At 39.2% G+C, this 60,948-nt stretch overlaps 2 protein-coding genes across 3 annotated transcripts in view; one reads left to right on the forward strand and one right to left on the reverse strand.

Moving 5' to 3' along the window:
- The window catches only part of LOC121346992 (cartilage associated protein), a 21,280-nt gene extending 9,807 nt beyond the window's left edge, over nt 1–11,473 (forward strand). Inside the window, exons 6-8 of one of the 2 annotated variants that reach the window (XM_041425234.1) lie at nt 1,105–1,188; nt 10,206–10,294; nt 10,771–11,473. In XM_041425234.1, the coding sequence (XP_041281168.1) occupies nt 1,105–1,188; nt 10,206–10,283 (162 nt within the window). In that variant the 3' untranslated portion in view covers nt 10,284–10,294; nt 10,771–11,473. The remainder of the gene's footprint in view (nt 1–1,104; nt 1,189–10,205; nt 10,295–10,770) is intronic. The other variant, XM_041425235.1, reaches the window with a different exon arrangement.
- An 8,281-nt stretch (nt 11,474–19,754) lies between these two features.
- SUSD5 (sushi domain containing 5) lies at nt 19,755–57,872 on the reverse strand. Its single transcript, XM_041425233.1, has 5 exons — nt 57,779–57,872; nt 49,472–49,649; nt 37,696–37,814; nt 29,276–29,464; nt 19,755–21,034 (listed from the first exon to the last, which is right to left on the reverse strand). The coding sequence occupies exons 1-5, from the start codon at nt 57,870–57,872 to the stop codon at nt 19,755–19,757; spliced, it is 1,860 nt and encodes a 619-aa protein (XP_041281167.1).
- Nucleotides 57,873–60,948: the final 3,076 nt, after the last annotated feature.

Consider the following 60,948-nt stretch of genomic DNA (forward strand, 5'->3'; position numbering starts at 1 on the left):
AAAGGCAACAAAAATGCATTTGGTTCTTTCAGGCAGCAGCAGCAGCAAGTCTGAGCTCACAGGGGAAGGGGACTGCTCCTTTGTCACTGCTTTTGGGGACAGAATGGTGCTTTATAACCATATTGGAGACAATGTTTGGTGGTGGTGGGAGTGAGGGGTAGCAACAGTATGAAACTGCAAACCGCAGACACTTTTGGCATACTGGGGCAGAGAGGGCAGAACAAGGGTCCTACACATGCACTCTGAATGTTTCATTGATAACTTCTGGGGCTGGGGACTACAGATAATTTGATTTTAAAATACAAAATATTAAATGCACATATCTGTATTTTCTTGTACTTTGATCTATGTAGCTATAAACGGAAGTTGCTTGCTGTCCTAATCACTTGCCTCGAAAACCATAACACCTCTGGTTTATTTTCAAAAAGTGGTAATGGGGTGACAGCAACATTTGGCTCTGGCACTAACCTTTAGATGTTCTTGTGAAAGAGGGAGTCTCCTGTTTTGTTCCCCAAGAGGAGTTAAATGGAATAATCAAAGCAGATGGCAGTTGGTATTCACAAATGTGAGAGTATGAGACTGAGCTACCCTGTGCTGTCCGGGCACACAGTGGGGAAGTGAGGAGGGACAGGTGAGTGACCTTGCAGAGTTTCCCTAGCCCAGGCTCAGGCTGGGTGGTGAGTCATTATCATCCAAAACAGCTCAGTGTGTCTCTTTCCCAGAACTGCCTGCTGCCATAGCCAGCACAGGGAGACAGAGGCTTTCTCCCGTCCAAAGCCCACTGGAATGCAGGCACAGGCTGCTGCTCAGCCCTGGCAGTCTCATTCCTTTTTCTCAGGCTCGCCAGTGCTTTGAAACATGAGAAAGAGGAGAGTGCTTTGTTCTTGCAGTGAGGAAGCCTGTGCTTAGGAAGATCCACAGAAGAGTTTGGAATATGCTCTTTGCTGTTTTGCTGCTTCCTTTCTCAAACACTGTGAGCCCTGCCTGGGATCTGCCTTTGCTAGGTCTGGGTGTGACCTCACTGGGATGGTTTCAGGAGGCATGTGATGACACTCATCTGTCTTGCTACCCTAAAGTAACAGAAATTTGGGATTTTTTTGATAGGAGGCAGTTCGATACCACAACATTACCACACTCCAGCTGGAAATGTATGAATTTGCGAAGGAACATCTGATGGATGATGATGAGGTGAGTTTGCCAGAAATGAAATCAGAGTCAAAAAAGCAGCAATCACGTTTAAAGTGAAGATGATACATAGCTGTAGTTCCAGGATTTCACTAATATGGAAAAATCTTCTTGTAACCACCACCAATTTATAATAAATTGTTGTTTGGTAAGTGGAATATAAGAACAAACCCGAAGAACACCATGTACCATTTAAAAAAACATGGACAGAATTAACACAAAGGTAAATATATAGTGCACTGAGCCCACAGAAAAGAAAGGAAGCTCAGTTTTCAAGTTGTAACACCAGAGGGCAGAGAAATGGTGCATATATATTTAAACCAAATGTTTTTCTGGGTTTGGTGTTTTGGGGGGGGGGAGGGGTGGGAGGGGGTGTGGATTTTTCTTTTTCTGAAATGTTATTTAAATTAGATTTAAAGGTCCTTATGATTTTGTCCAGAAGTAACCACCTAAATTGTAGTTTTTGTCCAAAGGAAGTCTTGTTATCTGTTATTTTTTTCTGCTCAGTGGCATTTTGGTCACCCAGTAATGCTTTTTAGATGGTTGGAATTCATGGTCAAATAACATATAATGACTACTATTTACACTGGAAAATATGTAAGAGGGATTTTTTTATTTTGGTGCAAGAAAAGTAGTTTAATTGTTGAAAGGGCATTTCCTTCCACAACTGAAATTAAAGTATAATTCATGGGAAGTTTTGGATTGCCTTTTGCCTTTTTTTGGGTCCTTTCATTTAGAGGTTTAGAAAAATCTTCAAATGATGAAATGTTGCTGGCATTGACAAAAAAAGAGCTGTGCTCAGTTATGACATGAGGCAAGAGTATCTGTAACGAGCATTGCCGAGGTCTTTTCTAGTTAGAAAAGACAAAGATGGTTTATGTTAAGAAATGAAAACACCTTTGCAATCTTTGTTATCCAACACGAAGGGAGTGAGAATCTTTTACAGCAGAGAAGTAATGTCTGCTCTTCATTCAGTATTCTTGTGATCTGAAAACAACTCTGTGTAAAATTCCATTGCAAGGTTACCAGACTTCAGGAAGACTTTCAATTGTGATAAAACCCCCTGAAAGACGGGTTAATAAGCTTGCTTTAAGGTTAAGCTTAGATGAGGACTAGTCTGTATGGATTTTCATCAAGGTGTGAAATACTTGAGCACTTTTTGTATTCCCTTGTTGGTTTGTGCTTTGTCCATGATGTTTTCTTAAGTTAGGCATCAACTTAATTTGTACTTTTTTCCTTCTTTCGTATCTGCTGTTTCAAAACACAGGGATGAGTAATTAAGTATGGGGGTGAAGAAGTCCTTTTTGAGGGTTTTCCCCATATGTTGTTAGAAGAAGGAGTTATTATAGAACAATCTTCAGTATCCAGCACTGTGTGTAGAATAAACAAGCACTCAGTTGCTGGTGTTCATTCCTGTAGCCCCTGTCACCAGGGCAATTACAAATGACCTTGCAATCTGCAGGAGGGTGGTGCAGTGTAGACCTCAGCTAAACTGTTGGGCTGACAAGGAGCTCACATTACACTGGTTATATGTTTGCATTAAATAACCAAAATTACTGGGCCTGCTTATGCCACAGATACCCCTACCTCACGCTCTCTTTGTTTAGGAAAGTTACCATTCTTCTTCTCAGGGGAAAAGCTGAAGGGCTTCTGTGCCCTCCCTTGCTAGGGCCCAAAAACCTGTGGGGGATGGAGGCTGTCCATGCCTCCAGTTTGGCTTTAGCTTTTGGTAGTGAACTCATAAATCCCTGGCTACCAGAACTTGCCTTTGGCTGCAGGAGACTTCCAGGGAGTGCAGACAGAGCAGGAATAGCACAAAGGTAAAACCACGACCTTGCAGTTTCTGCTCTATGGGCAGGACTGGTAGTATAAGTGGAATTTTTTATTTTGTTTAATATTTCTCCTGGCACGGATAGAAAAGTTTGTTCCATAGGTATGTTAAAAACTGATGAAAACCCCAGATAAGGCATTACAGTAGAAACTTTATTAAAAATTGTTAAGGATGGAGGCAAGCTCTCTTCTAAGTGCACTCTATTTATTTAAACCATGTGCTCCTTGGGCCATAGGCCATACTTTCTGTGAGTTTCTGTGGTCCATGTTTGCTGTTTGTGAAGTTTCTTGTGGGCCAGTAAGACAGCCTGCAAGATAATCTGCAGAAAAAAACCAACTCTTTTTCCCTTGATGGAAGCAAAAGCATTGATGTGACAAGAGGATCACTTCCTGTGTGAGTGTCATAATTTTCAAGTGGAGAATCTCATTTTATCCAGACTTCTCAGTGCTCCTGTATCCCAGATCATCCATGTGTCTTTCTAAATCCCCTTAGTAAAGCGAGTGAAAACGTTTGGCTTCTTCAGGAATACATAGCAGTAATTGCAGAGGCTGGAACAGGCAGTAATGATTTTTGCATATGTTACTACAAGAAATACTGTCCTGCTTGTGTTACTCTATTAATGTTTTTCCACAAGGAAATGAAAAACTCTTAATTTAAGCATTTAACACAGTAGAGGTGACAGAATATTGGTGCCAGCTAGCTACAAATTACTTTTAAGAAAATGTAATTATTCTTAAATATCCTTACAGTTTTCCGCAGGGAAGTTAAAAGAACATTGCAGTGTTGTCATCTTGGTTGGCCATGGGGAGACAGGCTTCTTGATTTCTGTTCAGATGTGTAATGCATCAAGGTTATCATGGATACAGCTCCTGGTACTGCACAGATTTAAGTGGCAAACTGAAATGCTGTTAAGAGCCAGACACTCAGCTGGTGTAGATGTAACTCCAGCACCACACTAATGGTATGAGACATGTTTTTGGCCCATAAAATCAGTGTTCTTATGGAATTTTTTGGGGGGGAGATAGCTACTTAGCTGTTCTAAATTAAATAAGAACCACAAATATTTGGCGGGGATGAGCCTACAATGTAATTTTTCTTTCAGTATTTAATCAGTAGGTGAAAAGCTGTTGGCAGCTTTGACCCACTTTTTTTTTGACATCTTTATTTGTATATAGTGTGTGTTCCATTTGTGTAGTGGCTGAAATTAAAATGCTCTGTGTTTCATCACGTCCATGTACTGAACTAATGTGGCTGGTGGAAAGAGGACATATGGAACAGCATCAAAACACAAGGGCCCCAGTGGGGTACTGATAGCAAATAGTAATCTGAATTTAGCCTATTTTTCTGTTTGGGAATTGCTAACAACATACTTTGAGCTTTATTACCTCACTCCTTGCATATGTTCAAATGATTTACACGAGTGTGCTTGTAACAGCAAGTTTTAAGTGCTGTAAACCATGCCCTGACTGTGACCTCAGACCAGCACAGCTCCAACAGCACTGCTGCCCTGAGAAGAGCCGGTGGCAGCTTTTTCAGAGAGAGTTGCCAGCTGATGGGCAGTGTTATGGTCCCCATTCAACACACACTTTTTAAGGAGAAAAAAGATGAGGTTGGTTTTATTTTTTCCATCATCATTTTCTAGTGGAGATTGTTTCCATATGGCTGGGTCTTTCTGCTTTCTCCTCTTGCTTCTGCACTGTTGGATGTGTGTCTTGGTCAAAGGGGTTCCTCCTCCCATTTAAGCCACTTTGCATGGGAAGCTGCCGGCATGATTGTGTTCAAATGCCAGGATGGCTCCAAGCTGCAGGTACTGGCATTAGGAGGAACTTCTACTGCCCAGATTCTCTTACACTTCTGCATGCAACATAAAGCAGGCAAGAGAGCATAAGTAGAGCTCAGAAACAAGGCCGCTGGAAGGCTTCTGCTTTCAGTGCAATTGGAGCAATGTTGAAGTCCCTCTGAAATTGGGTTGACTCATGTTTTATAGGCATTATAAGTAAGTTAAAAGGAAGGCACATGTACTGGTTAACTGTAAAATACTACTCTAATAACTGCAGTGTATTGTAATTTCCCGTAATATATGGGAAAAATAATTAAAGGTTCAGAATATATCATTGAAATAAAATGGAAAAATATTTGAGAAAGTAGTTAATATTCATGTAAAAAACAACTAAGCTCTCTTAATATTGAAAAAAAAAGCCCTATAAGCATGTGGCAGTTGGTCACACAGTGGACTAAGTATCTGAAAAAGAAATAAGGGTCAAATATTTTTTCTGCACAAAGAATTGAGGGATTTTCTTATTTTTTCCCCAGCTGGAATGTGAAGAATGTCCAGCCTGGACTGTACAGCTCATGGAAGTTCTGGCAGGGCTTTCAGGTGGTTACAGTTAACTCTCAGATTTCAACTGAAGGTTAGGTCAAGAAACCTTCTCTTGGTCGAAGGCTGAATAAACCTTTCAGGCTGAGCCACTCATTGACACATGCCTTACTCTTACCCTGAAATAATGTTTTCCCTCTCAAAAACATTGCTGGCCAGTGGGCTTTGTGGTGTATGTATTTGCAGGCTCTGTCAGGTCCATGGAGCAAATGTCCTCCACAGTAATCCATATCAAACCTTTGGCTTCACTCTTGCAAAGTGATTATTTGTTCTTGAACAAAATCTGCTGGCTTTCATAATCTGATCATTGTGACTATTCCCATTACTTACTAGGGCAGTTACAGGATAATGATTAATTATAGGGCAGCTAGCTCCTCACCTAGAGGCCACCGTTCTCACTACCACAACCTGATCACCTACACCCAGTACATGAGGGAATCAAATCTGTTGCTGTCACTGTTGAACAAGTTTCCAGTCATTGAGGTCTTTGAGCTTTAGCAAAATTTGAATTTTTGCTCAGAAGGACAACTGAGGGACATTTTGTGAGATAAGTATTTTTCCTTCTAGGTCATAGATTATAAGGAAACAAAGTTCCAGCCAATTCTTCATGCTCTATGTGTTGTTTCTTAAGGCTGTTTGTTGGACAAGTTAGTATAGAAGCTGGTAAAGAGCTCCTATTCATTCACTGGTAATCACACATAAAAGCATGTCCAGAATTACAATTTTCTGTGGATCATAATTCATTCTAGAACACTGTCTTTTGTTGTTTTCTCTGTTGCTTCCCTGAAGAATGGGATATCCCACTCCAGTACATACGACATCCCTATAGGAGAGGCCATCAGCAGATCTGCATTGGAAAGTGTGGGTTATCACAAGAAAGCTAATTGTGTCCCATAACTTTTCCTGCCCACACTGAGAAGGGGTAGAACAGATTATAGGTGGAGGCAAGAACTCATGAAGGATTAATGCTTCCATTGGCAGAAGGCAATCATTGCAAACAGTGGCAAAGTGTCTGGGTCTGTCAGTGGGCAGTGCAACTGCTGCTTGCTACTGTTTTTAAATGATGCTGTTGAACGAAAAGTTGGTGCTGGACCATCAGCCTCAAGTGTGCCATAGCAGAGCCAGGTCCTTGTAGCTCTTCCTCTTTGCTGTTTTATTTTAATAGTTGGCTAGGAGTCTCCAAAGTACAGATGTTTCTCCAAAAAAGCTGTGTTTTCTGAGTGTGAATGTGACCTTTAATGTTGCATAAGGAAGGGCCTGGCCCAATGTATGTCATAGTCTTGGACACTCAGTACACTGAGGTGCTAAGTGAGGAGTTTTGCAGTCTTCTCCTTTTTAGGTCTTTTTTTTCCAGTGCTCTAGCTTCTCATGAGATGGTGCCCCAATCTCACTAGCCTGGCTTAGCTTATTCAGAATTGACCAAGAACTCTGTTTTAAAATTATTTTTTTATTATAATCCACCTACTCACATGCCCTCTGTAAAACTTCTTGAATTAATTACTGTTGCACAAAACTTGTTCTTTCTGTCTGTGCCTCTGTTCCATTGTTAATGTACGCCAAGAGTGCTCACTTTGCATATCTAACAGATAATTAGAGGTTCCAGTTGGACAGATCAGCTTCTCTGATTCCTCCTGCCTCTCACACCAGTCTGGGAACATTCCCCTTTTTCTGCTCGATATCACACCTCTCATATTTCAGGCTATACCTGCTCCATCTTTTCCCATACATCCTTGGTCTGTCAGTCCCACTTTCCACTGACCATCCCTGGACTGGGAGAGGGAAGAGGTTGGAAGCACAGGGAGGGAGGTTGTGGGGTGCCACACAGCTGCTCAACCCGTACCTGGCCAACCTGGAGGATATGGCTGTGGCCCGAGGGCCAGGCAGGGAGGAGATGTTTCCCTGCAGCTGGCCAAGCAGCCCGCCTGTGTGTACTTCCACTTGTGGGCTGCCTAACTATCACTCCTGTAGTGGTCAGGCAGCAAACCCTTCTCTTCCTGAGCTAGGCAGACTTCACCTCCTGATGTCCTACCTAGCAGCCAGAGGTCTGCCTTGCCCTTTGGGCCATGGATTGCTCAGCACCACTGACATCAGCACTGGGCTGGAGGAGTGTGCTTGTGTTACCTGCCTTGCAGCTGGTGGCCCTTGTGCCCTTGGGTAGCTGGCAGTGGAAAGAATTATGGGTTTGCTGTGGTAGTTTCAGTAGTTTTCTATGGAAATTATGGGTTTGCTGAGGAAGTTTTCCTCCTTCCGGATGGAAGAGGAAGGAATGAATCTGACTCCATGTTCTTAGAAGGCTAATTTATTATTTTATGATCTATATAATATTAAAGAATGCTATACTAAAACTATACTAAAGAATAGAGAAAGGATAAAGACAGAAGGCTACAAAGAATGGTAATGAAAACCTGTGACTCCTTCCAGAGTCCCGACACAGCCTGACAGTGATAGGTCATTAAGTAAAAACAATTCACATGAAACCAATCAAACATGCACTTGGTAAACAATCTCCAGATCACATTCCAAAGCAGCAAAACACAGGAGAAGCAAAATGAGATAATTATTGTTTTCATTTTTCTCTGAGGCTTCTCAGCTTCCCAGGAGAAGAATCCTGGGCAAAGAGATTTTTCAGAAAATATGACAGTGACTGTTTGCAGCTGACTTTGCATGGAAAACTGGATGTTCTTCCTGTAAAGGTATGGAGGAGCCAAAGAGCACAGCAGGTGAGAGGAGGGACTCTGTCCCAGTGAGGGAGTAAATGGTATCAAAGACTCATTTCAGACTCCAGGTCTGCAGGCATAGATCAGCACAGAGTGACAAGATATCAGCAGACAGAAGGCTTCTTTCCCTGGAATGAGCATCTGTGGAATATGTACTGAGCTCAGCCGTGCTGGTGTCTGGTGCAGTGTGAAGTGAGTGCTAATGGGACAAGGACAGCGCTGGCCTGCTCACAGCTGCCAGTGTGACAATACTTGCTTCCTCTGAGGCAGAGTTATCACCTTTTCATTGGGCTGCCAACCTCTCCAGTGACAGCTTGCAGATGTTTTATATTTTGATTGTGAAGGCACAGGCAAAAATATTTTAACTGGGGTTTTGTTTCTCTTTAATCTGGAGGTTATGCCTTTTCCAAAATAACCAACACCCAGGCAATTACACAGTTGTATTTCAGCATATTTTATGTATATTGTTTCAGCAACAGTTTTTATATTTTTGCCATATTTCAACCTCTTTTATGCCTCAGTACATCTAATTAGACCACAATAGCTTCTGCAATGTTTTCCTTTAGAGCTCAGTTTCAGACACTAGAGATTTCAGATTTCAGGTTTGTTTGGGGGGTTTTCCCCTAATATTGTTGCATTTAAATATCCTTTTTCATTTCTTTCATGTTTCTGGATTTGAAAACATACCAGAAATCAAAAACTTGAATTTTGTCTGTACGTTGTGTGTCTTCTGGAAAAAAAAAAAAAAAAAAAATCTGTCTTAGTGTTGAGTGTGACAATAGTATATTGGCTATTTAAATCTTTTGAACAAATTCAAAGTACAACAAATTGCCATCCTTCAAGACTTGGTAAAATCACTTCATAGTTTCAAAGTCTCAGTGGCCTTTGAGATGGGACTGTGAAGCAGGGAACAAGAACAGCAGTTATTTCAGCCAGCTTTTCTCCTCCTTTTATTTTTGTTTGCTTAGTTTCAATATTGCTCTCCTGACTAGTCATAGTTCCTAAAAGTGTGATGTTAATACTTTTTAATCACAATATCCATAATACCATTATTGTATTCAAAATAGAAAAAAATTTCTCTATTTCCTCTTATTGTTTTGACTGACAGAATTTTAATGCCCTTTTCTCACCAGAATAAAAAACAGTAAAATTTTGAGTCTCAGAATGTGTCTAGAAGATGCTGTCTTTTGAAGGAATGCCTATTTAGACAAAAATGTGTTAAAAATGTAACTGGGATTGTAAACATCAATTGAGCAGACTCAGAAGCCCAGTACAGTTCACAGAATTGGAATGAGTGGTGAAGCAAAGGGAAAATGAGCATCCAAACAAGGATGACTTGATTTTAACATAACTGGTAGAAGTTGTCATTAAATATGAGAGTGAGTACGAGCTGATCAGGTTTTCCAGCAGAAAATGACAATTTATTTTGGAAAAAAACTAAATGACATCTTAAGACTTTTTTAGACCACAGGTTTCTGTCAAGAAAGAAAGGACAGAAAAGTCCTTTAAAGGACTTTTAAAGAAAACAGAGTTTATCAGAACATTGTAGTTACTAGAGTAAAAGGTTGGAAATGTAGCATTGAGCATCTGCTCTCTGCTTTAAGTTGTATCAAAAAGTGAGACAGGCACAGGTATTCCCACAGGGAATACCCTCATGCAGTGTTCCCTCTCAGGCAGTGTTTCTGAACTGTGCATGGAAGGCAAACCAAAAATATTTGTGTTTCTGAGGGTGCCAGGAGATGGTCTGCTACAGGCAGATTTGAGTAGTTTGGGATGCTGCTGCACAGTTGCTGTTGACCACCTGCTTTCCACCACTGAAGGTGTTACCTTGTGCTGAAAGTGATCACAGAAGGTTTTAGCTCAGTTGCCACAGTTTTGTTGACAAGACAGTGAGTTCCAGCCAGTGGAGCTCTATCATCCCAGAGTACTCAGGCTGGACTGCAGGAAGACATTTTACTAAGGTATAGGACATAGGACTACGTTAGGAGTGGTTTAAATAAAGTTGGATTGCTGCATTGCATTGGTGCCCTGTGTTAGCAGAGTGGAGCTTTTAAATTTTCTGGTCTGAATCTAAATCCAGTGTATTTGTTTCCAGTGTGGAAAACATTCTAGTGTCTCTTGTTCTTCACATTTTTGCCGCATTGAAGCATGGCTTGTGAAGATCCGTGGTTGAAAATGGAGAAGGTGTGTGTTGAAGGGTGTGACAAGGGACATAAACTATTAGAGCAGATGTACAAAGTCAAAGTTATGGTTCTACAAAACTCTTTGGCTTCGAATTTTGAAGATTTCTAAGTTTTTTTAATGTTTTATGGTATTCTAACAACCTCCTAATTTAACAGGTGCTTTAAACATTTATTCCTCTCTAAGTCTGAGGATTTCATTGTCTATTTAATTACCTGTAAAAGTACGAGAGGATTTACTGTGAAGTATATAAGTATATAACATTTTGTCCTTTTAAGGTCTGTGTCACTGCAAGTCTTGTGGTACACTGGTATCGGTCATTTACTTGCATTTTATAGGTTTGTTATACTAGTGTCTGCATGGAGAGTGTTAAAAATATTTGCACACCTATTATTACAGTTTATTTTTTAAAATTAAAATAGAAATTTCCCACCAATTTTGGGGGTTAATTTCTTTCTGTTAAATTTAATAATTTCTAGGGTGAAGTTGTGGAATTCCTTGATGAACTGTTAGAAGTGGATGAAAAGAATGAATCCTGATGAATGAAACCAGCATGAAGTATTTTACAAGTGAAGACTCACCATTGCTCCTTACTATTATTTTTGACCACCTGTAGTTCCAGTTAGAAATACCTCAAAGGTGCTTCTTTAAGCTGCACCTTTTGTCCCAAGATCCACTCCTGAAAGGTCACTTCTGTGCTGCACTGACTCTTCTGTGAGCGTGGCTTTTCACCGTGCAGAAATGGTGCACATGAGTTTCCCCCTTGAGCTTTCTTTCCCTTACACAAACACAACAGAACAGAGTATTTCTGTTTTCTGGGATGACATTAAGGTTCCTCATTTCAGTGTTGTTCTGCTAAGTTGTAGCAGTACGGCTAAATTCTCAAGAACTTTTGTCACATTATGAACTATGGAAGATATAACAGTTCCTCTTTCTGAGCTATGAATTGTATTATTTATATATGTCTTTTTATGTGATGGTGAATAAAGTGATAATGAATCCCAGTGCACCTGAAAGATATTAAGGTACATTTAAATACCTGAAAGAAGGTGTTTAACAAAGCACAACTAATGATCTTGTAAACATTGCTCAAAGAATTCTGAAAGCAGTGTTGATCTGTCTTGAAAGCTAAATTAAATTCCACGATGTGAAACTGAGAATAAAAATGATTTTTTTCTTCTATCTGTTCTTACTCTTTCTGTAAAAACAGCCTGTGGTCCCTGTTGAGGTGGGGCCAGTCTTGTATGAAATACTGATGATTGATGAATTTAGTATTCTCTTCTGTAAAAAAACAGTTTGTGTGTTTTTTTCAGCCTGGTGGGACTATCTGCATAGTTTTCATCCAAAGGTAAGTACAGGTGCAAACTGAAGTGATTTTCAGTAGAATAATGAAAAATATTTACATGTGAATTCCTGTCCTTTTTGTTAACTGTAAAGCAGAGTCCAATACAGAAATATTGATACAGACCAAAATATGGTGTTATAGAGAAGAGTAATGAATTAGTGCCTAAGTTTACTGAAGAGAAAAAATCCCCTTGAACTCAGAGAAGGATAAAGGATTTCATCCTGTGCTTTCCTCTTTTGCTTTCAAGGATCAAGCCCTGCAAGTGGTTTCATCCTGCTTGCATCAAGGAGAGATGAGCATCCAGTGCATATGAGCATCCATTTGAGCATTCACCTCCTATGATGGAACTGTAACTCAGCTGAATGGAAGTGAATTACAAACCCTTAATCTGCTTTGAGTTTTTGAAAAGGCAAAGCATGATCTACATTAGCTTGCCAAGTAGTTGCTCCTATAGTTTATATAAGTTGTACTAGTCTACACTATTGGGTGTCTATAAGGAATAAGAAGGAGAATCCATAGGATGAGGTTTCCGTCTCCTTCAGCATATGGCAGCAATGAAACATTTGAATTTGAGTGTGAAAGATGTTTGGAAGATCAGATTGGCTTTTTAAACTGCTTTAATATAAATCACAATCCACTGAAGTTGATGGGCAGACTGTTTTAATCTGAAAATAAAAATCTATCCAGAGCCTTTTAACTTCAGGAGATTTGCCCAGCTCGGCTTGTGGTAAGGAGACCAGAATCTGGCTTGATGTGTGCCTTGAACTGACAGAGGGTTGTATGTATCACATTTCCTCATGGTTTTGTTCTACATAATGTTAGCACTCTGCACATTGTAATTTTATCTAAGAACTGAAATTTGCTTTTAAAAGTTCTTTACAAGCAGTTGATTGTAGACCATCACTTCACGCCATGAAATACATGTAATATCCTACTGGGGTAGCTTCTCCAACTTATCCTTAGTTTTCTCTTGTTGGAGGTATGTGTATAACCTCAAAGGAGAGGTTACTGCTCTGGAGTCCTCTTTTGTCCTTCTGCCTTCCAGCCTGCATGGACAACTCCAGATTTTGTCCTCAGGAGCTCAGCCAGTGATGAGAGACCTCATTGCAGTCTACAACTTCCTTGTGAGGGGAACAGGAGGGACAGGCGCTGATCTCTGTGGTGACCAGTGACAGGACCCAAGGGAACAGCCTGGAGATGTGTCAGGGAAGATTAAGGTTGGATATTAGAAAAAAGATTCTTCACCCAGAGGGTGGTTGGGCACTGGAACAGGCTCCCCAGGGAAGTGGTCACAGCACCAAGCCTGACAGAGCCCAAGAAGTGTTTGGACAATGCACACAGGCACATGGTGTGACTCTTGTCACATGGGCCTGTGACTCTCTTGGTGTCCTGTGCAGGGTCAGGAGTTGAACTCCATGGTCCTTGTGATCCCTTGCAGCTCATAAGATTGTGTGATTCTGTGATTCTGTGACAGCCAATAGCTTCATCTTTGATACTCTAGCATTCAAATTCAGAAATGTCACCATTAAAAGGTGTGGAGCTGATTATTATTTCTCTCCTGTTAAAGAACTCCATTTCCCTTTCTAGCACTATTATCTGAGATTCCTATTATATTTTTTAAAGAGCAAAGGACATGATAAAATACTGCCATTTTTTCGCTCCACCAGTAAAAACTAAGCACCAGAGTCACCTGCTTTGTTATTCATTTGACTCCAACAGATTACAGTGGGAATATATTTGGTGCCTATGAACCCTGATTTTTCCTCTTTGCTGAACAGTTTTTCGATGGTTATTGCAAGTCTCTCAAGTATTATCAATTTTCTGGCAAGCTTGTGATTTGGTCTTCAAGGCTTCCTTAGCTAGTCCTTTCTCACATTCACTCATTTCTGCAGCTCTTGATCTTGCAGATAAACTCCCCTCCCATTGTGCCTTCTCAGGTGGGGATTTAATGATTTACTAAGATGTCCATTAGTCAATTATTTATTTTTCTTAAGCCTACTTAAAGTAAGTCTGATGTCCTTTGCCATTTGATTTAACTTGAGGAGGCAACTGATGCTCTTGCAGTCTTGTGAGATGGCACCGTGATCCCTTTTTCATTTTGTTCAAGTGTCTGTGGATTTTCTTCTGGCTTTCTTAATTTCCACTATGTATAGTCCCAAGCCAGTTCCATCTTAATAAGTACAAGTAGTTCTCAAACCCTTGTTCTTTTCTAATGAGAAATAGCTCCTCTTCCAGTTCTCCAGTATTTATTGTGGCTTTTTTCAGCATTCTCAGGTTCTTTTAACTGATTTTTCTTTTCCTGCTGCTATAGTTAAATGCCAACATTTGCATGTGACTGTAATAACTTAGTGTCTCTTCTTCCACTTCTCTGATCCTGCCAACTCTTCTTGGGAGGCAGTGGGAATATTCCTGCCTCCCTTCTGCCACCCCAAATTCCTGCAGTTGTGAGTTGTCTGCCTCTGATGTTAGCAGCTTCTGCCTAACCTGATGGGATATTTAGATTTTTCTCCACTTTTGGCAGGGTTTTCAGTGTGATGCTGATGCTCATGGGACCATCATCTGCTGACCACATCATGTTCATGTGACAGGCTTGAATGCAGCATTGGTCCTGTGTCTCTGTCCACCTTGGCGGTAGTATTGCCTGCTGCAGGGCTGTACAGCTACACTTTTTAATATTTACTCTCATTTCTAATAACAAAGCTGGCTATCCTGGTAGCTGCTGTTGGCCTCTGGTGCTCTGTCAGTGCTCACAAGCAAGTCTGCAATAATTCCATCTGCATGTTGTTCCGTCACCATTTAGAGGTGAATGCTGGGTGAAGTCCATCTCCTGGCAGATTCCTTACACAGGGGTCTGCATGCATGGGAGTCCTGAGCTTGTTTTCTTGTTGAATGGGGTCCTGCATGATCTGGAACTGCTTGGAAGATGAAGATTAAACTGAATCAGAAACAGTGTCACACTGATGTGGATATATATGTTTAGGTGAAAAGCACAACACTGTCAGGACAGTGTTTCTTATGTAAGCACTAAGTCTTGGGTAAGGGAAGACATGCACAGGATGAAAATCAGTGCATTTCACAGACTCTGTTAAGAGTATAATCCTTTTCAAATTAATGCCTACTCTTGCTGATAGCAATTCTTTTTATTACTGGCTCCTTGCAAATTCATCCTCACAAATGGCAACATCCATAAAAAAAAGGAAGAAGGATGGTAATGATTTTTCTCCTCAAAGCTTAATTTTGCTCCAATAAAAGAGCATTTCAGGCTCCACATTTCTGTGCCTCGGCAATCCCTATTGCCAACAAAATCAACTATGAAAAACAAATACTTTTAGAATGATCAGTTCTGGCAAATTCAAAGGGAATACAAATGTCCTGCTGGGCCCTTTCATTTGCCGTAGCAATCCTGCAAGCAGACCTTCATTACTTCTGTTGACAAGGCATGAGCCAAAAGCAAATTCAAATTGCTCCATTTTCCAGAGCTTTACTGCTTTGGAATGCTAGAATATAAACCCAAAAGTCAGCCAGTTGCTGTTCTTAATTCACCCAAAGAGCTCATCCAACCAACGAGGTGTCATTTCTCCATACTTTCCCAACAAACTATCTCCCTGAAAATCTGATAGCATGTCCTACTTTACAAAGTTCTTTCTCAGTAAACCATTAGCATCAATACCCACCATTTATCTTCACATCCTTTATTGTGAATTATTGATCTGTATTGATAATGGAGGCACACTTAGAAAATCTTTCCATTTCAAGAGAGTCTTTATGAAAAATGGCTTAAATAGCATGCAAATTTTACAGCTCTGAAAACGGAGTTGTGATTAGACAAAGATTTGTTGGATTATAAAAGTACAAGTGTTTATTATGGCTGGTACTGAGAATAAACAGTTGCCTGCATATGCCAGCTTCTATGGAAATATGTTTTTAAGTTCTAATGTGAGCTGTAAACCAAAGCTACTTCAGTTAAAAAAATTCAATACTTAAACTGTGGGGAGGAGTAGTCAGTGCCAGAGAAAACATTCCCATTTAATAATGTTTGAACATAGAGCTGTGATGCAGTTTGTAGCAAGGCAGTGAGAAAAACCCACAACTAATCCTTCATTGCAGCTGTCTGAACTTTTGGTCGTCTGCCATACTTTGAACAGCGACTTCTTTTTCCTGGTGACTCAAGACTTGAATGACCTAGTGTGGAGAGTTTAAGCTCTATACAATAAAGGAGTTAAGTAAGAAATAGCCAAAGTAAGTTGGGTTGCACACCCCAGCAAATCAGGGGTTTGTATCTTAAGTCCTCTTCAGTGACTAGGAGAAAATATTAAAATAAATAGACACATTTTTATTTATTTATTTTTGGCAAGGAAATATTCAGTGGTTTAGCCATCCATCTCTCCTCCTTCCCCTCTTCTCTCTCCTTAAAGTACTGATGTTATATGGAAATGAAATTCTGTAGAGAGTTTGAATTTTGAAGTTTATAAATGCTAACCTTTCCTGTCGAAAATCTTTCTAAGCTTTCTTTGATTATTTTTAACTTCTTCCCATTGATATATCTCATAAGTAGGTATTTTCAGCATCCTGAAGTAACAAATGTGGTTTTTTCCTGATTCTTGTGCAAAGTAATGGAACTTGCTTACTTTCAAGTGGAAATGTGGGAGTCAGAGAAGTATTTTTATGTAGCTGTTAACTTTAAAGGAAAATTTTAAAAAAGGGGCTTTCTGCCTTTGCCCCATTCTCACTATCATTTATCTGAAAAAGGATTAAACACTTAAGTGTTATCCTGAGCTGGTGGAAACCCTGTAGTTTAACAAGTCTAATGATAGTGTAATAATTTCTTATTAAGGGTAATTTTTAGATGGTCATTCAAATTGGTCATCACATATTGTGATCTTCCACAGATATGTATTACGTTTTATCTTTGCACTACAAATTATTTGGTGTAAAAGAAAGGTAAATCATTAAAGAAAATAATCAATCTATGCTGGGTCCAATGCCCATGGCAACAAATCTCCAGCACAATAGGTTTTGACGTACAATAAGCAATAAGGCAGTACAACACAATAACCATATATTGCTAGGACAAGGACAGAAATTGAGGGGATTTCAGCCCGAGAACTTAGAAAACACCTAAAATGCATGAAACTCAGTGTTTCTGTACAAAGGGGAGCAATCTCCTTTTGGTTGTGTGGGTTTGAACATGCAAACACTGCCAGTAACTGTGGTGTCACATCCCACAGTGTTGCTTTTCAGCCTGCTGAAGCGTATTTGTACAGTCTCTGTCCAGACACCGTAGCACAAGGTCTGTATGAAATGGGGGCCAAGTTAATAGGTTAACAAAGGAAAGGAGAGGAAAGGGAGATGATATCCCAGTCTTGACCCCGGTGGGAAAATTATGACCAGCCTGTTGTAACATGTGGTTTCCCTAGAAGAGAATGCTATGTAACTTTTATCACAGAGTAACAGATCAATGGCTGGATGTCATCATCACAAAAGCACTTCTGGTATTCCCCCCATTTTTTTCCTCTCCTAATTTCAACATGCAGTTGGCAGTTTCAGCTTTGATTTCTAATTAATTCATCTCCTACTCTATTTTGACCTTATCGTGTTAAGATTTGTATTCATTGTATAATGTGTATATTGTTTGCCATTCCCATTATCTGTGATTAGCCAAGTTTCACACGCAGAAGGAAGTCTAAGTCAAATGTATAATTGAAGAGCTGTTTATCCCCATCTGTTTATTAGTTTTCCCAAACTCCCTGGTAAAGTGAATACTGTGGATACAAACAGATGATGCTGCAAAGGAGGGTAAATGTTCTAAAGCAGAACTGGGCTGCCAGTCTAAGCTAAACACATTTTAGCTAATATTTTTAATACAAGGTGTCTTCTACAAGAATTGTGAAAGTAACAAGGCCTATCTTTTCTCCATAAACTTGTGGGCAAAGTGGATAACTTACACAAAAACACATGCACATGCTTCCTTTCCTGGTGTTTTTGTAACTTGAGTTTTATTTAAATATCTCCAAAGCATTATGTTAATGTACACTTTCTTCTGGTTCATGAATAACAAATGTTTCTAAGTCTCAAACAAGATCCTTGTACAATTTGTGTTTGTAATTATGAGTCTCATCTTTACACATTTGGTTCTTGGGACAAATAGAATTGGCTTTTCATTTAGAATGATGCTACATGGAACTGTAACACCTACTTGTACCTTTCAGTTAAGCAATATTTTTAATGGATGTTCCTGTGTTTATTTTTCAGCATATTTCCATGGGATTACAGATGATATGTTTTGGTTGAGTTAACAGTCTCCGTAAAGTTTCTTGGTGTGAAATCCATTGTTGGGTTTTTCTTTTTTAACTGGTTTTAAAAAATAGTTTACAACAGAAAATTGGAGTTATTTCATAGTGTAGAATGCATTAAAAGCATAAAGTCATGCATATGTCAGAGACATATTTACAAATCGATACAGTTTCTGTCATTTTTATTTACTGTGGCTCTTGCCAGTCAACAAGATTTAACTCTTATCCCTCTGAGGTCAAAATCTCCACGATAGCCCATAGCCATTGTCTAAAAATGCTTTTTTTTTTTTTTTGCTTACCAGCCCTGAGATTGATGGCTGCATGTAAGATGGGCCCAGTTCTGCACTCCATTTCATAAAGCCTACCTTCCATGGAGTTAGAGGCGATTACCACTGCGATTCAAGCCAGAGCATGGAATGAACTCCACCCAGGCACCTTTTCTTGCTCCTTGACTAAGGCTGAATGGCAGATGAATTTCTTTCTGACCTGCAGATTATTCACAGTTGCCAGACTTCCTCTTGTTCATTCAGAAATGTAAGGAAGAACTCATACTAAACTCACGTGAACTATGCTAAGGGATTCTAGAAAACATGTTCCCCTCTCTTCCTGTTTATTTTAAGAACTGTTGGAGACGGAATGTGCTGTTGGAAAAGCCTCAGTGCTTTTACACCAACACCCAGTCTAAAAGCTGAATGCATTTTATCAACTAGATGCAACTTATTTCTTCCCAGGTCTGCTTTATCTTTCAAGCCACAATAAGCAGTATGCAAAGGGGCTGCCCATCTTCCAGAGCCAGTGTCCACCCCTCCAGCCAATGCAAGAGCAGAATGGTGAAAAATCAGTCCTTCCACAGAGTTCACATGGCAAAAGTATTACACATGGCTTCAGTTGCCAGAGGTACTAGTGGCTGTGAATTAAAGTTCAGTATCTTGGTCAGTCAACATTGCGTTCAGAAAGCAGCCGATTTTATATAAGGTTCCCCTGGAAAGTGCTTTATCAGTGTTTGGCTCTGTAATGAGAGGCTACTCATCATATCACCTACATTCAAAGGTGCTCTGACTCCTCTCCTGCTCATGGTCAAGGAAGAATGGCACTTACAGTATTCTCTGAATTCCAGGGAAACATCATCATTTCTACAGGAAGATTAGTTATAAGAATGGCATTTCTTCACTAAGGCTAAAAGAACACCTTCCAGAAAAGTAGCATAACAATCCGACATTTGTGGCTTGTTAAATTCACAACATTGAAGAAAATGACCTTAGTAATCATTGCAATATTATCCATTAAAGTCTGGTAGCAAATAGTTTTTCTTTTTAAGACACATCAGGTAATAATTTGTTATGGTGATTTATCCTGACCAGGTTTTAAAAAAGGAACAAACACCAAGTGTGTGGTTGCTCCAAAAAAATCCTTTTTCCATTCTTCCCTCCTTCTTTTCCTCTTCCACTGAGAGCAGACCAAAGACGCCTGACCAGCCCTACCATTACATTATAACCAGGTAACACAGAAATTAATCAATTAATTTATTATTAATAGGAGCAAAATGTAAAAGCGGAACAAATTGAAGATGTACTACTGAGCACACTGTGTCCTGCTGGTGTCTCCAAAAGACCCTTGTGATAAAAATGTACAGATTCCTTAGCTCTGAATAGTCAAATATGCTAGACTGCAGTTTCAAAAGGATGAAATATTTTCTGTCTTCTATGTTCTTCTAGCATTTTTTTTCTTCTGCTTTCTGCACTGCTGGATTTTAGCATCCATGAGTCAAGTGATTCTTCTAGCATCAGTATGTTTTTTCTTCTGATCTCTGCCAAAAGGCCCCTGGTTAGACTTTCTGCATTTCGATGTGCTGGTGGTGGTAGTGGTGGTAACAGTGATGTCTGGGCTGACACCTTCCATTTAGTTTATAAACAGAATTCTTCTGCTGCCTTTTTTTGAAAAACCACACTGCCAGAACAGCTGCAACCAGTAACAAGCAGAGAAGAATCACTATTACTGCTATGATAGCGCCTTTACTGGACTTGGGACAATCCTCTCCTTCACATGGCTCAGAAGTGGGGACGGGCTTTTCTCCAAGGCCCTGGGTGAGATTTTCTTGCTCAGCTAATTCCTGGGACGCTGTGTCAGTAATGATTTCTGGAGCCGGTGCAGTGGTTGCTACTTGTTCTGGGTAGGTGGTTGTGTCTCCTGGTTCTATGTATGGAGTGTGATCGGAGGGGCTGGTGGTCACAGAGGTTTCTGACATGGATGTTTTTGAGCTGCTGATGTCAAACAGGATCATTGTAGTGGGCTCCTGAGTCACAGTTTCCAGAGATGTAGCTGGATGTTCCCACACCGCATCACCATAACCCCTGCTGACACTGAAGTTCTCCAGACCACTCACTGATGTAAGTGGCACCGCTGTCTCTTCAGCCCCTTCATCATCTACCACTGTTGTTGCTGCCACAATCTGTGTCTGACCTTCCTCTGGAGCTGGGCTGCCATTTCCCAGTTTTCTTACCTCCACGTGATTTGGCTGGTCAGTTGTGAGGATGATGTCATCTTCTGTTCCCATCGAACCATCAACTTTATCACCCTCTTCATCATCCTCTACCACCTCTTGTGTTACTGGATATCCATCTAACCACGACTCGTCAGTGATGGCAACTGCATCCATCGCTGTCTTTGTATCGTTAGTTGTGAGAATGGGTCCAATGGGGAAATCCTCACTGTCATAAAACATTTTTGTACCAGGTTCCTCATAGACTGTCTTCACACCAATGTGGTTATCACCTTCAGAAAACTGTGCTTTAGTGGAATCGTCTGTCTCTTTCTCTGGTTCAGGCTCACTGAAAGTTTCTGAGGGAAACCAAAACAAGTTTTTTTGGCTGAGGAGAGACACGGGGGACTCAGTTGGTGCCTTGCTTCCTTTTTCAGAAATGTCTGTGTGCTGAGTAACCCCATTGGTACTTCCAGTTCTTCCTTCCTCTGAAGTTTTACTGAAGGAAAGCTGTATTTGCTCCTGCTCAATTTCCTCTCTGCCATTGCCATGGTCATTCTCGGCAACAGGTATTGATCTGTCATCGGGAAAGTTATCTTCATAGTCAATGTGTGCCTCGGTTTCATCTAGAAAAATTTTAAAAAACCCGCATAAGCCAACATTTCATTCTCTGTCAAAGCACTGAGCTAATTTATTACAAGAATCCAAGAAGAAAGGTGCAATACAAAGTGTCTTCTAGGCAGTATTTTTCATTCTGTGTAACTGTTTATTTGAAAAGAGCATGGTCCTTGAGCTGATACTCAATTTCAAGTTTGTTTTTTTTAAATCACAATAGGTGTCAATGCTAACTGCTAGTGTTTTACCTTTCCAGATTTAAAAATGAATATAAATAACTCACTGTCTGCAGTTAGAGGACTTCTTTTGCTTATTGTTTTCTCTAACCTTTTCTTTCCCTAGTATGACTCTTTGCAAGATTTGAGGAAAAAATTTGATCCTATTCAAGCAAGAAATGTGCATGGAGAGAAAGATATAGCAAAAAATGAATAACTTATTAACTGGTAATTTAAAAAAAATACCCCAGACAAAACTAGACGTTTTAGAGCGACTTCATCCCTTTTGAGCCAGATGATTTTAAAGAATTATGTTCAGTACCTTATGCTCAAGATATCAAGGCACGTTCTTATCAGTTTTTATCAGTATACTGCTTTTCTTCAAGCACCTTGGTGTTACAGTGGTACAATGCCTGGGGCCAGAGCAGTATTTCTTATTCCATAAGAGCTCTTCAGAGCTGACTGAGGCAGACTCCACCACCAAGGCTGACACTGCATTCTGCTTGTTTTCATCTGAAGAAAGCAAGATGCACCCTGCAAGGCTAGAAAACTCTGTCTCAAACACTTGAAGCCTAACTCCTAGTTAACATGATAATCTTATCTGTCAGTAATCAACTCTCAGGCTTCCAATTTTAAGGAATTAAATATTGCCATGGAGAAAAGAGAAAAAAAAATAACACAGAACAAAATTGGTAAAAAACCCTGAGTGCAGCAGAGGGGTAGATTCATTACAAAACTTGAGTTTGATTTAGAAATGCTCAACAGACCTACCACTGATAGCAAAGTAGACTTGACTCAAAACAAAAAGCTAAATGGTCTTGAATTTGAATGGAATAGTGCATTGTACTTGATCTTTCTTCCACTATTCTAAAGCCTTAGCTCAGTGAAAAATTTTCCAAACTAGACAGGGCGGTTGATTTTCAGTTCACACAAGTTTTATTCCATAGAAAGTTGATGTAATTTCTGAGATTTATGCTGGCATTAAAAGTCATAAAAAATAGTGCCTTGGGATATGGAAAATAAACTGAATCATGGTGAGAATTTTTCTTTTTAAGAGGGTGTTTAGTCTTTTATGAAGACAGTGAAGCAATAGACCTGGCATGACATGGGAAACAAGAAATTAATAAGATAACCTGTTTTACAGATCACTGCATTTGTAAACCCTTATCTTTTTTGCCTTTTTACAGTCAACCAATTTTGAATTACATTTTCATCTGGGGCCCACCTCAATTTCCGCTTGAGTCACATTCTCCTTGGAGACTGCTTCCCAGACTTCTGGCAGAGCCATATTTGGTCTACTCTTAAGAAAGATTAGAAATATTGTCAAACCAGTCTGACCAAAACCACTTAGCAGTGATACAGCTCACACCAGCTCACTTTTTGCCAGAACAGCTGAAGCCAGGTGCCAAAACAGAATGAGCATTAGCAAAAGGTATTTTCCTTGGAACAGCATCTGGGTCTACCAGAAACCAAAGCAGTTATGCTAAGGAAACCCAAATGTGTGTCCCAAATAGCCTGCAGAGAGTTAATGCCTCTGTGAAAGCTATCATGCTGGAAAGCTGGATGTTCTTAGCAGGTCCCATCCTCTCACAGGAAGTGCCAATAACAGACCTCTCTTCTTTGTGGTCCCAGTGTTGTCATCTGCTTGTGTAATCCTCTAGATTATCCCCATGCTCTCCAAAGCAAGAAAAAACTTCTGCCTCGTTCGAGGATGATTTAACAGTCAGGGGAATAAAACTCTTAGAGTGGAAATCTTCCTGGGAGGACTCTCACTTTTCTAATACTATTTCCAACAGTATTTCAGACTTTTGCAAATGTATGGAGGATAACTCTGAATTCCAAGGCACTTTAGCAACATATTCATGAAGTTCTGCATGGCACTCTCCATCACAACGCAGCACTTCTACTAACTGTCAGTCATTAGCCTCGCTTTGTCCTTTCTTTTGCTTTCACTTTAGAATTTTTCTGCCTGTCTGGCACTCTCTTTGCATGAAAATGATGCCTCAAACTATTTTATCCTCTGATCATCCAGACTCCTGCCAGAAACTTATATCTGGCATGCCTGCTTCACTAAAGTTCAACATGTCTGAGGAGAGCCCATAGGTGTCTGTGGCATGTACATGAATGGAACATCACAATGTGAGAAGTTACTGTTTACCAACCATTATGATCATGGTTCTATTTTTTTAATTGAATCATCACAACAGTCTGTCTTCACCTCTGTGTCTCTTGTAACCTCTATTTTTGCCACTCATTCACTTTCCACACTACGGTGATACAGCTGAGGTTCAAACAGTAATTTTTATGTTATGGTGAGCAGGCACACACATCTGCAAACAAAAATTACTTCCACATGCTTGTGTTGTTTCCCCCAGACCTATTTTTTAGTTAGCAGTATAAATGGGCAGCTAGTATTCATCTCATGGACTAGTACCTTATGTGTGAGTGGATCATTGGTGAATGCTTAACAACTGTAGTAACAAGCTTTTTAGAGATTTTGAAGATCTTTCCCTTCAGTATTTCTCATGCCATGTGGTTTCAGCCCTCTAGGAGAAGGTCCTATGGAGGCACATCAGGAAAAAGCAAGAAAATGCAAGCCCCCAGTCTATCAGAACATATTAAAGGTCTGTTGAGCCATCAATCGAGTCTCCATCAAACATGCTGCTTTTGGGCATGATCCTGCCTGTAGAGAAATGAATTGGTGTTTTCTTAATGCAGAACTGGGGGAAGAAAAAGCCCATTGTAGTCTAAAGAGATCCTGAGATTGGACCTCATTAGGCACTGCTCGTCACCACATAAGGGAGTCTTGTTCCCTCTCACAATCAGATTGTGGCCCAAGTTGTAAAGCTGCTCGAAGATCTTTTCATATTCAATCTCCCCTATTTGTAGAGTTTATAGCAGAGACTACAACATAACTAATGTTAGCTTATGGGATGCCAAAATGAAAGCAACTATTGAGCTCTCTAACCATCAAAGGAAATACAGACGCCCTTACTCTGGAGCTTTGATTTATACGATCCTGGATTGACTTACCCAGTAATAATACTCTATTCCTTCTTTCTGGGCCTCAGACCTTCAAATGGGACTTGGACTCAGTATTTGGTGACTCTGTGTTACCGTGAAAATCTTTTAAGTCCACCATGATTTTCTGGGGTTAGATTGCACAATTCCTGCACTTCTTTTTGCTCACCTCCTCAGCACTTTCCTGAAATTTCCAGTTCCCTGAATTTTAGTGTTGGTACTGAAGAGCAACAACCAAACTAGATTCAGCTCCACCTCTTATCCAAGAAGTTGTAACCATTATTTATACATATTTTTAAAACTGCTAGCAATTGATTTTAAAGTGATTGCATCTTTCTTTGTACCTAAGCAGGTCTGGTTTTACAAAGAGCCAGCCCTGAAATTAATTTATCCAAGATCAAGATCTTTCTATATTTGGTCATTGTTACATCTTCTGGCAGACTCAAGGATCAGTGAGTTTTAATTCACTGTCTGAGGGATTACTGAGTCTGAAATGAACACATTACAGCAAGAGATACTGAAATGATACACTACCAAAGATGTGAAGCTCAGTTAAAAGGTAAAATCCTTTTAATTATGAATTAATCCTTCTTAGGAAGCCTCCAGTCCTATAGAACTTTCATCTCCTTCAGTTTTTGTTCCTAATGTAAAACAGTAACCAAACATAGAGACAGGCAAAAACAAAGAGCCTGGTCTTCCATACTCTAGGATCAGTTTAATTTTTCTTCTAGATAGCATATTGGCATCCAAGCTCTATTTTGAGTGCTGCTATTTTGGGCAACCATAAAACACAGTGCATATTTTATGGGTGTATTTTTGGAGTACAGGAAATTGAAACCTGATTCTATATAGACCATCATTATAAATATTTGTACTGTATAAAAACATCTTTAGCCTTAGATTCTCAAAGTAGCTACAGCAAACATTAACAAGACAACATCTGTCTTTAAGGATGGGAAAGAAAAGAGCATGTTGGCTGATTTGCTTAAGTCATATTTGTGAACTACAGCATCTCAAAGAATTATCCATTTAGTTTGGATCAGGCACACAAATTTCTCCGTAGCCGACCACAGTATGCTAGACAGAAATTGTGCCTTTTGTCTTTTACAATAGCTATAAGAAAGAAGATATTTTTTTATTCCAGCAGGAAGCCTGCTAATATGAATAAATAACCCATCAAAATTTTTCAACTTATTCCATTTGGCAGAATCCATTCATGCCAGATCAATACTTTACATTAATCTAATACAACCCCTCAGTGACAGGCCTGAAAAGGGAACCAAAATTTGTCATAACAATTGACCACGGACATATTTACTGCTGATTATATTTGTTGCTGATTATATTTGTCTGTCAACTCTCCCTTTGCACACACAGAATGAACAAAAAAAAAAAAAAAAAAAAGCATTCTCAAATCAGATCAAAAGCCAGAGACATTTTGTTTGATTCCCCACATTAAAAATAAAAAACTAAAAAGAAATGGTGCTAACTAATTGTGCTTACAGAATGTGCACACATGAATGTGAACCAATATAATTCTTGAAAACTTCAGTAGTAATGTTTGAAGTAATGAGAATTGTTGAGCCAGGCAACAAGCCTGGTAGCTGCAGATTAAGAGGTCAAAGTCAGCCAAGTCCTCCTTACACTGACATATGAAGGGTGGTCCTCACCTTGGAACACATCCAGGTGTTGTCATTGGAAAGATTCCTTAGATGTGTAGAAGATATGGACTCTACTGCCACAAGCATATAGCTGGAAAAACCCAAATAATCCGGGGAAAAGATAGATACATGACATTTTTCTGAGCCAGTTTTAGGGCAGAGATGGAACATGATTTCCCAGCTATCTCATCTGCCCTCTCTTTGAGGGAGCAAACCCTAGAGAATGCAGCCTAATGCAGGCCAGCCCTGACCCCTGCCACGGAAGTGTTGGTATTGATGCTTCTAATATTGAGATCATGGTTTATTTTGGGAAAAAAACCCCAAATGTCATTTAGTAATTGTCAGTTTAGTCTCTGTGCTTACAGGACAGCCACAGCATGGAACATATGCATCTGCTTTCAGACCTTACTACAATGTCTTTCTGGATATATTTTGTGAAGCAAATGCACTCTCTCCACAGAAATAAAAAAAAAATAAATGGCAAAATCCATGTATTTCCCTGTTCTCTCCTTAAGGTTGCTTTGTTGGGCTAAATATCCCTGTGCTTTCAACTAGAACACAATGCCTTTTCATGACAAGGAATTACAGGAAACAGAGTCACGTTTTTTTCTTTAAAAGCATATTAATTAAAAATTACTGTCTATTACCTGGTGTGCACAATGTACATTGCAGCCATTTGTAATGTACTGCTTTCCTAATTTCCATCATACTTTACTGTATCCAGAATCCACTTGAATTTCCATCTTACTTTACTGCATCTGAAATCCACTTAATATAAGTCCAAAATTATTTTGTTCAGTTATGCCCATAGCCAGGTTTTGCCATGTATTTTGCATTATGTGCCTATTTGATTATATAAGTATTTTTTAAATTTTAATTTTCAAATCTACTGACTGTATGGCTGTACATTTATATCCCAAGTGCACTTATATTCCAGGTGCCAGAATGCACTGTATCTCTTCTTACTGGATCAAAACAGAGAGGAAAGATCACAAAGAGACTTCAAAGAACATTTAACTGCTATATTTAGATACTTCTATGATGATAGTTCTGTGACTCCATATTTGCTCTGCGTGAGCAACTGGGAATGTAAAGCCAGTCTGATGCTTTTCCACAAACAAGAAAAACATGCAATTATTGCTTTCAGTCTGATATTCTGCCTGGACAGCTGGGTATTATAATGGGACAATTACCAAGTAGAACAATGGTACTCAAGGTGCAACATCCACAAATCCCAGCAAGCTTTATGAAATTGGATAAATGTCATCACTCTTCCACAGAGGAGGTGGAGTAAGCAGCAAAGAGCAGTGCAGTGACTTGTCCCTAGGCTCAGAGACACTGCAAGGTGTAGGAACAGGCCTTGTAGCTCTCAATGCTCTGACCAGGGTTTTGTCCCTGTGGCCCCCTTTTGTTGGAGTAAGAGCATCGGGACCATTTTACATTTCCCAGTTGCTCACCCAGCGCACATGCAGAGCAAGGGCACTGTATCATCTTACCAGGCTCTAAACATAGCGCTTAAATGTTCACTGAAGTGGCTGCACAAACATCTTTCCATTGATGTCAGCCAGTTTGGACAGAAGTGCTCCAGTCTGCCAACTGGAATATAAATTCTCCCATCATTAAGTCCCGTCATTAACCTTCATGATAGGGAAGGTGCTCTCTTGCCTCAAAGCACTTAAAAATCAGTCTGTGTGCTGACTTCTGGAGTACTTAATAATTGTTCTCCTCTCTCCTATGACCTCAAAATATCAGTCAACTCTAAATCATGTTCCTTTTAACTAAATTATATTTTTTTGTTTTTCTTTTTCACTGGATTCTTACTTTTTAAAAAATAGTGAAACCTAGTATCACATATTTTAATCATTCTGTAAAGTCTTCTTTCTTAAAGAATTATGATCAGGAGGATTAAATAGATAATTATTACTTGAACAATTATTGTGTTTTCTGTCCCATGTCCTTAAAGCATTTGAAAAACAGTAATCAGAGGAAGCCACCCAGCATGAAGTCAACATTTAAATAATTTAAAAAATTATAATCCACAATATCACATCTGCTGCCAAGTTTCAGTGTTGATGTTTGTGATTTTACAGCCATGTTTTCCTATTTTTTTAAAAAATATTTTCCTCTCCCCTGCAACTGTGTGAAAGGCTTGGGCAAAACAGGAGAAATAGACTATTTATCCAGAGAAAACAGTGAAACACAGACAACTTAAATGGCCTGATTCTTTCCCTACCTTATTTTGGTGGAATACAGCCTTATGTCTGTGTGTGATGAAGACAGCATTTCCACTAACCTCAGTAAAGGAAAAAGAATTATCAATTTGGTGCAGATTATAGGAGGTTCAGTCCCATTGGGTAATTTGAAGATGTCCCTGCTTATTGTAGGGGGGTTGGATAAGATGACCTTAAAAGTTCTTTCCAACCCAAACTGTTCTATGATCCGATGCAGATACTTGTTTTTCTCCTTTTTCCCTCCACGTTGTTCCTCTATGCTCTACTCTGTTTTGCATAATCATCTGAACTGCTGTTTGTAAAACAGTTTTAGAAGCTGAAGGAGTTCAGAAAAATGCTGGTGCTTTCATTCTTTGGTTTTTTGTGTATCTATACCAGTTGGATGGGTTTGAGAATCTGGTTCCCTGGCGCACAGACATGACCTATTTCTGCTAAGAACAAGTTTGACCTTTTCTCATTATTATCCACTGCCTGATGGTATATTCACAAAAATAAACTCCTTGCAAGCCTCCAGACATTAAGGAATATATAGGTTCTGAAATGGATATACTAACTCCAGCCCATACAGATAGCTCAGATACCCAACAGCTGCTCATTCCTTTGCTTAAAATTTATCTGTTTTACCAGAAACCCTACTTTAAACATGCCTTCTTGAAAAAAATACTAAAGTTTTCTGATTACCATTCTTAAATACTGGGGAAAATGGTGGGTTTATGCACTGAGCAAAGTAACATGAGAAAGCAGAATTCAGGTTGCATCCACATCTGAACTCATGGTACTGTTTAGCCTATGTTTAAACAAGAGGAAAGTTAAAAGACTGCTGTAGAATTTAACTAACACATAAAGGTGGTTTTTATTGAGGGTTTAAATTAAGGAAATGTCATTTTACAATTTGCTTGGGGGTTTTGTGGTTTGGGTTTTTTTTTTTTTTTGAAAAATCTTTTCTTGAGTCAAGTCAAGAAAGTAAGAAAATCCACTCCATTTTTTTAATGGAGTAAAAATCTGGTCAACTGCTCTTGTGTTTGCAGACAAAAATCCTGAAGGCATGGTGCAAGATAAAAATTGTTTGGCTATTTATTGGGGCAAATTTTAAAAAATCATAGAGTTTTTTTGTCTGAGCTGACCTTTGACACAGGCCTGGACCTGGCCGTACCACTCCCCGCAGCTGTCGCAGAGCAGCGTGAACGCCGTCTCCTTGTTGCCCATGACGTAGCCCGGGGCACAGACGTACAGCAGCTCGTCCCCCATTTCAAAGCCAGTGTGGCCGTGCAGGATGGTGTGGGGGAAGGACGGCGGGTCCCCACAGGGCTTGTCTGGGAGGAAAAAAGAGATGACATTGTAAGACTTCACAATAGTGTTTTAGTACAATGCTAAGAGCAGTGCTAGGAGTTTTCCTGAGGATAAACTTATGCACGCCCACAGAAACTGTATATCTCATCTGTTTCATGCTCTTTCACGATTATTTCCAGCTGTAATTGCCCATTACAGTTGGAAAGTATAAATTGGGCTATAACTGTGATGCCACTGCAGTGATGTTATTGACGTCTGACAGTCATGCATCTAGAAGGGCTTTGTTTCAAACAAGGCAGGATGCCAGATCACAGTTGTCTTCCCTGCCTGATTCTACAAAAGCTAACAAGAGCTTGGGCAGGTAGGGGCTGGAATCCAACAACTTGGACACAGTCATTTTTCTTAACTCCAGAAATGCTTGTGGAATTTTTTAAGACTGGCACTTTGATCTCTTCTACACTGTAGGGAGCCAGCAGAGGCTGAGCAATGGCCCAGTCCACACACACAGAAAGAAGAGGTCCAGGTGAACACCAGTCAATTTTCAGACTATCTCTAATCTTCTAATCTTTCTCAAATCAGGCGTGTCCCCAGATATTCAAATCTCTGTTTTCAGGGTAAAGACACCCTAAAATAAATGGTGACTTGGGCTCATCAGCTTAAAAATACCTGGGGTAACATATCTCTGCTGTCTACAAGAATCTGAAGAGCTAAATTTGCAGCAGGATATAAAACTCAAAAAGATGTCTGATAGTATTTTTGCTGACAGCATTAGAAACCAGGAAGAAAAGTTATTATGAACGAGATCAAAACTGTTTTTTGTTGCATTAAAGAAGTGTGGAGAGGAGGAAGGCTGCCAGCTGCCAGCTGCCACCACCAGTGTAAACTGAATTTTAACTCTCTTTTTCAGATTTGAATGATCTTAGCCATTGTTAACAAGGTAGATCAATATTTTCTAGAGAACTTTTGAGCATTGTGGATTCTCTTTCCTCAAACACTTTCCTCTCTGAAAAGAGCTCTTCACAAGGTTTGCTGTGTCCCTTTTCCTCTATGTGTTTTACAGTCCTTTTTGAAATAGGTGTCTCTTGGTTACAGAAAAACAAAACAAATAAAAAAAATAGAATGGAAGATGGATTTTACCAAGAAACCCAAGGGCAAAGAATGCAGTGTTGGTACAAATTATCACTTCTATACTCTTTCTCAAATCTGTGAATTTTTTCCAGTGGTTCTAGAACCCTTATTGACTGTGTTAGAAAAAAACAGCTGTTTCTCTTGCCAAAGTAACTGAAGATCCAAAACCTTCTTTTGTCCAGATAGAGAACAACCAAAATTAAAAGGCTCACGAGTTCTGGTAATTGTACTGGATAAGGGAAACACGGGGCTAGGTCTATGTTCTAGTATGGATCTCTCCTGTTGAAATAATTAGCTTTGGTACAAAAACTTGATTGCTTAGCTGGTAAAGCAAAGATGATGTCTCTTGAAAAGACTTGTTTGGAAGCTGAAAAGACTCCAAGACTATGTTTCTAGGCATGCAGAAGGAGAAACATCTTCAAAGAGCACCCTTGCTATTTTGCTAGAGTCTACTTGTAGGTCATCATCACCACAAGGTCTTGCAAGCAACAGTTTCATTAACACCAGTTCATGTCCAGGTTTTTCAATGGGCAAGAGGCTTGACAGAAAAGCCTTTTCACTCTCACCTCTGCAAAAACTCAGGCTTTCCTGCTTTTGCCCAGGGACATTCTGCAAAACACTTGTGAGTCTCAGGCTGCAGCTTTTCCCATCATCTACCCACTTCTGACCCAGGCATAGGTAAACACATGCTTATTTAGAAATATGATGTATTTATTTTGCCAGTCATTTACCTTGTAGTGAAATGAAAATCCTATGATAAACATCCACACTCTGTGAAAGTTCCTTTGGATCAGGCTTTTGGAAATCGTCTGATAGACCTGACTAACCACTTCTCAACCGGGTATGCTGAAAAATATCTGCCACTAATGTAAGGGACATGCTACTGAAGTCAAACTTTGAAGCCTGTTCTCTGTACTGTACACACACAGATATATATATATATATATATATATACTGTCTAACACCTTCAGAAGTTAGTGGGAGTTATGCACACACACACTGACAGAAAAAACAAGCTTTTGAGGCTACACAAAGCTCAGTTTATATAGAATCTTATGGAGGTTTGACATCCGAGGAAGTGAGGAGCAGTTAGCAGCTAACGCTTTTCCTGTGAACTGGCCGGATAAATGGAGATTGATGTGGATGAAAGGTAAAAAAAAATATTTTATCGCCTCATAGGAAGGCTACAGAGCCTTGCATTTCTTGTACTTTATTTATGTAGCTACTTCCATCCATACAAATGGGAGCTGTGTATCTGTTCTGTGGGAAGTATTGATCCCAAGGCTGTATGGAACAATTATACATCAGAGAGTATTCTTATCTACAAAGCCTTGCTTCTTAATCCTGTTGCCAGAAGAAGCAGAAGAGCAACACATTAGTTGACTATGGCAAACGCATTCAGAAAGCACATTATAACCTTCCAGGAAAGAAGAAAACTGAAGGGATCTTTACAGTAAAATTTGACAACAGACTTGGTAACAGAATTATGAACCCCTGAAAGAGAGATCTGGCTGATGCATGAGCAAAAAGAAAAGCAGAGATTTTAAAGATGTACATTGACTGACACTGTATGGGGAACTCTTGACCCTCTCACATGAGACTTTGTAAGGTCATGCCTTTGTTGCAGAATGACAGCATGGATACTGTCATACTGAGTGACAGCATGGACAAGCGTAAGTGAAAGCTGATACACTGCAAAGACAAACTCCAGTTCCTATATCCATTTTGTTGATGTCCTCTCCTGCAACAAATGTACGGGAATTTTCCAGGTTACAGCATCTTATGCCTCCTCGTCCTGCTGCAGTCTCAGTTGCTATGACAATTCCTGCTCACCCTTTTGCCAAACCTGCTCTTTCTGGCACATGTACAGAAGTGACACTGGCACAGCAACTCATCAAACTGAGCCACTTCTGGGGACAGGCTTCATGTTTTTGTGTGCAGCCTTTGTACCAGGAGCTGGAGGAGCATGGGCTTATTTGGAACAACAGTCTGTGCTCAGTGCTGGCATTCAGGCCATTTTCTTGCTGGAAGAGAGGAGGCAGATCTGGGCCATGGAGCGTGACAGAGGGTGTGTTGGCAGCAGCTTGTCATGTGGAGGAACAGTAGTGCTCTTTGTTAAGGTGACCACAGGGGCTGCCTGCAGTGGTGCTCTTGGGTAGATGAGGGCTGGGCTTCTCCATCCATCTGGAGCACTGATTTTTCCCTCATCTATCCTCCCATAAACCTGCATATTTTCTTGCTTCTGGCTGAAAAATTAGCCCAACTCATGGTTCCCAGTAAAAAAGCTGGATCTTCTTGATACTGAAGAGCCATCCAGCAGAACATCAAGCAGGTCCCATGTTCTGCCTGCTTATGTCCAAGATCATATCTTAAACCTGAACACTTGGAATTGGTTTCTGGACATCATGACCCTTCCAGTATTTTCTACATGTTGGCACTGAGGTCAAACACATAACAGGCCTCCATATGTTGATAACTGACCTCCAGTAAGAGAGGGTGGATTGAGTTTCAGATCAAGTCAGCATAGCATAGATATAAGGAAATTTGTTAAAGTTCACAGGACATCCTCATGTCAGCAGTAATTTGGCACAGATTGTGTCCTGGAGTGAAAGTCACCACTACAGTCAAGAAAGATCTCAATATGCACTTGCAGAAATCAGAACAGAGTCAACATCTGGTAAATGCATGGGAATAAGTGGCACAGCAAATATATATATGGGTGTTGAGCACAGATATGTTAGGGCTAGTGACAGCTGTGGTTACAGACATCTTAGAGACTCAGTAACTATTTTTTACATGGGACTAAAGAGATCTCCTGTTAATTGAGTTAGCACATTCAGTCCTGATTGGCTTTTAGGAAAAATATCTCCTCAGAATAGTAACTTTAACCACAGAACACATGTGGAAAGGATTTTGTGACAGGTGATTTCTGCAAAGAGTTGGCACATGTCACTTTAAGAACACAGCAATTCTCGTCCCCAGTCCAGATTACACCAGAAGCATCTCCTTTATTTGAACTATAAGCATCCCACTAGTCTGTAAAGATTTTTTTTGAGATGTCTTGATAAAACACTGTCTACAGAAAGGATAGCCTAAGACCAATGCAAAAAATCAACATGAAGGAAATGCAGACTTCAGCTTCCACACCACCTGAATTTACTGAATTTACTGAAATCTGATTATCTACAATTGCTGCTTTATCTGTGCACCACACTCTGAAAGCTGACATGAGACATCCACTTTGAAATAAAATATCTCCTATTCCAACCATCCAGTTCAGTGATGTTTTTCCAGAGAGGCCACTGGAATTTTTAGGATGTCATCTTGTCATTAAGAAATTAGAAAATGCAACTCTTAATGGCCAGACCTGTGAATGAGATGAGTGAGAATGTTTATTTTGCTTCTTGATTGCAGAGACCCTAAAGTAGATGGAATTTTTCTGTTTGGATAGAAGTACTGAGTATGAAGAACCAAAACTCAATTATAGCCAATGTGAATGTTGCCTGTAAGCTAGCAATGCTAGGATGCCAACGCCTCTCACATCAGACAAGGCCTGTGGGACTTTATTAGTGTAATTTACATCACCAGAGAAGTGGGAATTAACTGTCAGCTCTATGCAAAGCCATGAAAAATAAAGCTGTAGCACTAAAAAAATTTCTATCTACAACAAAGCATGACAAATACAAAGAAGTAGTTCAAATATTACAAAAAGCAAACTGCATTTTGATTGCTCTTGTAAAGCACACTCAGTAAATTTGCTGTAAAGAATACACTGACTTCTTTTTTTCTTATTGCTTAAAAAGGCTAACTAAAATATGTACATAAGCCATCAAGATTTGATGGATATATGGAGCCAGCAGTCATGTTTAAAAAAGTTTGATTTGCATTTATGCTGTACTCTACTACAAGTTGCTGCCTGTTTAGTTTTCCTGTGGTGGCAGCAAATCAAAGCCTTATGGAACAGATCTTATTTGTTGCCTGTAAATAACAGTGGGTCACTGAAAGAAAGAACCAGTCAAACCTGGGGGTTATTAACAAAGAGATCTTTCCTTTGCTGCAATAAAAAATAAGAAAGAAAATCAAGAGGATTATATATATATATATATATATATATATACATATATATATGGAATTGAATAGTATGGGCTATTACAAAAAAATAAGGCAGGAAAAATTCCAGCTTTCTGGTTTTCTTGCTTTACCTACTTTATACTTTTAAGGTATTTTCTTATGAACTCTGATAGAGATACACACTCTGTGTGCCAGACCTAACTTATGTGTGATACTGCATTTTCAGAACTGGCAGAATCTAATGTACTTTTAGATATTTTTGGCACTGAGGGCCTAAAAGGGAAGTGTTCTGAACTCAGCAGATCCTGAGCTGGTACAGAGTTGTCTTGCTGACTTTAATGGCTGCATAAAACATGTGTTTATGAGAAGCTGAGAAGACACATTTCTCTATACTGTGAAAACTGCAGCTATACTCAGAGCATTCATAAAACATTACAGCTACATCATTCCTTGTCAAACAGAACCCTTAGAATCAATTCCCCATAAAAGACAACTCTCAACAATTGCTGTGATTCTTCTGCGTGTACAGATCAAAATTAATTTCAGAAACAAACCAAAAAACTGTCTCTCTCTTCAGGACTTCTGTTTGTGAAAGCCTGATGCTGTAAGCACACCCAGAGCTCTTGCTAGCATCTGACTTCTGCCCTGGTGTAGTGGCGTGCTGAGATGTGTGCTTAAGGAATTTGACTCCACTCATTTGCATGGTAAAGGTTAATTGAGTGAAGAATAGTTATAAATCAAGGGACAAGAAGTCAATTTGGTTTGTAGTAGAACTTTCATGGTGTTTCGAGATGCATTCTGCACAGTCCTAGGAACTGAAGGTAGAGTTGCAAGGAATTACTAATGTCAGCTTGGTTTCTGAAGGAGAGGTTGATGTGACTGTTCCCTCTGTCTGTTTTCAACCTACCAGTCTGTCTGAGCCTTTGGCTCTTCTCAGCCAAGTCTGACAAAGAAGGAAAGCTGCTGTCTGCTCATTATTATCTGGATGGACATAAAAGAAATGAAAGGGCTGGAATAAATTAATATAGTTCTCAGTGTAAGAAACCTGGAATTTATCACATTCAGCAGGACAAAACAACTTGCCTTTTGCACTTAACTATAAAGTATTACTAAATAATAATTGCAAATGTATAGATTAAAAGTGATGTCCACTTTTCTAAGACTAAAAAAATATTCATGAGGTTTTAAGAAGAAACAACTTATTAATCCAAACTTAGATGTGTAGTTATTAGCCACATGTACATAAGATCAGAACAGATATGCTGTGTGTGAGGTTGTGGTGCAGGGTTTACTCTTGCTGTTTCTTACTGGATATTTGCTAAAACTGGAAGTGGCATCCCTGAGGATGTTCTTTCATCAGTCAACAGCTCTGGGCTGGATTGTGTGTTACTGTTGTAATGTTAAGGCCGTTTCCTTTTCGGACTTTGCTCTTCTCATACCAGCTAAAAACCAGGCTCTGCCACACAAATTCACTTATGTCTTTCTGTTCAAACATCAGCTCTGCATCCCAATTTTTTTCCCAGGGAACATTAGAGTCATCCGGAAATGTTTCTGTGTGTAAGGGCTACTTGAGAGCATTGGGATGATTATCTCTTTCTGTCATCAGAAAATTCCCTGCCTTGTATAAAACAAATTCTTCATAATTTGTGCCTTCTTTACAAAAGATCTGAATTCCCCAGAGTTTAAAGCATGCAGTTTCTGAGTCCCATGTAGTACTCTTTTCCAGCATAGCCTTGTCTGATTGCATTCTTGCCTGCCCCTTTACCGTGAGCAGTAGCCAAACCCAAAAGGTAAACACAACTCCTTTTCCAAGATGCAGCATCTCGAGTGGAGAGAAGGTGGGGACACACAGGGGAGCACAAGGGCACAATGGAACAATAGTGGCCAGAGCAATGATTTCAGCATCTCACAGCTGTCCCAACCCACTGCAAGGTTTTTCTCGAGGCGGGGGGATGATGACAAAAGAGATTTGAAGGAAGACAATGAGAGAGTTTTGCAGATGTTTACAGGGAACTGGTCCTATGTGTGAGGAGCAGCATGGAGAAAGCACAAAGGTGCTTGTGTGACCACATTAGCAACTGGGTGACAGAGTTGGCATCGCTCACAGCAGCACGGAGCCTGGAGTTGATATGACAAGGGTTACTTGAGAGGATGGTCAAACTCTGCTAAAATCATTCTTTCTAAAAAGAACAATTTGGTATACATCAAATCAAAATGCATCACCTCTGCAACATTTCACTTCAACCATGTCTTCAACCCCACTCCTGCTGTTCACTGCTGTGAACTTACTGTTTCTCAGTGAATGCCATCAGCTTACCCTCACTTTTCTTGGAAATCAGATACAAAAACTCACTGTGGATATCAACAATCTGTTCCAGGCGTTCCCAAATTTCTTTACACAATCCTGCCTATCAGTAACAATTTACTTTTTGCCTCCAGAATTCATCTTTGTTTGTGGGTTCTGGAACTTAAATATTGAAAAATTTAAGAACTAATCTACATTGGAAATAATTTGGTTTTCAGAACCATCTGGGATATATCAGCATCCCTAGCAGCCTTGTCTAACTTGTTAAAAAAAAATCACGAAAACCAAATAAAATTTAAACTAAAATGGAGGCAATGAAGTTATTTGCATACGAATGTTGCATACTGACAGGTGTACAACAGGGTGTTGTGTTGCAGCTGGAAACCAGCTTGCTGAGTTACAGTCAGCTACAGTGCTGAGTAAGGGACATGCTTCAGCCATCTCCATTAGATTGGTGCCAGATATATTCCTTTCCATAAAGTATGTTCTGTGAGCACCAAAATGGGTTCTGTCAGATCAGTAGTGCTGTTTGAACTCACTAAACTGCAGCAAAGACAAAAGACAATACAATTTATTTGCTGCAACCAATGTCTGTGCAGCAGTTGGCTCTTGTAGTGGGCGATTACTACAAAGATTTATCCTTTGACATTCCCCCTTTCTCTCTCAGCAGCAGAAAAATTGAAGGCAAAACTTTTAATGTTGCAAGACAGTGATGACTCTGTGTTATTTCAGAAGTATATCAGTGCTGACCTTCATCCTTTACACAAAAAGCATCATATTGGTCATTCACAAAGGGATCGGTTTCAATTTTAACATCAATGGCTTTCACGCTCTGCTGTTTGCTGCCCGTCTTTCTGCATATAATTGTCCTAAAATAAAGAAGAAGAAGAAAACAATAATCAGAAATCTTCTGGAGTTGTACATGCAGGTGAAATTTGGAGATTTTTTTATCAGAGTAGTCAGACTTTAGCCTTAGCTGTTTCAGCATTGGCATGTAAAGTAGTAATGTAGGAAGATCTATGCAGAAAAGCCAAGGGAGAAATGGAAGTAATTAGAAAAATGTTGCTGTAGATCAGTTCAAGGCATAGGGAGCAATAAAGGATATTTATCTTATTATGTTCTGTAATACCTCTATATATCAGACCTATACCCAGAGTAATTAAGTCAATATTTTGCTCTCACAGTTCAGCAAATGGCACCTGGATAGAAATGAATACGAAACTCAAGACTTGATCTGAAATTTTATAAATAATTAGTATTTACATTAAAGAGCCATTAAGGCTATATATTTAACTGCTCAAAAGCTACCACGGGCAAACTTAGAAAATTCAGCTTGGGTTCTTGGAAGAAAAACAGCTTTTCCTTTTTTTTTTTTTTAATAGCAATTTCACACTTTTGAGTAAACTCCATTTCTTCTGGTTTGGTACTCAGCAGTACCTAATCCGTCCTGTTGACCTGCTAGACTTAACAAATGCGTTAGATCTGTATTGGGTTTTACAATTTTGTAGATGGTGATGATGAAGAGTTTACGAATTATCTCTTCTCTCAGCTGTACTGGCTGCTTAAAACTAGCAAATGGAAGAGAGTTTGTTGTAGAAAACATTGGTTTTACTGTTCAATTGAAGGTTACAAAGGCTGGGAAAGTCACTTCAGAGCAAATTTTTGCAGCTAGATATTAATGATGTGGGTTTATACTTTTGTGGACAGCAAGTGTTACACGGTTCACTATTCTAGTGAAAGGAAGATAAAAACACTTTCCACACTGCAGGAAATCCTTCCAGTGCAGGAAATGTATCATTTTGTATTGTGCAATGGTTGAACTAATGTGCCCTCAGTCCTCTACTAAATCTGAGGAATAAAATAAGATAAAATCCAATAATACAAAAACCCCCAAAATAAACTACATAAAATTCCCATTCATTGATGGTGAAAAAGATCCAGTGGAAACCCAGTGCACTTAAATGCTATATAATGATTTATAGAAATAGGCTGAATTATGGTTGTACAGACTATTTTCATTTGGGCATGTGTTAGCTTTTGAGTAGTTACATATTTAACTTTAATGTTCTTTGAATATAAACAAACAAAAGCAACATGAAACGAGCCGTATGGAGGTGGTCATGCATATGCACCAGAATGGTTCCTGCCACACTTCTCCTCTGGAAAACAACATGATGTCATTCCCTGCTGAAAACCCCTTTATGATTTAAAACCAAATTTGTTTCCTTTGTAAAGAAAGCTCCACTAGATTTTTTGAGGGGATAAAAAAAAATCCCTTCAAAAAAGTCCCTTTTTAAGAACAATATTGTCCCCATAAGTTTTAAATCCAGTTCTCTCAGAATTTAATGTATTTAAAGTCTGAGACCTCTAAGTCAGTAATTAAGCACTTAGGCAAAAGCAACTTGATCTGCCAAAATGAGTTCAGATGACTGGAGGATCAGGATATCAATTAGAAATTTTCTATATGTATATAATATTCACATATTGTTCCACTGGGTCTTACAAGGTCTGAGAGAATGAGACACTTATGCTTCCCTTCACAAATTAACTCATCAACCTTAATCTTTCCAATAATTACTCAGTTGCTTAGATATCTGGATCAGTTGTGTCTTGCAGCACTAAGTAGACAGATAATGATATGACTGCAAAAAATGTGCTTATCATCTGTAATTTTGTACTTTAGTCTTCAGGCTCTCTCTCTCAAAAAAAGAAACAAAACCAAAAGAACACACAAAAAAAAAATTCCCCCAAAAAACAAAAAACAAACCCTTCCAGTTTCTATGTTTATCTATTTTACTTCTGCCCAAAACACCGTAATTTCTTTATCAGTTCTTCATCAGGCCACAAAGTTACCTGTGGATGCCACATCCTTGTTACAATGAGGTAATCACCAAAACAGGCTACCTGGCTCATGAGTAATATCTGATATTTAAAGTGCTAGTTTTTCTCACCTTTTTTTTTTCAAATATTGTACAATAAATTACAAGATTGTAGTTGATAGATTTTAGCAATTAGCTAATTCATTTTAAGAACCTGTCTCAGGTGCTATCCAGTGTGACAAACTTACAAAGGTGTACCTTGCATATAGTTTCAACATTATACATAAAGAAAAGCTTTAAATTAAGATCTTTTACATGTATTTACATGTATCTGCTACTTAGGACTTTAATTTGGATTTTTATCATATTAAAATTTATCTGATTAAAACTGCAAGCACCCTAATGCAATTCTTCTGAAATGAAAGAAATCTTGCCTTGTACATAAGACACAGTGCTGGGTCAATGATTGGACTTGATTATCTCTGATGTGTTTTCATACCTTAATGATTCTGTGATTCTAAAAAACTGAAGGAAGAAAATATCTGTTTAGTGCCTTTCATTTCTTATTCTCTGACAGTAGTTTCTTGCCTCAAGCTCAGTCCTGCAAACTTTGAACAACTTCAGTAAGCTGTTATTGCTGCTGATGACTAGAGCTTCAAGAGTGCTCAGCATTTCTCGGTAGCAAGTCAATCAGACCTGCAATGCCCATGGCATTGAAATAGGCTCCTTGCAGTCAGTAGGATTCCAGGTATGACTAAAAATGCACATTAATAGTCTATTTTCTGAGTTCTTGAGGGTTGCCCTAAATCCTAAAATGCTAGCTTTTAATCTATAGTTAGAGCTGAAATACACAGGTACACTTTTGTCACAGTTCTAAAAGGTTGAGTGTGAAGCTTTTAAGTTTGTTACAATTTTCATGACTGAAAAATGGCCACCAATTCAGAATTCATCATACCTTAAAATTTCTTCAGCAGCAGCACAGCTGCCGAAATAAGAGATGAAAAAATTGTACAGCAGTTCTAATTTTCCCAGCACCCTGCTGAGAGGTGTTGCTCCCTAGTTTGTTTCTTGTCTGTTTTCAACTATTGCCCTGGGGCATGTATCATGGCTGAGAGAATGTCATAAACTTTGTACTTTTTAAGGGATACATCCACCTACACAGCCATTCAGAAGAATGCAGTCATGTAGGTTTAATTCTATTTATGGATAATTTCATGCATTAATTGAACTTAAGCTCATTTCTCAGCATACAATGTCATGTGATGCTCAGAGCAGTGTAATGCTTGATTTTGTGCCTTTTAGTTAAGAAACAGATTTGATTTCTTTTTCCTTCTGTGGAGATTTCTGATGAAGGCAGACGTGCTCAGAAGAAACATACTGACAGCGTATCACCCATAACGCTAATCAGAAACACTATCACCACAGACCATGAAAGTACCACATATCATCCAGTAAGATAAAGATGTGGTTAGTGGTGTTGACAGCAGCCCCTGCTCTCTGATGAAAAGTTGGAAGGTGCCTAAAGGTGTCTCCTTTGTTTCCTTGACAAGATACTGAGAATCTTCTTAGTCTACTGCTACCCAGCTTGGAAGGACAAACTGCTTCACGATGCCTCTTCTTCTGCACTGTGTTGAACCTGAGCTTAACTCCAGCTGTACAACGTGATTCATCCAACTAAGAACGATTAACAGTCCTTTATCTGTACCCACCTTGGAAAAAGATCAGAGCTTGGCCAATCTGATCATTGTTTTCCTGTGCCATGACTCAGACGTTGCAGATATCATGCGCACACACACGGAGAAATTCTAATATGTGGCACAGTAAGGTATGAACCAGACTTCCCAGAAGCCTTCTGCTTACTCTTGTGCTGCTTAAATCTTTTTCTGGTGTATTATGTAATGAATGAGTAACTGGTATATTTTGCCCCACTTTCAAAGATGGAAATAGCAAAAAAGCTGGCATGAATAGTACTTATTTTACAATATGTCATAATATGCCACAATATAATACATATTAATAAATATATGGTAATTGTAGGCCTGAACTGTTGTAATTACAGTTAATGTCATAAATTTTATGTATGTATAATAAATGAATTTTTAATAAAGACCTACTATTTTAATGTAAATGATAACTTTTTTAATAGTAGTGTCCACTGATAATTTTGCTTTCTAAGAAAATTACAAGGCAATTTTGTAATATTGAAAATGTTTCAGTGAGCCCAGGTTAAAACATATGGATTTGACAGCTGAGTTGATATGATAAAGCGTGATCCATCAGCACAGAAAACAGTAGGTGGGACATTTTTTGTAGTTGCTACTTTATCCACCAGTTGATTTTAGGTTTTGTAGTCTTAGTCAATAAATTCACTTAACTGAGTCAGAATGGTCTTATGACATTGATTCATAGGAGTATGAGCTTGCAATATATTCAGCTCAGAAGAACATCAGGAACAGTGTGTTTGTTGAGGCACTGTGAAAGTCTGGTTGAAAACACACTCTAAGAAACCTTCCCCTAGTTAGAAAGTTAAAAACTTCATCATTTTCTTAGTCAAGATAAAAATCTTTAACATGTTGTGCTAATTTTTTTTTTTAATGGGTCAGCTGTACTGTTTGTGTTTCAGTAACTAGGTAAGAGAAAAAAACCAATAGTAGTCTGGGAGCCAAATGAGGGATTTTTATTCTTAGTCTTTCCCCTCTGTATTTTGGGAAACTGCAAATTACAAAGCTGGCTCTGATGAGGAATAAAATATAAATGACATGTTCATGATTACCAAAGGGAAGAAAATTTCCCTGAAAAGTCATGAAGGGGAGCACAGGTGGGCTTTGGAAAGTCCATTGCCTGGGAACTATAGAGGCTAATTTTGGCTGGATGTGTCCCAAAGAAAGCAGCTGCTAAGTGTGACATGAAGACATTCCAACAGCAATACTGCCACTGGAAATGTCAAAAAGGAGGTCTTACCAAGGCAGAACCAATATCCTTTAGATTCTTAAAAATATACACCAAAATGCAGCCTTTTGTGCTTAAAATTGTACATATGACTACTGAAATAGTAAGGCCTCTGTTCATTAAATAAATATGGCCCATTCACGCAGGCTTTCATACTGTAGCCTAGTATGAAAGATTTTATGTTGCCATTTTGCTCTAATATCATTAGGTACATATAATTTGAGCATTCTGAGTGCAAGCAAAGGAGAATCATGTTGCTTCCTGGGCTGGACTAGTTGGGTGCTCAATGACAGGTCAAGCATCACTAGAAAGGTGGTTTCACACAATTTCACTTTACAGGCTCCAGTTTAGTCCATGGCTTTCATAACAGAGGTTACTGATTAGTTACTAAAGGGTTTAAAAAAATAAAAAATATTTTATGAATGCTATTAATTTACAAAACAGCTCCATTCTCAGAGGTTTCACATACAACAAAGCATTACAGTGATTCTAAAAAAAAAGGCAGAATATGTGAATTTCTTTTGAAAAGTACAAAATCACCCTCATTAGAACTGTCTGATAAGTTACAATCCTGATATTAGCAACTCTTGCAAAGAATAAGTATATCCCATTTCTGTCTTCATTCATTCAGATAAATGAATCACCTTTAATCACCTTTTGATAAGAGAGGTGCTTTCTTTGTCTAATCCTAGTCTGAGCCCAGACACCCTGAGCTTGGATGCAAAGAATTACATTGGACTATTGCAGGTGAGGTCTCACTGGTGCTCTTCAGTGCTGCCCTCTCTCCTCTGGAACTGCTGCTGGATGTCTTTTAGGATGACCACATTTATTTTTCTCAGAAATTTTACGTGAGTTATTTCACTTTACAACAAGCCCACTGCTGTCCTGTGCTCTTTGACTACCCCCAGCTCATTCTCCTGCTGTGCCTTTCTATTTGGTTTAAGACAGAAATTCCTATTAGCTTTCATCAAATACTGTTGCATTGTACCCCATTTCTGTTACTCCATCTCTAACGTCAGGCTTGCTTTCCTGTTCAATATTGTGATTTTCCTTGGTCTTAGGAAAGATTTCTAACCTTCTGGCATTCATTAATTTCACTAACAAACTCATGCTTTTTGTGCCAAAGCTTGCTAAAGTTTTGCTAAATCCCTTAGAGTTCGTTACAAAACACCTTCCAGTAAAAATACAATTTAAAACTGAGAGTCATATCTCACTTAGTAAATGGCATCTTTGAGGACTGTGATGTTAACAGTTCAGCAGATGGTGTTTTGGGTGCTTGTCCTAGAAAATACATAAAAAAATGTATTTTCTTTTGTGCAGTACTTTTCCTCAAAAAAATACATTTTCTAAGAAGTTATTCAATTATTGGCTGTCTCTTTCACAAGAAACATAGCTGTCATACTTTGTCCATGCTGCTGTCCCAAGTTGTGCTAAGAAAAGGTTTGCTTCTCTCCTCCCAAAGCTGATGGAAAGTGGCTCATGGCTACATTGCTCAGTGATATCATCCCTTGGACTAAGATGGCCATGCCCTGTTTTCTAAATTCAAGTTTCCTGACTGAGCTTTATGTCGAAATCCCTATTCCTGGAACACAATTACTTTGTTTTTACCTTGCATGAGACTTACTGAGAAGACTGACAAGAAGCAGCAAGAAGACAAAGTCATGACACGAGCCGTGAGCTGTGGGACAGGAGTTTGTGACATGAAGGCATTCTGTAGTCCAAGACCTTCTCAGACAATTTCATAAGCAACTTCGGCATTTTGAATTGGACCATGTCCTGTCAGTTATGTCTGGATTTGTCTCTTGAAGGGAATTACTTGACCTGCCTCAAATACATGTCTGGGAGCAAATTAATGTACATTATCACCAGTCAGCAGAGCACAGCCTTGAAATAAAACCAAGAGCTTGCCAAAGTGACGTATCACCAGAACTGCTTCTCTGCAAAGAGCTAGAGGGCCTGTTCTAGCATGCACACCTGGATGAATTTCAAGGGACCCACAAGCCCAAGGCTTTACCAATACAGATGAGAGGACTGGCAAGGGTTAGCAACTGCCCCTTCATTTCATTCCTTGGATGTTCCATTTTTTCTTGCCCAGGAAATGTACTTTAATTATCATACTGTCAGGTACTGGGCAAGTGTCACGCAGTAGGCAGAAAAAGAAGTAGGTAGTATTGTGAAATATCATATTTGAGCCTTATTATTACGTTTCCCACTGGTGTCATTTGCAGGGAGGGCCCTGTTGTGTTTGACACTGTAGAAACATTCAAAAGCAGCCAGTGCAAAACCCAAAGAGCTAACAAAAGGAAGGAAAAATAGAGACAAAGTAATTTTCCTAGCAACAAACACCTGGTCTGTGGTCAGCCAATAAAAGAAACCCTGTCTTCTGACTCTCACAGCAGAGCTTATTCTAGCTGACTCTGCTTGCTCACTCCAGACTTATCCCCTCTGGAATAAATCCTCCAGGGGCTGGGTAGGAACCAGCCCAGGGCAATTTCACATAAAGGAGCAGGTTGACAGCCCTGCAGGAAGTCTGTCATAGAAGAAAAATTCTATGCAGAGCTTCAAAGCTGTTATAGAAGAGACACATGGCTCCATGTCTTTGCAGGCAGATGAGGAACAGGATAGGGAATAGGACAGCTTCAGCTTTTCCATCTTACAAAATCGCTGGAAATGAGTAAATTTGCTATGGGGATATTAATACAAGGTGTTGAGGATGTTTAACAATTTCTAAAATAAATAGCTGTTTGCAAGGGGTTGATGTTCATACCAATTGTGTCATGTTCACTTCCTAAATTTCAAAAACCCCAGAAAAGAAGACAAGACACTAGAGGACATGCTGCCTAGTGTTGGAAGACTCAACACAAAGTTTTCCAGCATGACATCTGAATTCAAAAGATAGCAGTGAGAGCCTTTCAGAACTCTGCCACCTTTTTTTCATTTATATTCTGGCAGATCACTTGATGGTTTTACTGACTCACTTGTCTGACATGCAAGTAAGTCATAAGAGTGTCATTTTTAGTATAAATAGCTATTAGGGCTCATCTGACAAATGAGACTTGCCTAACGACGTTTCATTTCCTGAAATGCAACAATGTGTAATGCTTTATAAGTTACACATGTCAGGACTGACTTGTAAATGGCTTGCTGGGAGAAGTTATCCCTACTTACTTGTCAGTGGCTCTTCTCAAATAGTTCCCAAGTCCCTGGACTGTCAGGGACATGTCTGTGTGAAGAGCCCTGAACCCTGAATTGGGTTGGCCTGAACAACTGCAAGGGCTTTCCCAAGACAAGAACATCTCCTTATTCCTGTGAAAGAAGTTCTGTTTCAGGCTGTTCAAACCACAAAACCACCCAGTTTATTGTGTCTTTGGATTTATTGGCAGAGATCTATTTGTTTAAGCAATTTCCATTCTGCATCAGTTGAAATGATTCATATTCATCAAGACCTGCTGCTTGAACTAGACTGCAGGGACTGAAGTGGGCATATTTAAATATGGATGACATGCATTTGCATGAGAGTCATCAGAAATTTGACAGTCACCCAAACTGGGCTGGCTCTTTAGTCCAAATGGTCCTCTTTGCCCATAAAAGAATTATAGCCCAGAGAGTAGGCAGTATAAACATGATCACGCTGACTCAGTGATGTGCCTCTGCCACAACAGGAGAAACTCCTCAGGTTTCCAGGCTATGATTTGGCTGTAAAAGTAATAATAAGGACAAAATAATCAACAGTGATGGATATATTTACCAGGAGTGGGATTGTAATTACTCACTAAAACCCACTAAACCATAAATAGCTATCAGAAGTGAACAAATCACAGACTTGTGCAAAACCTGGAGAATGGATCTAGCAGTGAAAAAGTCCTTACATGTCTGCTAGAGCTCCTGTTCAGTTTTAAATCTAAGTGGTGAAAGGTTCAGTTTTAAATCTAAGTGCAGAAAATCTGCAACACTGTAAAGACTTCAATCACATCATTTGTTTGTGTTTACTTCTACTGCCAATGTCTAACCCATTTTTCCTCAGGGCAAAGATTGGGATACCTTCCAGGCACCAAATAAATAAACCAAACCTCATTCTTCCTGAAATTAGGAACTTTTATCATGCTCCCGCCTATTTGTCTCCTTTCTGATTTACACAGTCCAAGAGGATACAGGAGAGTTTTCGACTAAAGTGCTGTGATCTGCATTGGATGCCAGTTAGCTGCTGGGAGGATTCCAAGGTTTTAGATCCAACTTACAAAGTCCTGAACAGTTCTGGACCTGGCAGATGTGGGGAGGTCACCTATCATTCAAAGATGTGGAGCTTCATCAAGATAAATACACAAGGTGTGCGCAGCAAAGAGTCCTTTCTTTTGGACATAATTTTCCATACTTCTCTAACTTGTGGACATGCTGTGAAGCCTAATTTCCCTTCTCTGGGTTATATCAACTGAAGTGGAGAGGTTTTTCTCTGTACTAGCTATCCTTTATCCCTGCTGTCATGTTTCCAGTTATCAAGTAAAGACCCAAAGTTTTGAATCAGTAAATTTAAAAAAATAAATAACTAATTTAGTAAAATAATTGGAGTCCCTTGTTAATAGATTTTCTATTACTTTAATCATTTTTGAGCCCTTTTTGGAGACATTTTTAGTACCTTTCCCAAGATGCAGTAACAGTACACATAGTATTCCAAAAAAACCCAAAACCCACAACTATTACACTGACCTACACAAATATTTTTTTCATATTCTTCATCCCACTCCATAAACACTCTAGCAACTTCTTTGTTTGCTTGAACGTTTTTTTGCTTGTTTGTTTGTTTTTCTGTTTTTACTACAGATGCAGTGTGACAAAGGTTTTCTTTGTGTTGTCCATAGCTATGTCCTCATATCTTTCCTGGCCTGAGGGAGGTAAATCAGACCCTGAAAAGATATTTTTAAGTAGATTGCATGTTTCTTCTGCATGTATTATCATTGAACTCCTTTTGGCATCATTTTACCCTTTCATCTAAATTTCTCTGTAAATCTCTATATTGGAGCTGAACTTGCTCAACTTAAACAACTTTGTCCCATTTGCACACTTTGCACTCAAGAGCTCAGTTCTTTCTCCAGAGCTGCATTAACTTACAGTTGAAACAGATTAGCCTTTTTAGGCAGTATACAATTCCTATTTTTCCCCAGAGCCACAAATACCCAGTTCAATGAAACAAGCAACATACTTTCTGGTGCTTGCCCAACCACGGGTAAAATAGCCCCAGGGTATAAAATTCCATCTCTGAAGAACTTTTCTCTCTGGTGATGCTTTCCAGTGAAGGTCAGATCTGGTGACTGCGCAGCAATGGTGTGCTGATATGCCCCCCCAAAGTTCTTTCTGATAAATAGTTTAGAGACTTCCATACTAAGGACAGATTTATTGGAGGAAAGCAGTACATCAGGTTAGAAGGGATGAAAAGTCTCCATTTCCTTCCCATGCTTACAGTGTGTTTTTATCACAATGGTTTTTTCACAGTTTTGGTATTGAAGATATTCAGTCCACAGCTAATCTATTAATAGTAACAGCTTCAGTGCCCATAGCAATTAATTGGGGATGTGGCTGGACTAACTAGTGATATTGCTTAGATAAAACAAGCTATGATTTTTTTCTCCTACCCATCATGATTCTTCATTTCCAGAATACAGAAGTTGTATAAAAGACCCTGAAGAACAACTTTGCCATGGAGTTCTTACAGTTATAGAGTTTTCCTGGCTCGCCAGCCTGTAAGACATGTCAGCAACTGTCTTAGGAAGAAGATTTTTGGGGTCTTAATCACTGTCTTTTATCCTTGGTTGTTTTTCCTTGAAATAGTTTAAATATAATATTTCATTGATAGTAGTAATTTTCTGTCCTTTGGAAATTTTATTACTAAAAATACAGAAACACCAATGCTTACCTAAAAAACTGGCAAATGTTACAAAATCTAATAATAGGCTAAAGTTTGGAAATAATTTTTTCATAAAACAAAACTTTATCCCCATCAAGCATTGAAAATAGATTTGATATACTCCTTCTGGGCAATTTCTGTATGGTCCCAGCTTCAGTGACATCAGACATTCCCTCAACACCTCCATTTACAATCCTGCTTTAAGTTAGTCTCTACAGAGGTAACAATGCTTTGTGCAAAGAAAAGCTCAGCCTAGTGCCATGTCAAGTCACCCGACTACCTCAAAGACATTCAGGGACAACGCCACTTCCCTGGTGGGCTTTACCAACAAACTTTCTAGCACATGTGGGTTATGATATCTAAGTGCATCTGTGTCCTTTTGAACAGGCCTACTGTCTGCTCAGCCATGCATCGATATCTTAGACAGACACACGTGGTTCCCATGAGAAGTTTTGCTTGCTGAGCTTCTGAAGGACTGGAGAATAACAGTCAGTGAGAGCACTGACACCAACTCCAGCACTGTGTCCTCAGCAAGGACATGTGTCCTGCAAGGCTCTTTAAGGCTCAGCACCCCACTATAGGCCAGGGGAACAGGAGCCACAATGATGTAATTCAGCAGGAAAGAAGAAGAGGAAATTGCATCAAATCTGTGGAATCATAATGTGAGACTGATGAATAATTCTGTACCTGCAATATTAGCTGTAAAAAACTAATTCTTGAAGGAGAGTGGCCAATTTAGCTGTATGTCATGGTGATTGAATTGTGGCCAGTGTTTTTCAGCAAATCTTAGTCAAGGTGGAAAACTTGCTTGACAACCATCATTCATACTTCCCAGAAAGAGTTATGCTGTTGTCCTTACCCAGCAGAGCCACTGGCGAGCCATCCTGTGGTGCAGCCAGCAAAAGAACAGTCCAGAACAGCCCTTTTCAGTTCTTCTGCAGTTGCTAAGCGAGCACTCAGGTCAACACAAGCTTTCTCAGCTTCGGCTAAATCCAGGCCCTGAGAGTTGTTCTTGGACTCAAGTGCAAACACTTTCCCTGCAACACCAAGAAAGGACATGTCATTCATCATGGGATTGTACTCAATACATATTCAACAGAAATATTGCAAATTATCACCAAATAAAGCCTTCATGCTTTTACTAAGTTTATTTTATTGGCCCACCTTTTTCTTTTTTTGGACAGCCTAATTTAATCAGGACTGTAAGTATCCTTGTGTTAGCTTTTCTTTTAATTTTGTCCACCACAGGAAAAGCAAGAATGGCTAAGCCATTCAGTCATTCCTATCTCAGAGGGGAACCTTGTCTTACCTCTGTAGGTCTGTGCTTCAGATCTGGAGAGATAAAGCATGATACTCTCTCATATGCATGTATAAAGTCAAAATCTCAAAGAACAGCTCCTGTAAGCTACTAACACTGGAATCCATTACTAAACATTTTACAGTTACTCTATAATAGCTACATCCATAAAGCAAGCATATGTTTGAAAGCCAGTATTGCAGCCCTGCCTTCCACTCCAGAAATAGATTTCTACATATTGTCTAAAATCAAAATTATGTCATTCCATGACATCTGGTGTCTAAATGCAGACTGCTTCATTTTTGGAAAGAAAGAATTTTTTATTAATGGAAGGCTTTTTATTTTTTTTTCTTTTTGAATGAGCATGAGAACATATTTAGCACAACTTATTTTTTGTGTTATTTTTATTTTCAGTTCAGTTTATTTTACTTTAATTTATCTAATACCAGAAAAGCTGAAAGGGTGAAAGTTAGAGGTTTTGGCAACTGGAAACAGGTCAGCTGGGGTTTTGGCAATGAAGTTTGAGGAGTTACTGGGTTATGGAATAAACATATTAGCTGAGTGATCCAGTAAAGGAAATAAACAAAGAGACACTTTGCAGCTGACATTTAAGTTGGCATAACTGTCTTTTTTTCTGATGATAGCATCCCTCAGAATACCTTCTAGATTTCAAAGGTACAGGCTGAGATTGCTTGCAGTTGCAGGAAGAAAATTTTTAAGCACCACTTGTTCAGTAAATGCCTGGAAACTCTTATTTATGTCTTATTTCCAAAGGGGATTTGTGGTAGTGGTTATATGAATGCATAACTTCCAGCACATACCAAGTGTTTGCTATGTAGCCAGCTTCTCACTCATAGGAGATATTGACCAGTATTGGGAATTCTTCAGACTGATTCAGCCTGGTTCTGTACCAAGTGCCACTCTCACCACATACTCTTTCAACAAATTGGTAAATCTGATTCTAATCCTAAATAAAGGGAACATACACAGGGTAGGTCTGCTCCCGACAGCTTTCTGTTCTCACCTGTGCACAACTACACCCACTAGAAGAATCACCGTTCTTACATTAAAAAATGTAGTTTCCCTCAAGCAAACATGTAATTTGTGTTTACATTAGCTAACAAGGGTAGATGGGTCCTAATGAAGACTCCTACCTTGGTGGGAATTCTACATGTGCACAGCAGGAAGCCATCCTGACTTGGGAAAATGGCAATTTAAATAAGCAGGACAAGCAGCTATGAGAAGGAACAGAAATTCAGAGTACCCAGAGCAATTTTCCTAAGGCATTTAACAGTAGCTGACCAAGGAATACAATCAGAAACACTAGTCAGTGTGATAACCACTAGGTTACATTATCTTTGGACTCTCCACTGTAATCAAAACCATTAACTGTAATTAGAATGAGGGGTTTCACACAAAGTAGTGAAAGCAGCAAGACTCTACATCCCTGAGTACACAAACATCAGGATTCTTTGCAACATGTCCCACATAATGCACATGACACTAATGAAGCTCCTTTTGCCAAAGCCTCGACAGTCACAGTGAAGTGTGCATGGCCTAGGGAGGGGGACAGTATAAACAGAGAGACGATGGTTTTGAACAGCCGTTCTTAAGTGGCAAAACAACTTTTGCACCTGAAGGAAAACAGGGATTAAGTGTAATGATTTACAAGGCTTTGTCCCAACTAAAAACTTGTCCACATTCTACATTTCACCATTAGACTGTTAGGATTGAGGTGCATCATCAAAAACATATAGGGCATGTTTGCATAACATCTAACTTAAATTGTGAATGCTATTTTGACATGGTATAACCCTTATTTTCTAGATAATAGCATTTCAATTAGAAGCCTTAAAAAAGGAAAATGGTCAAGCTTTGAGTTCCATCTAGATATAATTAGTTAATGATTTAGTTGTTTTACCAGTATGCAAGAGTTACCTGTTTAAAGAGTTAAATTTTTTGCCTGTCCAAGACAGAGGCTGACAGCTTCCCTTGACTGCTGTTATGTTGTTTGCTAGTACTTAAAATACACTAACTTTTTACTAGAAGCTATGAAGATGCTGTCAACACAGAGTCTTGTCCTTTGAAAAGGTATCTGGGATGATCAAATTGTATAAACAAGTGAATTATAAGGTGAGTTAGGAAAGACTTACTGTTTGGGAAGTTACAGTGAACTACTTTATAGGAAATTCTGGTTAGCCAGAATTTGGTTAGAAGTGGGTAAAGAAGGCCAATCTGTTTACCAGACCAACCTGTGAATTTTCTCCAAAGTTTCAGAATCTCTGTGGCTATCTGCCCAGTTTTCAAGATGTGCTCTCTGATTTTGTCTAATTTCTTACTTAGAAAATATAATAGCAAGAAAAGCTCACTTATCAGACACTGGAGCAATGGAATAGCTGAATCCTCAGTATCCTGAGATGCGTCCCATTACTGAAGGGCATTGACAGGGAAAAAATACAGGAGACAGGCTAGCACAGCAACAGGAAAACACAAACCCACACAAAAACAGGAAATCCCCTTAAACAAAAAGAATGCAGCATTAAATTCTGCACCTTACAACGTCATGGCTAACATACTCAAGATATGGATATATTGAATTTTTCTCACTTTGAGTCTCAAAAGTGGTATCATTTTCAGTCTAAGGGAATCCAAGGGTCCTGGCTAATTATTTGTGACATTTTTATCGGTCCTATTTGTAATGAAATGTTTCTTAAAAAAGTATCTCTCATACTTGATGACATAGCAGTAATTTTTTTTATATTGGGGTGGTTGAAATCACTCTTATCTCTGAGAGAGTATTAAGAGATATATTGTCATTCTGTTTTAAATGTGAGACTGTTCTGTATTTCCATAAGACACAGGATGAAGGATCATGTCTACATGAAGAATGTAGAATGCCTTTGGTTGTGGTACCTTTGAGCAGCCACCATGTCTCTGCTCCCTCTCAATTCTGTCACTTCCTTTCTGCCCTGTAACATTTGTTTCCCGTAATGCTTCCACCTCCACAGGTGTGTGGAAATTTGTTACCAAAACTCTACACAATTTGCTGAAGCTTTTCTAAAGAAACCAAGTCCCTTTGATTCAAAGGTCAAGCTAAAAATCCATGCAAAGTAGTATTTCTCAGGACGCTTACTGACCATGTTGAGTTTAGCAGGTCCAGAATGAAAAGATCCTTGTCACAGTAAGATTCTTTTAGATTCCCATTTGAAACAAGTGATAAAGCTTTTAACTTCAACGATGAGGCATAAATAATAAGACATCATTCTTCCAACCACTATTTGTCAGTGGGATTCACAGTTCACATGAAAAATTCATGCTTGAAACAAAAAAGATTTCCTTTTTGATAACTGTATAGCATATATTAGATTGCTACCCTCTGCCATTATCTGATCACTATTATTACAAAACATTGATTATATTTTGATTTATTGAGAATGTTTTAGTTATTTTTTTGCAATAGATGAATATAATTTTTACTTAAGAGTAGCCCACTGTATTCTAATTGAAAACATACCCACAGAGATGTAGATCTCAGGGCTTCTAGGAATCATTTTTATCACCTTATTCAATTCCTGCCTTACTGGACTGTATATTTCCACTTGTAATTCCACCAAATCCAAAATTTCATGGTTGAACTAGAGCATGTCTTTTCAACATGCATCCAGTCATGATTCAATGCCTCCAAGTAATGGAGAATTTACAGCACACTTTATAATAAACTGTTCCAATGGTTCATTACTCTCACTCCACCTTATTTCCAGCTCCAAATATTGCTAAATTCAGCTTCTAACAACTGATCCTCATAATGCTTTCAAGACTTAAGAGGCATCTACAATCAGATATATGGAAGTGCAAAAAAGATGTTCTTCAAAAATAAAACCAGTCTAAAAGCTGTTTCTTCATATTTTACAGAAAATCAATGGGTTTAACAGAATTCGATTGGTTATCAAGAAAAGAGTTTGGCTGATGTATTCTTTTACAGTAACAGATACAAAAAGAAGTTCTTCTGAGGTGCATAGGCACAGTTCAAAGCCCACTGAAAGTAGTTCAAATTTCTCCATGTCTTCTTCATCAGGATTTGCATCATGCTTGAAGAAGGAACATAAAACTGCATAGTCAAATATACCTTAAAATAAGAACATCTCTCAAAAATAATATAAAATGAAAGCACTTTAAAAGGCATGCCCACTGTGCTGACCTCACAACATGACACTTCCTATTTCAAAGAATAAAACTTAATCAGTTTCAACAAAACGAATTTGGTGAAAGATGTGCAAATGTGGAGTCCAATACATTTTTACTTGAATATTAAAAAATTCAAATTGAGGCAAAAGAGAGCAGAAGAAAGAAAGGTCTCTTCCATATTTCGAGCGAAATTTAATTTTCATTTCTATAGATGTGTGTAACAATGTATCTTGATTGTGAGTATAAAGGTGGAAGATCCAGTAACTCTACAACTGCAGACAGAGATTTGGTTAATTACCTGTTCTAATTAGTGTTCACAAATGTGTAGTTTATTTCTTGAGGAACAGTGAATGATGTCTTATTCAATTAATAAAAATATTGCATCATTAGAAAAAATAGTAAAATCAAAATGTCATCTTTGAGTTCCCCCCTGGCTAAACCCAGCTTGAGCCTAAATTTTGATTTTACTGGACACTTTAGGATCAAATAGTTGGAATTGTTCACGCATGAATGTGTGTCATTTTGCAACCAGGAGAATGAAATGTGTAGACACCTGCTACAGAAATATGAGCTTCGAGAGAGAGCAGAAAAGAACATACATTTTTTCCTTTACTTAAAAAAAAAAAAAAAAGGATGCAAAACAAGCCAAATGAAATACTTTAGGAGGGGGGTTTCCTTACTTTGGATGTCATCATTTTCTAGTTAGAGGCATGTCTCTCAGATCCTATCTGTGCCCAGCTTCATGGACTTTGGATCCTTTCATCTGCAACCTCTGCAGGAACTACACACGGGCACTGCTGATGACTGGCTTGACCAACAGGGCTTCATGTGATCCAAATTTAGCCAACAGGCCAGCTCCAATTTGGCACAATTAGTAATGCTTTGAAATTAGCACATTTTTCATTTCAGGGGTGTCTTGGTACATGATGATGATTAATCACCATCACCCTCTCTTGACATGCTCTGTCTCAGAGCAAGTGCTCTGCAGGAAACTACAGTTCATATGTGTGGATATTTTAGAAGCCTTGGAAAAACAAAAGAGGGAGGCAAAAAATAGTGGCAGCAACTCCTGTGCAGGATTCAGGAAGTCACATCCTTGTTCTCCTATTCCAGTGCAAATGGAAAACAATTTAAACCCCAAATTAAACCCCTGAATTTACACTGATACAACTGAGAACTGTCACAATAACATATATTATTCTCCAGTAACTGCACTGGCAGTGGCACACCATGGTACCTCAGAGCATGAACAAGCCCTTGGGGAGTCTTCTGTCCGTCTGACCTGGACCTGAACAGCTTTGAGCAAGCACATTTCAATTGGGAAAAAAAGCTGCAAAGCGAAACGGATCTATATTTTATTTCTGCATTTGCCTGGATATTTCTGCAGCCTATTTGTGCTACAGCAATATGTGCCATGGTAAATAATGGTCATAAGAGATCAATTAAGCTCCAAAGTTTTACGCCTTCACCAGACCTCAACGGCCATCAGTTTTATTGCCTACTCTCTGTCATTATTTTTGTGTGAGATAATAAAGTGAAAGCCTTCCTTAGGGAAATACGTTGCAACCAGTTTCAGAGGTTTGACTATAACAGGGGCCAGTCTGAATGTCACAGGTTTTTTACAAGACATATTTGAAATCCCTTTAGCAGTCTGCAAGACAGTCAGTTAAAAATGACAGATACACAAACACGTATGTGTCACTACAAATGGTCCATTGGCACTTAAGTGACATTTACATGTACTAGAAACTAGCACTGTTACATTTTGACCCACACCTTAAAAAATGAGAAGGTGGTTTCTGACTGGATCAGACAAGAATTTGCTATAAAAGAAAGCATTAATCCTGTTTCATATTCTCAGATCTTCTTAAATACATAGCAGTAAATTTTAAAGCTGACATACAGTGGTTTTTTTTGTTTTAAACCCAGATGGCTTGTAGGACAGCGTTACAGTTGTGTGCTCAAATATTAATATTAGGAGAACCCACTGAAGATCAAGTTAATAGCAGACTTACACATCTTTCACAATGCTATCTAGAATTTAAATGAAATTGCAAACCACATTATTATAATAATTCTTGACAACTGTAAAGTACTTCAGATATTCTGTCCTTTCATTCTATAAATGTTTTACCACATGAGAAGTAAATTTGACAAACTGTTGAACGACAATTACAATCTGTCATGACCTCTGCCTTAAAATGATCTCCAACAATTTTACCCTTTCTCTTTTAGAAGATGCTTGTTTAGGAATCGAAAAGTTAGTTTTGTTAATTTTATGAAAATAATAAAAATTGGAATGTGCCCCTGAAAAAACAAGGGGATCTTCATTCTTAGCAAGGAAAATTATTATTCCTGCCCTGTGTCCTTAAGTTCTGTAAAGAGTCCTTTTTCATGGATATGCTTCTCCCCCTCTCTTCTCATTTCAAAGGAAGGATTTTGCTTTTTGCTAAGGAAGGATTACATCCTAAAAACAGAATCACAGTTTTGCCTACTGCAATGTAGTGCAATTGTCTGACATATTTCTTTTCCTTTATGCTTAATGAAATGTAACTCTCCTTAAACTTTACAAGAAAGGGTTCTGTTGTATAAGTGGTATACATTTATACATTCTACTCAAAGCTGTGGAAATATACAGGCAAGATTAATTTTCTCCCCTTCCTTTGCCTTATTTTGTCATCAACTGAAAGAAATTTAAGTTAAACAAGAAAAATATTGCGAGAACAAAAAGGAAGAGATTTTTATTGCCTATAATGTTTGAGTTCTGTTCTCTGGAATAATGCAGCAAACATCAATGGTAAAGGATTAGGGTGCTGGAATTAAAAAATCCTGAGATTGGGCATAAATCTATTGCAACTGTGAAAGTGGAAAGACGTGACCATTCAGCATTGCTCTCCCAGGAAATCATACAGTTGTTTCAAAAGTAAGTGATTTGGTTTAGACAAGTTGGTCATCATTATCACAAGCTGAATCATTAAAAGGGTGTTAGGCTACTGGAAACTGTCAAGCAGCTTTTCAGGATCACCATCAGTGAGTAAAAAATCCCATTTCAGAGTAACTGGTAGCTGGTGCTTCAGCCAAATCCGTGTCCTGATCACATCCCTCAGCAGTGAAGTGCAGATGAAGCTCATGTGCAGAAAGGTGAGCAGTCATTTTCAGCGTGTGTGGCACTGAACAGAAAAGGCTATTAAAGTCTTTCACTTCTTGGATTCCCTTCCTCAAGTACCTGCCCGTATAAAGTGGCACATCTGAAGTGGGGAGATGGGAAAGTTCTTTGGAGAAAAGGTACTTTTTGAATTATAAGGAGAGGTCTCCTAAAATATAGCTGAGTCTTCTTAGTCGTGTTCTGTCTTTGTTTCATTATTCTTATTTCCTCTGGAAAAGTTCACTATCCTGTCATTCTGTTGTAATAAAATAATCTGAGCCTTCTGGGATCTTATTTCCTTTCTCTGCTTAACCTCAGGATATTTGTAAAGTCTCAAAAACACTGAATCAGAGGTTTCCTAATGCAAACTGGGGTGTGTATTTAAGACCCTTATTAAAAAAAAAAAAAAAAAAAAAAAAAAAAAAAAAAAAAAAAAAAGTTGGTTTGGGTTTTTTTTCCCCCTTTTCCAATAACACATTTCAACATACAGCCCTCATTCCAGCCATAGCAACCCAGCCCAAACTGAATGGGACACTCACCATCAGCCTGAACAGAGATGATCTGAAGTAAGAAGAAGACAGATCCCACGCCCTGGAGAAAGGTGAGAGAGAATCTCTGAGAGCCTGGAGCCATTGCCCTGCTTCCAAAGCCCTCAGCTGCAGGAGGTTGGCTGCCGAGGCTTTTTCTCTCTCCTCCTCTGCACTTTCGTAGCGGGGTCTGCGATGATGATTTCAAGGAGCACTTTCCCTCGTCAGGATCCTGCGTCTTGGGTTTGCACTGAAGGCGGGAGGGGTGGAAAAAGAAAGAGGGAGGGAGAGAGGAATCCTTGGCTTGGCTAGTGTGAAGGGGAGGGGAAGGTGGGGGGGAGATGTCCAGCCAGCTGGGGTTGGGGAGAGCTTTATCCAGCCCAGCCTGCAGGGCAGCGCACACAGAGAACCGGTGTGAAAAGTCACATTGTCCTGCCGGTAAATACCTAATGGATCACGGTGGAGGAAATGCAAAAGCCGGGAGGGAGAGAGAAGGGGGGAAAGGACAAGCGACGGGCAGCAGCAATCCCTGTCTGAGAGGAGACGGGCGGCTCCATGGCTGGTGCTGGTACACGGTGAGTTCGTGGGCTCAGCTGTGCATCTCCAGAGGGATGGTGCAGGCGTGAGGAGTGCTTTACTCTCCTCAACACAAAATCAGCCAGCAGCGCCTTGCTGAACTGAGGTCAGTGGCTGCAGCAGTGAGAGTGATGGTGCTCAGGTGAGGGCTGAGGAAAAGTGGCAAAGGCATGGGACCCTGGCGACCAAGCCTCCCTGAAGAGAAGCACTGGGATGGATTAACCCTCCTATTTCAGATTCCAGCTTTGGGATGGCCACGAGGAACTGCAGGTTGAAGCTGGGGTCCATCAGCTGGTCTCTGTCAGCATTCCTGCTCCAGCTAGATGGTCTTGGTCAGGTTTGAACACTCTGAAAGCAGCTGATGAAGGGAGTTGCCAGTTCCCACTGGCACTTACAGAACTGACATCTGTCCCTCATTCTCATTCGTCTTGTATTTGTCCCAACACAAGTCAAAAGAAACCCCTGCAATAAGAGGAAACCTACTAGTGGTGATGCCAGGATTTATTTAGCTAAATATATAAACGGAATAGTTTTGTGTTGCTGTTGGAACTCAGCAGGGCTCAGAAATGTTGTTTTCATATTCCCATCCTATTTTGCTTTTATTTCAGCTTCTTAAAATTTTTTCCCTTAGAAATTTGAAGCTGGGCAGAATTGTTCAGTCTGGCAAGAAACTATGAGCTACCGGAAGCAGAAGTAAGGAGCTGACCCTTCTCACTGCCAGAAGGCCTGGTGTCCTACAAGGCAAGGTGCTGGTAGGCAGCTACAGGCATGGTCTGAGAATGATGAACTTGCACAAGGTTGGTTTCAGTCTCACAAAAATGACTCAAGGTCAGGAACTCCTGTATAAGAAATTCAAGGAAGCAAATAACACCATAGCAGTAGAAGTTCTTAAAACACCTACTTTTGATGAATTTGGGAAGATGATGCTCTGATCCAGTTGACTTTAAAATAATTGTAGCCTTCTTCCTCTCCTGTATACCCATAACTGGCATATGAATCTACATGCTTAAAACTTGGAGATAGATTTTAGGTAGCTTTGAATTTTCTGTTTATCCAGAGAATAGGAAGGGTAACAGGGTTTGGGTTTTTTTTGCATTGCCTTGCCAGCCTAACTTGTAAAGTTCCCCCTCAAAATTAGAAGGATGGGAAGTTTCTCTCTCACTTCATCCTTAACATAGGATGGTTGGCATAACACAACTACAAAAGAGCATTTCATTTCAACAGAAACTCCATGCTCTGTGTAAGAGGAATGAACATACAACATAACAGAAAGGGAAACAGAAAACTGTAACATGCATTGAATTTATGTTTCTTTTACCAGCAAAGTAGCTAATGGCAGTTTTAACCCTCTGATACACCAATTGCTCTGTCCCTATTTTAAAAAGTGGTGGACACTTTTAGAGAGACAGCAAAGATATTCCATGAAACTGAGTAAGTAATTACAGCAAGACTCACAGACATTAGCAGAGACCTACCATGACCACAGCAATAGCTCCAGGTTTCCCTGACACTTGTCATAGGGTTGATGACTTTGTTGGCTCTTTGCTGTCTTCATGAGTTTGGCCAAAGCAGGCGAAGGAAACAGCAGTATCTTCCGGATTTCCATCTAAAATTCCTAAGGTCTGTTGGGTTAGTTTTTCTATAATTGGCTCATTTCCTTGTGTTGATATAAGTAAAGGCATGTTGCCACTCTGGCTTCTGTCTTGGAAAATCTCAGCTTGTATTCTTGAGTAGAACATCCTACTGATTTTAAAGAATTACCACAAGACCACAAGACCTGCTCCTTTTTGAAGGCATGAACAATTTGTAGAATGACCTGGTTTCTTCCTGCCATCCCATCTCAACTGTAAAGGAAGTTTGTAAGTGTGGAAAGGTAAGGATATTTACCGGTTATGAATTCCTGGAAGGTAAGTATTTCACTGCCAAAGAGTTGTCCTTCCAGTCTTATATTCCAGCAAAAATTCCTGGCCTTAGTGTATTTTGGAAGATTTTTATAGAGCTCAGCAGAGTAGGTTTTATACTTAGAAGATATGCATGGTTTTGCATTGAAATCAACATTAATCGAGGAAAAAATTCCTGCTTTTAGAATCAAATCCTTCTTGGAACCAAAATCTCAGAATGAGATCTGGAAGTTAAGATGCTTAAAAGCAGATATAACCTTTTGCTCAGAACCTTTGGCATTCATGGCACTATAGTAACACATCAGTCAGACTGTTCAGTGTATCAAATACAATGTATAATGAGAGATTACAAAAGATTTATTGTGCCTGCAGCTTTACACCACTGATAGATCGTGCCTGCCTTGGCAGCAGTGAAGGTGCCAGTGGGGATATTTTTTAAAACAGTGTTTCATTGTGTGCAAACTTTTATGCAGTGAGTAAGACATGGGGAAGGCACTGGGCTATAAAGCATGTACACACACATATTAATGCACACACAAAAGACACTTGTGTGCTGTGCAGCACACAATAAAGGTTTGGACATCTACAACCTGAACAGCATCTGTGCACATTTACATCTGGAATATGTCACACAAGTTAGAGTGTATTGTTAAGACTAAATAAAACATCTAAAAAAAAAAATGAAAGTGAATAAAGACACATTTG

Source organism: Onychostruthus taczanowskii, unplaced genomic scaffold, assembly GCF_017590055.1.
Source record: "Onychostruthus taczanowskii isolate IOZ18803 unplaced genomic scaffold, ASM1759005v1 scaffold88, whole genome shotgun sequence".
NCBI classification, from domain to species: Eukaryota; Metazoa; Chordata; class Aves; order Passeriformes; family Passeridae; genus Onychostruthus; species Onychostruthus taczanowskii.

What these genes read in the sequence shown, in the direction of transcription:
- SUSD5 (XM_041425233.1), bottom strand. Translation starts at nt 57,872, where the DNA reads ATGGCTCCAGGCTCTCAGAGATTCTCTCTCACCTTTCTCCAGGGCGTG. An exon ending in CTCGCCAGTGGCTCTGCTGG is followed by an intron (nt 37,815 to 49,471) that starts GTAAGGACAACA and finishes TCTTTATTTTAG; the next exon opens with GACAATTATATGCAGAAAGA. An exon ending in TTTTTGTGTAAAGGATGAAG is followed by an intron (nt 29,465 to 37,695) that starts GTCAGCACTGAT and finishes TTTTCCTCCCAG; the next exon opens with ACAAGCCCTGTGGGGACCCG.